The sequence below is a fragment of the Uloborus diversus genome, chromosome 2, assembly GCF_026930045.1.
Source record: "Uloborus diversus isolate 005 chromosome 2, Udiv.v.3.1, whole genome shotgun sequence".
NCBI lineage: Eukaryota > Metazoa > Arthropoda > Arachnida > Araneae > Uloboridae > Uloborus > Uloborus diversus.
In genome coordinates this window covers 34,667,608-34,739,696 of record NC_072732.1, presented here as the reverse complement: position 1 = coordinate 34,739,696, position 72,089 = coordinate 34,667,608, and the positions used below count along the sequence as shown (strand labels likewise).

General features: G+C 32.0%; 1 protein-coding gene across 1 annotated transcript; it reads left to right on the top strand.

Moving 5' to 3' along the window:
* The first annotated feature begins 20,703 nt into the window (after nt 1–20,703).
* LOC129235204 (neuropeptide receptor 15-like) lies at nt 20,704–54,400 on the top strand. Its single transcript, XM_054868910.1, has 3 exons — nt 20,704–20,940; nt 34,546–34,792; nt 53,951–54,400. Exons 1-3 carry the CDS (start codon nt 20,735–20,737, stop codon nt 54,398–54,400), a joined length of 903 nt encoding a protein of 300 aa, XP_054724885.1. The 5' UTR covers nt 20,704–20,734.
* Nucleotides 54,401–72,089: the final 17,689 nt, after the last annotated feature.

Genomic DNA, 72,089 nt, shown 5'->3' with positions numbered 1-72,089 from the left:
AATCATTTAGTTTAAGAGTTGTATAAGGGAAAATGCCAGAAGTATTATATTTAATTGAATCAAAGCTTTAAATATCTTTTAGTTCACCGGAAAAAAATAGTCTTAAGAATTTTATCGAGCTAAATAAAGAGATTGTCATCTAGAAAAGAAGAACATGAAATTTCCGAAACTATTCTCCAAGAATTTTGTTAAAGAATGTATTTCAATGTCATTTATTTATTAAAGTCCAAGGCTGAATAACTGTGAAGTCTACACGTGGAAATAGAAGTAAACAAGTTCCAGCCATTTTAGAAAGAACAAATACATCCGTGTTTAGCTGTAAAATAAAATTCCTGAGATTTTGAAGTGCAATGAATTTAACTCGGATATATTTTAAGAATAAAACTCATACACAAAATAAGCGAAAATGTTTATGGATTCCGGTTCAAGCTTCCTCGAAGATACATCAGGAAAAAATAAATTTTTGCTGTAAAAAATAGGTAACTTAAAATAAGACACTGTTATTAAACTGTCGTTAAAAAAAATATGATACATGATAATAAAATTAAAAGATCTCAAAAACTGAAGTAGGAAGTATAATGCAAAAATGGTATGTCTGTATCATCTTAAAAATAAGTTGAACATGCACTTAAAAAGTTTTTTTTTTTTATAATTTATAATATTGCTGCTATTTTCAACAGTTGAAAAGTATGTATAATACGAGCAACTCCAGCACAAAGTTGCAAATAGAAAAGATTTTTAAATTTCCGTTGAGTTGAACTTTCTTGAGCATTTCAAAATGAACAAGAGGAAAATCACGCAATTGTTAATATATTAGGAACTAGCTGCGCCGACCGGCTTTGCTCGGGTGTGCCTCAAAAATAAATTTAAGTCAAGTGACGCGCATTCAACAATCAGTCTTGAAGCAAAAATAATAATAATAATAATAATAATAATAATAAAAATTAATTAAAATTTTGACATCTGGAATTAAATTATGTTTTTCGCAATCACGAGTGTGTGTCTGTATGTAAGCGTGTGTGTTTGTGTCTGTGTAAAGGCATAAGTGTGTGTATTTGTGTATGTGTATGTGTGTAGGAGTGTGTATATGTGTGTAGGTGTATGTATGTGTAGGTGTGTGTAGGATATGGACGCAACCAGGGGACGGTTTTCGCAAGAGGAGCAGCATCGTGAAGCCGGTCGACGGTGCGGTGGTGCTGCAGAGGGAGGCGGGGGAAAATAAAATCATAGGAATTCAAAACAGTCAAATGAGAAAAATAAGCAATGTGATTGCTCAAAAAAAAAAAATGTGTAAAATGTCCCGACAAAGTTTTAAACCCCCAGATTACAGGAAAAGGCTGAAACAAAAACAAGAATTTTATTTGTTCACAGTCGAGGGAAAAATCTTCTAAATGTAATTTTTCTCGGGCTCTTTTCCGGTCAATAGAGCCATTTAATGCCAATTTCGGGTCCTAAAATTTAAATTCAAACGGTTCAGTACAGTTTTGGTGCTTGAACCCCCCTCCCCACCCCACGTTCTTTTTTCGGGTGCCCAAGTACCTCCCTGCTAAATTTGGTAAAGATCGGAAGTAAACTGTAGTTTTGTTTAGGGAACATACATACAGAGGTGTGAAAATTATTTTAACAATTGCAGAGGTTTTAGTGAAATCTTGTTATAAGAAATAACACTTTATTGTAAAAATATTCCTAAATTTAATATTGAGGGTGCAACCCCTTGTTTTTTTTATTAAGGATTCGATGCATCTTAACATACTTTTTATACGTTTATGGCATTTAGTTTGTATTTTCTCGTCATGGTGCCTAATTTATTCCTTCTGTCAGAATTATTGTTAGTAAAGTTCAATTTCTTTAATTTTTTCTCCAAAATGGTTAAAATAGTATCTATTGGGCTCTTATCTGGACCATTTCCATGCCACGGAAGTGTTTTTATATATTTTTCATTCCAAAATTTGGTCACAGGTAAAGTTCAAGACACAGAGAGCTCCATCATGCATGAATATGAAGTCTCCATTTGAAAACCAATCTTTTAATTGTGGAACCTTTGCTTAAGTATTTTTTCATGCTGATGCTGAGTCATCTTGACTTTAACAATATATAAACATTCAGCCCCCTGAGTGAAAATTATGCTCCAACTCATAATTTGGGTAGGGTGTTTAACCGTTTGTGCTGGGTAATTCGGGGGTAATACTTTACTGGTACTTCTCCTGATATACTGACTGCTTTCTTTTGATTTAGTCTTCTTCTGGTTGACAGTAAGATGCATTTTACTTGCCTCCCTTTCCAGGGCTAGGGATGTTTGTTTCAGGTCGGGAAGAGTTCTTGCAATAATATCTATGTCGTCCGCAAATGCGAAATTTTGCACATATTTAAAGAATATGGTTTCTTTGGTGTTGTTTTTTGAGTCCTGTATGACCTTGTCTGGAGCAATATTAAAGAGTAGGCATGCGAGTGCGTAACCTTGTCTAACTCCATTTCTAAATTCCATCGGTTTAGAAAGGTCACCTTGGATTTTGACTCTTTGCATTGTTTTACTTAGCGTAAGAGCGGTGAGTCTTATAAGTTTATCGGGGATGTTGAATCCTTGCATACCATCAACAAGTAACTTTCTATTTATGCAATCATAGGCAGTTTTGAAATCTATAAAAGATGATGAGTCTCAATACCAAATTCTTTGGTTGAAATTATCAGTTCTTGGAAAATTTAATCCAAGTCAGCCCCTGATCCCTCCTCGAAGAAAATTTAATTACTTTATAATTTAAGTGCGAAAAAATCTTTTTACTTCCATGCATCTTAATATCATGAGTTCAATACAATAAAGGTAACTGAATAAAAACATCCATCTCAATTACGAAAAAAAAAGAAAGAATCCAATTACGTATATGTATGTTTTCTGTGCTCAAGCATAATTTAACCCAAGCTTAGAGCGTACTCCGTATTTTAAATTAAAATTGTTTTTTACTAACAATAACTGTTCTTCAATCCACCCAGTGCAATTAGAAATAAATCAAATCTCCTCTCCATAAAATAAATAATAAAATAATAAAATAGGCACAAAAAGTCCCCGTTACAATGAAAACAGTTATCACATTCAGAACGAAATGGAATTCCCCTGTCCGCAAGTAAAATCGTTTTCGGTACTTAAAAGTTGCACACAATATTAACTCTAAACTCCAAGCATATTCTGTGTAGTAATAAATTCCGTATAGAAATAAAATAATAATAAACTACTCTTCACGACAAAAAAAAAATAACTTTACGAAAAATTTAATTATTTGAAATGATAATAAATAATTTAACCTGATGTCCAAAACTAATCCTTGCATTCACCAAACAGTATAGATTACAGTAAATTTTATTTACTGTAATCTATACTTTTAATTAAAATAATTTTAATTACAGAACATTATACAGGGTGTCTATAAATAATAGACCCGATTTTAAAAAATCATATTTTAAAAAGTTCTCGACGGAATAAAATAATTAATGCGTAAAATTAAGGCGAAAAGTACCAAGTTTTTAGTACCAAGTTGGTAATACGAACGAAAACGCTCCCAGAATTGAAACAACGCATTTCTGCAGCATTGAAAACCATTAACAGAGACATGTTAGAAAATGTGTGGAATGAACTAGATTATCGAATGGACGTATGCCGTGTGAAAAGAGGGTTCCATATCGAACAGTTATAAGGTAAAAAAAACTTGGTACTTTTCGCCTTAATTTTAAGCATTAATTATTTTATTTCGTCGAGAACTTTTGAAAATACGATTTTTTAAAATCGGGTCCATCATTTATAGACATCCTGTACATTAATACAGCTTCAAACAGCTTTTTGGAACTGCGAATAGATATGTATCGCCTCGCGGTTCAGATGCTATACCATTATTATAGTCGTTTTTTTTTAATTAGTGTCGTTCAACACTATTTTATGTGTAACATAACTTACGCATAGCTATCTGGCCTTAAACAGTATTCAACTCAAACACAGAAATCTGGAGTTGTTCTGAAATTAAAATATTCAGAGCATTAAAAAATACAAAAATAAATTACAATCTTGTTATTCTGTTAAAATTAGTGAGACAATTGTAGAAATAATAACATGCATACATTGCAAAAAGTTAGTGACTTTTAACTAAAAGCAATTAAAGTAATCTTTTACGTAGCAAAAAAAAAAAAAAAAAAAGCTCATAAACCTACTTTTGCTCAAAATATACATTACCTAAGGTTGTTTTTGAAACAAATTCGTTCTAGAACGCGAGATTCTGAAAAAGTTATGTTAAAATTTTTTTTAAAAAAAGATGTCCCTTAATGTACGGATGTAAGTTTGTATCTAACGCATCATAAAAACTTTCGTAATAAGCACAAATTAATCCATCAGATTCAAAAATTGCCACATAAATTAGTCCCAAAGTATTAATAATTTATATTTACACTAAAAATTACAAAAATAAATTTAAAAATAAGTGTAAAAATCATATTCTTCATTTCACATTTTCGTATATTTTGTTTCATACACATTTAATTTTAGGTGAACGCATAGAATGTGGACCTTGCCTATAATTAATATGCTTTACAAGCTGAATCTATGAAAATTAAATGTTTCAAGCTACGAACAATGAATGGAATTTATTAAAATTTCTAAGAGATCTTAATATATCTATCTGAGAACACGTTTTCTCATTATAAAACTTAAAGATGCTAAAAGAGAGATCTCGGCTCTTTCAAGTTTCTCCATTACCTTGCTTAGGGGAAAAATTCAGCTCACTAGGGGGCGATATTGTTGCCCTTTCTATATTAGTAAGAAGGTAAAGAGTTTTCTCCTAAACTCATCTCCGTGCCTGTTGCAGACGGATCACGGAAGTTCATTAAACAAAGTGCGGATAAGTACATTTTGCGTCACAAGTCTTCGTTCCGGACGGGAAAATATTTCAAGCTATAAATAAATTGCACTAAAGTAAGTAAGCTGACTTTAGTTTTGTTTTCTGAAGTTTAAATTGGTTCTTGCCTTTCAAAAACAGAAACACGTTGTTTAAATAATCAGTTTCTTAAAAACAAAACTATATTATCTTTTTTTTTAAATTCAATAAAAGTTTGGGCTTAGACATTCACATTCAAGAAATGCAACTAATTTAAAACAAAACTATTTTTTTTTTAGCACTGTAAAGAAAAATAAGAAAAAAAAAATTTCATTTGACTTTTACTACAGTAAGACACGAAACTAATTGAATACTTCTAATTTCAAACTTTCTATTTTCCTTCAAATGAAAACGAAGTTTGTTTTTTTAGCATTTTTATACATATATACAACATTTATGCATACTTAAATGAGTGCTTTTGTAGCGCTTAACTTCACATTTTCGGAAAAAATAAATGTCCTGTCAAAATATGAAAGTGAATTAAATGTAATGTGCTATCATTAAAGTTTATATAACCCTTTTTTAACTTGAAGAACGAAACAAGTCAATGACTTTATGCACATTTATTTCAGTATAAAATCAAAATATGTAAGTAAAATGACTGTAGTTAAAAACAATATTTTATGCTTTTTCAAAAACAATGTGGGTATCTTATTGATTTTACTTTTCCTTGTAAACGTCGTTCAATCTACTGTGCTTGTGATTGGTATATACGGGTTAGGTGATCCTTTTTATTTTATTTAAATAGCTTCTAAAGAAACTGTCCTTCGTTTTTATGTTAAAATTAGGCGGAAATTGACTATTTTGACAGGAAACAAAATCTAACAAGAAGTTTAAGGATTTTGAAAAAGAAAAATTATATCTTTGATATTTGTGCCATAAGATTAACGCTTTTCAAACACAGGTAAACTTTGACCAATATTATCGTTTCACCATTCAACCATCCAAAATTATGTAGTAGCCTCAAAACATATCCAAATTTTAATCTGCTAGAGCTACCAAGTTTTAAGAAAACATCTCATCTTGTTTTAAGGGCATAAATTGTTTTAGATTTTTTAGAAGTAGGTAGTTTTATTATTTAACTAGAAAATCACGCATCAAGGCGTGACGGGTGAAATCTGCTTGTACATTTGAACGAATCAATCGCCTGTTTGATGATATTTTAATCGTTAAAATTTTGACCCTAACTCCTGCGTATTAACCCTAAACTCTAAGCAGATAGAGTTAACTGTTGACCTATGTGTTGACCCCTTTTTGGTTTCTTCATTCTCCTAAAATGTCCAGTAATAGTAAAACACTGGTACTGGTCTTACAAGTGAAACAGTTAAGTTACCAGAAGCAGTTCAGCCTTGTCAAACATTAACAACAAATATTATCAAATTATCATGCGGTGGCGTGAGTTTTATTGTTGGTGACGTCAGATGCGTTACTCGATCATTCGCTATTATATGTACGAGGATGTTAAGCTGTTAGATACGGTATTTAAGACGGTTACGGTAACATTACCACGTGGCGAGTTGGAGGTAAATAATTGAACAGATTGATTTTCTTTTCATTTTGTGAAAATGTATTTTTATCTTATGAAATTTATTTGGTGGATTGCTTAAGATTTTATTTGAATCTTCTTAGCTCTTTCGTGGCCTAATTTATTTATTTAAATTACATTTTACCTTTTAATGGGTCTTTTCGGACGGATGTGGTGCCAATATATTTTAAAACTCTCCAGAATTACGTTACAGTAACTATGTCTCACAAAAAAGCTGCGAAATTTTCATACTGTATTGATAACTTTTTTCTTTACTGACGCTTCATGTATTATTGCAATTAAAAAGATAAACGAGATGTTATTTCTCATTGCACTTTTAATACAATATTTTGTCAGTTTTTCAATAATTAGGAGGATTTTTTAAATTGTGATGTTATTATTTTTTTGTGGCCAAATTTATTATTTGCTGAATTTTTATATTTTTATGCATCTTTGGATTATTTTTGCGGCAAAGGTTTTTTTGCACTCGCCACAAACACGTAACTGTAAATCTACAAGCATAATATTTGAGTTCCTTTCTTACTGCATAGTTAATTCTTTTTTTTTTTTTTTGACGATTAATTTATATATTATGTTATAACTTTTTAAAATATTGATATTTATTAGAAATTACTTTATGTAATGTTACGTATGAATTGAAAATCTTTGAAAGTAAATTACAGTTCATTACACTTATTTAGAAACATGAAGTAATTACCTGGCTGAAATCCTTAACTTAAAATCTCTTTTTATTCATAAATGAACTTAAGCTTTTTAGCCGACTTTTCGGTTACGTTTTCAAAAAGAAAAGGAAAAAAAATGTTTAAAAGCTTAGGGAATGGTAAAAATATCGCTAAAAGCAGAAGAAAATGAAAGAAAAATCAATTCGGTAATTAAATAGGATTTGAGAAATTAGTAAATTGGGTTCGAGATGTAGGAATGGGTGTCTGTTGGTCTGTTTGCCCGTCCTCCCTATTTATTTTTCAATGTTTCTCAATCGAACGTCCACGACACATTTCATTTTTTAACAGTTCATGAAATTTATCATTAGCGCCTTTGGGAAAATCAAATCTAAATATATATCTCGAATGTAGAGACATATTTGCTACAAACAATCTTTTAGAATAAGTTATTCATAAAGAGCAAAAAAAAAAAATTATTTTTCAAATTTGAATTTTTATGGAAATATTTTGAACAATTTAATTATGATAAAAATCAACACTCATCGGATAATTTTTAAATTTTAATTCTGAAAGGTAAGCAAGAGAAATAAAGGAACATACTTTAGTACCAAACAAATAAGAAAATTGTGCATATTCAGAATATATTCTTAGTTGTTGGTTTCAAAATGTGTACGAATAATGTTAAAAATGTGTACGAATAATGTTAATAATAAAAATTAAAATACTATTTCTGATAGGGGGGTGGGATAGCTCTGTAAGAAATAATTACCGTACTCTATGAGATTAAAAATAATAAAAGCGTTGCACTTTCAAAACGTTCAAAATTTTTATATAACAGTAAAACAAATAGGAAAATACAATATATCTCAAAGTTAGAAGTATTGATAGATCATATTTTTCTAATATATCATATATTCTCGAAAAATATTATGGTAGAAAAATGTTAAAAACGAAAGTTTACCTTTGTGCTGTAATAGCGTTACAAATGAAGTATATTTTCCTGCATTAAGTTTAAACGATGTTTATAGGGCTGTATTTCCGAAGACTTTTAACATGAAAGCAAGTTAATGTGATTTCTGTGGTTAAAGTTCTTTAACGTAAACCAATCACGTGACTAGTATTTAATAGTCAGGATCACCCAATGATAAAATCGAGACGAAAAGCTTTGAGCCCAAGGGAGAAACAAAACAGTTATCTTAATGGCTCAAAAAGAAGGAAAGGAAAGACATAGATGAAAACGACCACTGTATTTACGTGCAAAAAAGGAGACGAAAGTCTTTATTTTTGCAGTTGCGATTTCAGAAATAGGATTTCAAATAATGGTAATGGCTCCTGTGATTGTTGTTGTCTATGAATTTACAAATAAAATTAGTCGATTATTTCAGAACGGGCGTAAGTCTCATTCATTTCAATTGAACTTATGCAATGCCCTTTCTGCAAAATCTATTTAAACAAAAACTAGGGCAAGGTGAAATCAAGAAGCAATCTTCATTGTTTTAAAAACAAGTGTACTTGTTAGTCAAAGGTATACTGTCAACATGCATAAGACATATAGAAAAGATTCAGCGTGTTGGTTTTTGATTTGCAATCTCTTTGCAAATACATTATTTAAAAAAAATAAATATAAATAATTAACAATTAACGTTCCGCGTCAGATCTATTCTTTTTATGTTTCTGGTTCAAAACTGTTGCTCAATTTTTCAAAAACTTGTGATCTAATTGGTCAAAAATGCGTAGGAAAAGTTTAACCGCAATGCATGGTAAGGTCTGCCACATGCATTATGCAATTGCCTATCTGGTTGAAATGTGACTCCACGCTAAATTTCGAGAAATGGCAGTTACATTGGTCTCAGAACTCAGAATGTTGTTGGTATATAATGTTATGTGGCATTTGCTGCTGGTGGTAGATTTTTTTGTTCATTATGAACACACCTAGACATTATCTATTGCATTATACCACGGCTTTGTGTAAAGGGGCACCTACAAGGAGACCATTAGTATCGCTTAGAGAAACCGATTTAATCATTGTGAGATGGCACCACTGGTCGCCTTCAGTTAATGTGATGACTGTACTGAAACCGGGAGGGGGGAGAGGGATTTCTGTTTCGTAACCCGTGGTAACTGGTCAAAGAATTGTCAAGTCCTTTGATTTAGATGGAAGAGGAGAGTGCTGTCGGATACTATTTTCCACCATATCTCACATATTTATATGGTTAAGATTGGAGCTACTCGGTGGCCAGGGATGGTTTTGAAAGTCAGACGGATGCTGAGAGAGACAATTTTCAACACCTGTGGCACGATGTATAGTTGCATTATCGTCCATGAAGTATTCGTAGCCATCTGGATAAAAATCCAACATTGCAGGGTGACCTTAATCTACCTGTATATCTAGGTATGGCATGGTTGTTTGTTTTACACCGAGGAACACCAGAGCACCATTTTCTTGCCTGCAGAACATGATCCATATCATGATACGCCCTCCAGATACTTGCACAGTGCGAGTAACTCAAGAATTTTCTCTAAATAATTCATTGGCCAGTGAGTGTACACCAATATTAAGGAAAATACTCTCTATTCCTTTTAATAAAAGCAGTTTATTTGGTAAAACATTTTACTCTTACTAGTCCAAATAGATCTCATTTAAATCGACCTGTTTTATATAAGAAGCGTTTCTTTTCTTATCAACTACTTTTTTAAGGTACAGCCTAATCACTGTAAATTGACTAGGAATGAAGGGAAAATTGTTTCTTCCGGCAATATCAAATTATTTAGAAATTTGTGTTCTTATATTTTACCCCATTTTTTTTCGTCCAATTAAATTAATTATTTTGTGACAGTTTTTTCTCCCACTTGATGCATAATATATGGTGCTCAATCTGTTATTCCAAGGCACAATTCTTTTCTTTTCAAAATGAGTGATTTTATGCATGTTTAATTACGCAACCATAAGATTAAAAAATAAAAACAATTAACTGGACGAACTCATTTATTACACAGATTGTCTTAGTTTTAATAAGAAAGAAATAAAGTTCGGGTTTCTGATCTTTTTAGCGCTTGGAGGCAGAAGATAGTACAAACGATCAATGAAAAACAATAATTAAAATATTTGCACAATTTAAAAGCATTTTTTAAGGACTTCATACAAACAAACAAAGTTGAAATGCGGCTATATCTTTTCTTTCACTCTGAAATATTTATCCCACTAAAGTGTTGCATTGTATATGCATATTAAAAAAAAAAAAAACCTCTGCACTTTTATTTTGGAAAGAGTTACTGTTACACAAAAGAGTCTGTGTTCGAAAGAAATAATATGTTTATAGCTCCTAAATTGATTTTTTTGGGGGGTGGGGGAGGATCGGAAGTGGTGAGGTGAGGTATATGTCAAGACAACATTATTCTTTTTTTTTTTTTTTTTTTTTTGAGCAATCCACAAAATTTAGCGAATATTAAGTTAGTAAAAATTACAATAATTTTTGCATCATTTGTTTTACATAAATAAAGGTGAAATGGTAACCGTAATCAAAAAGTTCGTCCAGTTTGAAGAAAAATAAATATGTACATACGAGTCCCCGTTCCGTCACGGGCACCTTTATGCATATTTTTTCAGTTATTTTATTTATAAACGATACCTTTTAATGTTCTGCAGAATTCTTATAACAAATCCATGCTGTTGCTTGTAAAAATAAATTTTCTAGCTTGTATTATTTGTAATAATAAAGCTAAATCTAGTCATAATACTACTTCAAAAGTAACGGGGACATTCTATCTCACCTCTCTCTTAGTTTTAAAAGATCTTTTTAAAGAGTTTTTTAAAACATCAAAACACCATCTAAAAATTTCATTTTCATTGCACAGAAATCTTAAAATGTAGAGTTTAATTTCGCTTGTACTCCATGAAAAATCCAGCGAAATTTACCGGAGCAATTGACGTGCCAGTAAATTTCACGGGCAAAAATTTTAAAATAGCACCCGTATTTTCATGACATCTTTAAAAAACTGATTATCACATAACACATTTTGGCTTATGCACCAAACAAAGAAAAAACCTCCCGTATATTTTCTTTTCATAACATTCAGAAATCGATTGGGTGACGACGAAAACAAAACTGGGACTCTCGGCAAAGTCTTTTTAAGAGTAAAGCTGATGAAAAAAAATCTTGTGTGATATTGGCGGTCAGTTTTTATTGATTGTTGACACAGATAATGACTTTTTTGTTCGATATTTTTTTATTAGTTTTTTATTTGCCATTTAAAAATAAAAGGTTATTACAATTTTTGTAACAACGCTCAACATATTTTTTGACAACAGGAAAAACTTCACAATGGGTAAGGTTTGCATTAATTAAAAGTTTTTTAAAAAGTTGACAAAAAATTTAGGGATTTTTGTCCTTTTTCCAGTGGAGGAAGTTGGGATATCACAACCAGCCAGGTAAAACGCCGCAGTAAGTGTACAGGGTGTTTGAGAAAGATCCGTACAACTTCAAAAAATTATTGAAAAAGAAACAATAGGGTTACAGCAAAACTAGTTAGTACATTAGATAGAATAACTCAAAAAGTTTTTTTTTTTTTGCAGTATGTTTTTTGACCATATATGGCGGCACATGTCACAAAGGAATATTAAAGCATTTTAGGTATTTCAATGGCGGATCGCGTGAAGAAAGCTCAATGTGTTTGCGTTGTTGATCGAAACAAAGTCCAATAAGCAAACACAACGGAACAAAACATCCAAACAGCTGTAGCTACTGTTGATGGCTGAAACTGTTGTGGATGGAATTGGATTATCGTTTTGATATTGTTCGTGCTACGAAAAGGTCTCATAACTTAAGTTATAGGAAAAAAAACTTTTTGAGTTATTCTATCTACCGTACTAATTAGTTTTCGCTGTAACCGTAATAGTTTCTTTTTCAATAAATTTTTGAAGTTGTACGAATCTTTCTCGGACAGCCTGTATTTTCACGATTTCAATAACAGAGTGCGCCTGTGTCAACTTTTTCAAGAGCATTTGTGTATATAGAAAATATTACGCATACACTACAGTTATTTTGAGGCAATGTTTAGAGGTAATTGCAGCTTTATAGCAAAGTGAAAGGTACCTTTTAAAGTAGTTTAAAACCTTTTTACATTTTTACATACAAGGTTATCTAGATCGCCAAGTGAAACTGTCCTATTCTTTTTCAATCACTTACTCGTTTTTGAAAAACCAAATTCAAGATCAACTTACGGTCATAAACAAAGCCAATTTGAAAGGTAAACCTTACGCCGAAATTCAAGAGATGTGGAGAACTTATTGTTACAAATCTCGAGTGGAAGCTGTGGCCCCTTTTAAGGCCCTTTAACAGGCCGTGATTGCCTGGCTGAGCATCTCCACAAGATAGGCATCTTAACATCTAGTCCCTGTCCTAATTTTGCGGTTCTGGCCACACGAATGCTGCTCATCTCCTCTCCTGATCGATGGTAGACGCAACTGATCAAAAAACTAAAATTACTCGATAAGCTCTATATGTCTGCGCGATCTGTCATGGACCTCCTGAAATGACTTTATCTTTATTTCTGCTATAATTGTAAAATCCTATATTTTCATGACTTTTTTTTTTTGATTTTTAAATTGTTGCTTTTGTTGTATGTTCGGACTGTTTATTGTAGTTACTTTTTCTACTTTTCCTGTTCTTGGCTGCATTTTACATTCAATAATATCTTTCTGAATAATGCCATATGTAACATTTTAATCTTGCTTGAATAAAAATTAATTCACATTTTTTCATTTATTTTTGCTTACATTATAATTTGTATTGATTTGCATTAGTTAAGTTAATTTCAAACAATTTTTTTTCTTATTATAACAATTTTAGCAATGTTACCTACAGTGGGGCTTTTAACTTGATGGACTGGGGCAAATTGCCTGACTGTCAAGGTAATGCACCCCAAAGTTGCAATTTGTTGTTTTATTTCTGCAATAAAATAATTAGTTCGTAGTTTTTGGTCATTGTAGATTTTACACAGCATTTGGAGCTACATTAAGAGAGTCATTATCTTTTATGTTTCTTTAACATTCAGTTTTTCATAGAAAGTTTCTCCTTAGGCGAGGCGTGATACCCCTACCAAATCCCTTTTTCCAAACCCTGCTGTATAGCAACACTTACCAGGGATACAAGTTTTACCTCTTGCCCCGAAACCGAGGAGAGGTTCTCCTACCTGTCGCAAAGGTTATCTCCAAATTTTAAATTTTGGCACTTACATCATTTTGCGCAGTTGCCACTGCTATTGTTAGAGAAATTTTTCTTACTTTTTTAATTGCGCTATAATACGTTTGAGCTTGCAATTGATCTAAATAAAAAGCACTTTAAATGAATCCAGATGCAAGACAGTTTTTTTCATTACTTTTGTTGTTTTTTCTTGATGCGTCCCTTAGTCACATAGTTGTAAAATTTGAAATATTTATATATATATATATATATATATATATATATATATATATATATATATATATATATATATATATATATATATATATATATATATATATATATATATATATCTTTATGTATAATGGATTTAGTTAGTTAGATTAAAGTTATTATCATTTCTGTAGTCACGTGAGTCAATTTAAACGAGTTACAAAACGAGTAAAGAACTACTAACTAAATAGTCATATGAAGAACCGCCGACGATAAACGAAAATATTCGAACGATTTATTTACTTAATGAAATAAAACTTCTCCTTTTGAGCTAGGTTTTGGCTGAGATTCTACAAAGGTCTTTCAAATTTTAATCGTGAGCACTTGAACTTTAAAATGTCTGATCTTGACGGTTCAGCTCCCATTACAGTCGTATGTTTGACCTTAAGTGTAAACACAGCGTCCGAATTTCATGAATAAATTTCCTGATTTGTTAGAAGTAAGTTATAGAAAAGCAAAATGTTGATGTTTCTTCTGCAAACAAATAAGCAACTAGTTTGCAATGTGTATGTATATTTATTGGTACGATCCCCTCTCCCTTCCCTCCCTTTAAAAAGAATAGAACTAGAAATTTCACCTATGCTGCCAACTTGTGTGAGTTGTCTAGACAGAAATCTTTTTTTTTTTTTAATTCCAAGAACATCACAATTATTTTTGAAATAAATACATTTATTACAAAAAAAATTGAGAAAGATCTGAAATAACGAGCAAGACTAATTACCGTTGGTTTTAATTAGAGTTGAAACTAATTTCAATGTTATTAATTTTATCGTATGCAATATTTTTTATTGCAAATTTACAATCATTCATTCAGTTTTAAACCCATACAAAATGTAGACTTAGTTTTATTAAATAGTTTTAAAATATTGTTTATAACGGCTGTTGATCAAATTGATCTTTGTTCTGTTATGTATTGAATGTGTTTCGTTAGAATAGAAAAGATAAGCATTTACTCATATTTATACACTTATATATTTCCTTGCATTATAGAGATTTTGTTGCATTAAAATTTTAACCTTAGATTTTTTTAAATTTTCAAATGTCCAGCTGTTGATTCTTGTAAATCTTAAACAGGAAACTTTTTGGTATAACTGAGTTTTCTGTGTAGTTTGTGAAACATGTTTGACATGGTAGATTCTTTCGGACATCACTGGTCGGAAGTGTCAAATCATGCTTATGTTTGGCATGACAAAAGACTGAGAAAATTTAAATTCGTTGTAATGAAATTCAACGACAATTAATTAAAGACTGAAAGTTTACTTCGCTGATCGGTTGTTTCGTTGCAGTGATATTCATTGTAACGAGATTTTCCTGTAATCAGTATGTCAGATTGGTGAAAATTCCCTCAAATAAAGGTATCTTTAACAGTGAGATTTTATATAGAACTTGATTTACAAGTGCAATGTTGTAAAGTAGTTTTCGGAAGGGCAATTCTACTGAAAGTATTAATTCCTAATAGAAATAAGTAATGCTTTTGCTTTTTTAATGAAATATGTATTTACAATGTATTTAATAGAATGCAATGTTATTGAAAGCCTGGTTATCAATATTGAACAAGTTTGGCAACAATGAATTTACTATTGTTTGAACAAATATTAAAAAGAAGTTATATGCATTTTAAACTTTAACTCCATTTTTTAAGCTAAGAAATTTTTGAGACTAACTTGTTGGAATGTTCTGCTCAAATGTCTTTTAAAATGAATGTATGTTTTAATCGCTTTTGCAACATTGTGGTCCATAAATTTATTTTTTTAAACGCAGAACACAGAGAGATGTCTGAATGGATGACAAAGAAAGAAGAGCTGTTAAATCAGAACACTGAAACCCCGTATTTCCCATAACTAATACAACTTATAGTGTGTCAAGATAAAATTCCTAGTATGCCAAGTTTGGTCTAATTAGTCAATAATTTTCCATCGTATTCAAGTTAAGTTAAAATGCTAGCAATATATACATGACTCATGATTTTAAAAATAAATACGTTTATTTATTTATGTACAAAATACAGGGTGTCCAGCAAAGGACTCCCTGATTTCAAAAATAGATATCTCGAAAACAAAGAACGATATTGAAATAAAATAAACGGTATGTTTATTGTGAAACCCATAAAAATCATATACTCGAACTCGGAAATTAATTTAAAAAATTGCCAACAGGTAGCGCTGCACAATGTAATTGCAATAGAAGTCTCCATAAATAGTGCTGCGAAGAGGTAAGTTGCTTCAGCAGTAGTTTAGTCTCTCAGATATGCTTACATATACGCGACAAATTATCGTCAACCTCTTTGCAGCACTATTTATGGAGACTTTTATTACAATAACAGCGTGCAGCGGCACCTGTTGGAACTTTAAAACTAATTTACAAGTTCCTGTAGATGAGTTTTATGGGTTTCACAGTAAACATACCGTTTATTTTATTCCAATATCTTCCTTTGTTTTCGAGATATTTAATTTTGAAACCAGGGAGTCCTTTGCTGGACACCCTGTAGATAGTTATTAACATATTTATCAGAATAATTCAGTCACGGCAAGAGCGACTGACAAAAGTGCTAAGATAGCATCAAGACTACAGCATCGATTGAGTCAAGTCAAGTCAATTCAAGAAAAACTAAAACGGCAATCAGCCTATTTAAAGGACGCATACAACGTCATTGGATCACGTGACAAATTTACATTAAAATACTTCAACTTTAAGCCTTATTGAAACGAGAAAAATACTCGCAAATTATAAATGTTAGTAAAAATATTTAACAATATCAAACTTAATACTGTCTTTGATTCGCACTTGACATTCTGTCTGGTATTAAAAAAAATTTCATAGAATTGTCCCCCATATCTTGGGAGAAAATAGTAGTTGAGCATGATGCTTGCCGCTATTGAAATCAGATCCATAAAAGCCAAATGCTGCGTATATAGTAGTATAGTAAAGTATTGCGTTGAATTGAATTTAACTGAATAGATAACAACATTGACGAATCATTTAAAATAATTTGTATAGTTTGTAATAAAACGAGGGAAACACAAACCTCTTTCGCGTAGCAAATATGGATTTAAGAAGAGTGTAACTCTCGATATTTTGAGGCTGCAAATGAGAAGGAGTTCGACTTTCGCGTCGATATTGGACACACCACCTCCAAATTCAGGTATAGTTCTGAAACAATCCCCACAATTATTGCAAGCGATAGACCGAGGACTTTCGGACCCACTGTTTTGTCGTGCATAAACTCTACATTTTCTCTAAACAAGTAAATCTGATTGGGAAAATGTACGTTAAGATCTGCAATCAGGTTTTAAAAAATAAATATTATTTTCTTAAATCTTGTTAAGAAGTCTATTGATTGCTCATCGGTAAGGTTGATGGTCAGTCATTTAGGGTACCTTTGAGCTAATCCAGATAATTTTGCGCCGTTTCATATTTTTCATATTAGAGTATATTTTAAAATCACTAGGGCAGTGATTAAGAATGCTTTACCGGGAATTCTATTTTTTCCTAAATCAAAAACACTAAAAAATATGCAGTGGCGCAAAGTTATGACTAAAAAATACACGGAATGATTGTGTGTGTATGTCTTTCCAGAATATTGTTACTCTCTTTTGAGTAATTAGCATCTAAATTTTACTTTCTGTTGAAATTGTGGCTCTATTGAATTTTTTTTTCGAAAGGAGAAAAAAAATTCTCAAAGAGAAGACATATTTTTTTCTGTATCGAAGTATTTCCATTATGGTTTTTAATAGGTTTGAAGGTTTCTTCTCCCGCACACCGATACTTAACAAAGTTTGACAGTTTTTGACATGAAGTAAAGAATAATACGCCAGCGAAAAAGGAGAAAAAAAAAGAAGAGTTTCAAATTTTTTATCAGCATATCCTCCTAAGATACATTTTGTTTTATTGATTTAAATGCTAGCTTTTCATGTACGTTAAAACTTCATTGAGAAAATCTTATAAAAGAACAACGCAAAACCGGCTTATATATATATATATATATATATATATATATATATATATATATATATATATATATATATATATATATATATATATATATATATATATATATATATATATATATATATATATATATATATATATATATATATATATATATATATATATATATATAATTACTATTATTAAAATATATTCAAAATATGTGTCTTTACGTTATACGTCAACTAATAGACCGTGCCGCATTATTTTTGATTTTGATGAAATTTAGTAGGTAATTTGTATAAATAGTCAGCACTCTCAAACTGGAATATTTTTTGAGCAATCACGATTGCTTATTGCTTTCATTTGACTGTTTTGAGGTCCTGTCATTTTATTTTCCCGCCAGCACCCTCTGGCAGCACCACCGTCGACCGGCCGCCTCACGATGCTGCTCCTCTAGCGAAAACCGTCTGCAGGTTAGGTCCATATCCTACACTTACACGCATACATACAGGCACGTACACACACACACACACACACACAAATACACACATAAATACAACTACACACATACACAAACACACATACATACGCCTACACACATGACTGTTTGACCCTTGACTGTTTTGAGGTCCTGTCATTTTATTTTCCCGCCAGCACCCTCTGGCAGCACCACCGTCGACCGGCCGCCTCACGATGCTGCTCCTCTAGTGAAAACCGTCTGCAGGTTGCGTCCATATCCTACACTTACACGCATACATACACGCACGTACACACACACACACAAATACTCACATAAATACGCTACACACATACACAAACACACATACATACGCCTACACACATACACAAACACATACACACATACAAACACACCTGCACACACATACACACAAACACATAGACGCACATACATGCGCCTACATACACACACAAACACACACACAAGCATACCCACAGACACCTACACATACACATTTGCCTACACACAACTACCCACACACTCATGCCTGCACACAGACACAAACACATTTGCCTACACACACATACACATCCCCCCACACAAACACTCATACCTGCACACAGACATAAACACACATGCCTACACACACATACGCATACCCCCTACACAAACACACATACCCCCCACACACACATAAGCACACACGCCTACATACACACACACTCGTGATTGCTAAAAACATAATTTGAATTCAAGAGGTCAAAATTCAAATTATTTTTTTTTCTTTTTCATTTTATTTTAAAGGACAGCATAGCACTTTCTCACTCTAGCAAGTTCATATTTTTATCCCCGTATCCACAGACTGTTTTTGGATAGCGAAAAAACCCATTTCGTAATTTTTCTGAAGTTTAAGCAATTGTTTCGTAATAACGAACTGCCAATATCAGCTCATTTTTTCTTTACTTTTAGTATGCACAACTAACTGCTACAGGACAACCATTAGCCTCTGACTGTAAGTCTCTGCCTGATTTTTTTATGCTCGAAATGACGAAAGCGGCACATTTTGAACCACCGTTTGACACCGGAAAATTTCTAACTAGGTCGTTCTCATCCTTTCGAGTATGAACTAGTCGTAGAAGGTCTTAGACGGTATGTGGTTTTTTTTGAGCAATCACGATTGCTTATTGCTTTCATTTGACTGTGTTGATGTCCTATGATTTTATTTTCCCACCAGCACCCTCTGCAGCATCACCGTCGACCGGCTGCCTCACGATGCTGCTCCTCTAGCGAAAACAGTCTCCATGTTGCGTCAATATCCTACACTTACATGCATACATACACGCACGTACACACACACATACACACATATACATGCACCTACACACACATACACACACACTCATGCCTGCACACAGACACAAACACATATGCCTACACACACATACATATCCCCCCACACACACAAACACTCATACACACAACTACCCACACACTCATGCCTGCACACAGACACAAACACATATGCCTACACACACATACATATCCCCCCACACACACAAACACTCATACACACAACTACCCACACATTCATACCTGCACACAGACACAAACACACATGTCTACACACATACACATACCCCCTACACACAAACACACATACCGCCCCACACACACAAAAACACACACGTCTACATACACACACACACACTCGTGATTGCGAAAAACATAATTTGAATTCAAAAAGTCGAAATTCAAATTAAATTTTCTTTTTTTGTTGTTTCAGTCAGTTATGTATACTAAAAATACAGAAAAGAATAAGCTGATATTGGCAGTGTCGTTTTAATGCTGCCATTATCAGCTTATGAATCAGCTTAAAAGTGTATAAAATTAGTTTGTTTTTTGAGATCTTGCATTCAAATTATGGTTTTCGCAATTACGATTTGCGATAGGAACCTACACGTTGGGTTTCCTGTCTCTACTAATGGCTTTTATCGGAACCGTAATTTGAAGTCCATACGTCAAAATTCAAATAAATGCCTATGGTTGGATGGAGGACGTCATGTGATGGAAACTGGATGGTATATGCTAGATGAAGGATGTTGTTTGCTGGATACTGTTTTCACGTAAAAATTATTGTGTAAGATCGATGAGGTTGTTTATAAATAATTCGATACGGATGCAATAAATGCCTGCATTATAAGCATGGAAAAAAACAGAAGAATGCAGACGTAACACATCTCTCAAGTTTAAACCGTAAGCAATCCGTGATTGCTCAAAAATTATGTAACAAATTGCTTTTACTTACCAAAATTCTTCAGGTAAAAATTTAAAACAAATGGTGTCCCAGAGATTTGCTACTTTAAAATCCACATAATCTTTATTAAATTCAACATTTATTTGAAGTCAAAGAAAGTCCTTTTTTGTACTTTTGCCACTAGTATAGTACTTCCTACAAAAAAAAAAAATATATTTAAAGATGCAGTATATTTTAGTTTGAAATTCTAGTTGGAATGATTTTGAATACATTTGAATTAGTAATGATTGCCATGGTTTTACACTTCTGACGTTTTCAAATTTTGCAGATCACAATGGATATGAACGTGTCCGAAATACTGTTGTTGGACTGGAACAAAACCATTGACGAAATTCTCCCACCCCCAGCTTCAGTTTCTAGCATTATCGGTCTATCTCTTCTGTTCTTTATAATTGGAACCGTCGGGATCACTGGAAATTTATTGGTCATCTTCGCCATTCTTGGAGATCAAAGGATGCGAAGCTCAGTTACAAACTTGTTGATAATGAATCTGGCAATTAGTGACTTTATTATCATGATCGTCTGCATACCAGACATCGTACAGTTTATTGAGAATAGAGGATGGCGGTTAGGATTGACAGCATGTAAGGCTCTCCGCTTCACAGAAGTTTTCGCTTTGTATGCTTCAGTCATGACATTACTCAGCGTCTGTATTGAACGGTAAGCCTCTATATATGCTATATATATATGTGAACTGTTATAAATACCTGCTAAAGCAAAATAAAACCGTTCAATGATAGAAAGGCGTCAATCGGTGCCTTTGAGCCGAGTACTTAAGGTATCACTAGCAAAAAAACAGCAAGGAGAAAAAAAGTTCAAAAAACCTAAAAAATCCTATTACTTCATCAAAGAAACTCCTCTCGGGTATTGATAATATAAGATGTTTTCTGAATATTGCTTGGTATAAGCCAAGAATGCAATATTGGACCCCTACATCTCACAAAAAATAAAAAGGTGAATAACTCTAAGTCAAATTCATAAAAAAAAAACCTGGAGCATATGAAAGAACTATTTGAACAAAACGAAGAATTGAACTAAGTAAAAGTACAAGAATAGTACTAGTAATAATGGACATTTTAGGCAGAGGATTCTCCCCCCCCCCCCCAATGGCGCCCACTCCCATAAGTTGCTTAGAAATCCCCCCTCCCCTTCTGCTTTCGTTTCACGGATCGCTACTGCGGGGGAAAGACCGAAGCACGAGCACTAGCGTAACGAAAGGAAATGCGACTTCTCTAGGGTTAAACGTGTTTTTAGTCACTCTTTTAGAGGGTCTTTCTTTTTTAAAAATTGAAGGGGAAGGGGGGGGACCTCTGGCTAAAGTGTCCAATTATTACTACGCGCAAAAGAGAGTAGCCATCTGCCATCTCCAAAATCATTCCAGCCATTTTTTCCCAACATCCATAGCCTTATCAGAGACGCCCTTTATAGTTCAAAATCACCCGCCCCCCCCTAAAGTTTAAGAGTGCAATGTTTGCGATCTAACCCCCCCCCCCCTCATACAGATCATTATTTGTTCTGAAAAACAGAACGAAACACTGCCTTATACGTGCACTACGTACAAGCCCCCATAAGTAATCTCATGACATAACTGTAACTAAAATACATGTATCTAAACACATCAATGTAACTAGTGTAATTAAATCAGTACCACATTTTGTTTTGCGCGAAAATGCCTAATTTTAAACGCGAATAGCCAAATGTGCTGCGTTTTCCTCAAAATCTGCAGAAGTTCATCTGCAGAAATTTTGAAGAATTCTGCAGATATTTTAAAGATTTGAGCATTTTCCTTCAGAAAAACTGCAATTTCATGCAGAAATCTGCATTTTTCTTGCTAAAAATTGTGATCTTTGATCCCCCGCCCACCCGACCGGTCCCTTACCCGCCCTTGCAGACCAACCGATAAAATCTTGGCTATGATGTAGTTTTTTAAAAATTTTAATGTACCTTATGAGTACTTTTTTTGTGTAGCCAGCTCTTAGTTTATATGCGCGTAACAGACATCTAGAAATCCAGAGACACAGACTTTTAGCTTTATTGTTAGTAAAGATTTTATTCGAACTCTCATTGTCACTTTATTACCGTTTTTGTTTCTAAATGTTGCAGTTTGTTTCATATGTATTGCCATAAAAACTTTTTCATCGATATTTATGTGTAATAACGTATTGTTCCCGAAAAATTAAAAGAATAAAAGTTCATGTTTTTCAAAATTCCGGTCAATTTCAGCAAAAAAAAAAAAAAAAAACTATTTTGAAGTATCTTTATTGTAACAATTTACGCTTGCCTAAAAAATACTTCGTACTTCGGTTCTCAAAAATCTATTAAATTTTTTGCGCATAAATTGATTTTGAACTATTTGAAAAAAGTTTCAAATAAAAGGTTTTTCATCGAAAAATATATATTTTTATCTCATAATGTTTTTAACAGTGTATATTTAATGCATGTTTATAAATTCTTAACAAACAAAAGTTGTAACATTTAAAGATTAAAGACTAAGTCAGATAGAACAAAAAGCTGTTTGCGTAACACTTACGAAAACAATTTTCTTGCTGATGGTGCCAATGTTCTTCTGAAAGTATTTCGAGTGGATTAGAATGAAGAGTGAAACAAGAAAATTTTTTAACGAACAAAAATTAAAAAGAAAGTCGAGGTTTTATGTATTTATTTTATCTTTATATTATGAACTCGTCGCGAATAAAGTAACGAGCTTTTTTTTTTTTCTTGCGGCATAGTCATTGTACTTGAGGGCATTATATCACAGTTTCTGAAAGGATTCCTAATTAATTCGATGTAAGGTTCATTAGCGTCATTCATTTAGAGAAGAGCAAATTTATTCCATTAAAATATTTCAACACTTAATATTTTCTTTCACATGTAAAAAAATGCTTACTAAAAACACCTATCGTTTAAAATAATACAGTTTTTAATTCCAAAATTTTCTTTTAGGTAATGAATCAATATAAACTAGTTAAGCATGGAAATTGGTGTTATGTAATCAGTGTTTGTAATAGGTTGTATAAATGGAAGCGATTGATTTATTATTGATCGCGGTGTGCGTTAGCTTGTCCTCTTCTTTCCTTGTCTTCTAGTGGTGACGTAAAAACTTATCATATGAAGAAGAAAATCTTTAAAAAAAAGAGGGAGGATAGATGTTATAGTGTTTTGTACTATCAAGGAGTTCAATTTTGGCTAGTTTATTAATATTTTCTAGATTATAGACTAAAAATAATTAAATGTACTGTCATTGTCAGTTCTTCACGAACGGTACAAACGTTTTGCAATGCAAGATCAAACAAGAAGCTTCGTTCAGAGCTAAACGAGCCTATTTTTCCGTACACCCACATGTACTTTCTAGCATCTGATCTATATCCTCTTAATTAGCTAAGATTGCAAATTGCGTCAAATATACCGTTTTAACGCTTAAAGCTGAGTTCTAAAAACAAGGTATGCCTGTCTCATCTGATGAAACAGATGGGTAAAAAATAAAGGAGCAAATAAAGTAGTAGCACCTTTTAAAAAATGTAGCTGTTAGATTTTTTTTCATGAAAAATGTCTTAACCATTTTAAACAAAAAGGAATAAATTAAAATAAAAAGCACATAAAAATAAATAAGTTTTATCAAAATTAAACAAATAAATAAATAAATAACAGTAAACACTTCTAGCTATTTTTTGCGGTATGCCCGTCTCATCTGATAAAACAGATGCGTAAAAAATAAATAAATGAGCAAATAAAGTAGTAGCACCTTTTAAAAAAATGTAGCTGATAGATTTTTTTTTTCATGAAAAATGTCTTAACCATTTTAAACAAAAAAGAATAAATTTAAATAAAAATCGCATAAAAATAAATAAGTTTTATCCAAACTAAACAAATAAATAAATAACAGTAACCACTTCTAGCTATTTTTTGCGGTAAAAATTAAACGCCTTCCATTTTTCCTCCTGAGCCAAAATTTTAAAAATAAATAAATAATTTTAGTTACAAATTTTGTCGACAAATTATGTATGTTTAAGTTACAAAATTTTCGCGATTACAATACTTCTTTTGCTATGTAAAAAGAAATAAAAAAGCCTTTTCGAATCGGTGTATTCCCTTAAAACATTTAGGGAGTCCGCATTCTGACAGGCAAACGACTGAACAACAAACTAACATTTTCCTCACCTCAAAATCCTAACTTTAAATTTTGATTTTTCAATACTTATCTAATTATTTTATTATTATTATCATTTTTTATTGTTTTTTTTTTGACATTTTTTAGCGAATATTTTGGGATGAACTAAATCTTAATTAATAATATTTTCCATTTGTCTTTCAAGGGGCTAAAAGCACATTTGTCTCACACTTTGAAGATATTTTGAGTGAGAAATAAACAGAACTAAGTCAGAAATAAAACATGTGGTGCTGGGAGTTCTTATGTACATTTTAGCGTAATAAGGAACTAAGAAGACATCATATGTGTCAAATGTGATGATACTCAAACTCTTTCAGATCAATTTTCTACAATTTGAGGAAAGGTGGGAAGTTTGTGAATGCAGCTTTTTTTTTCTTTTTTTACTTTGTTGGAAATTGTATTATATTTCAACCGACAGTAAAATTTTAAAATAAAGCGGAAATAATGAAACAGAATGCAACTGGAAATGACTTAAAAATTTGGAGATTATTTTTTGTAATTTGGAACTCGGTGGCAAAAAGCAGATGCCAAATCCAATACCTCAGAGGCAGTATTGAAGATATTCGGAGTTTTTGCTACCATTGCATGAAAAACTACTAGATATATTCCGTCTCTTCTTTCTGTAGAACAAAACTATGTTTACGGCATTGGTTAAAAAAAAGAGTATGTCTGAAAGTTAAAATATTCTTCTTAATCTGAGAAACCGAAACACTTTTAGATACCAATTTTATTCCTTTCAAATAGTCCATTAAGTTATCGTTTAAGCAGCTTTAGATTTCAGATACCATGAAAAACATTAAACTTCTTTAATTCTGAGAGCGCAACTCTCTATTCTAACTATCCACTATAATATTAAAATCTGTTCGCGTCCGTCTGTCTGTCTGTCTGTCTGTCTGAAGATCGATCTTCTCGAGAACCGCTGCGAATCGAGAGACAAACGAGATACCGATCAATTCGAAATTTTCCAAAGAAAACAATAGGACCAATCTCGTAATTGTGCGACTTTAATTAGCGGAGATATTAATTAAAACGTTAATTAACAAAACGTTATTCAGGAATTTTTATTTCTTTCCTGTTGCCATTTTGCATATGGGTAAGCAAGTAAAATTCTAATAATTCTTTTAAAAGAGATTTTTTGGCTGCTGTCCAAATCTTAAAACAACGTTTCCATCTAGAATTTCATTTTAAATTAGTTTAAAATGAGTTGCACTATTCGGACATAGCCTTTATTTTATCGTCTGTCTTTTTTTTATTTTTTACATTCAACGTTCTTAACTCTTTTCAGCATAGGAAAGTTGTTTCTTTAGTTATGTTTATTGATTGTAGTGTAAGTTTATCGTTCACCGGCCTCATATTTTGGTACATTTAGGAAGTGTGACTAATTATGTTCATTTTGTTGAACCTTTTTCCGTCACATGAGTGAGTTTTCGAATTGTAATAACTCTCCTTTTCCTTCCCGTTTCTATTTTTGGAATACAGTTTATATCGTTAAAAGAACATGTTAAATTAAGATTGTTTGGATTTCTTTAAGTGAAACAGAGTTGAACAAAAAAGATTGTTTTTAAGGATTTTAACTAAAGCTAAATTGGAATCTGATGACTTGGTATTAAATTAATGCTTATTGGTATTTATTTAGTCTTGGTGCTTTAGTTTCACGTAATCAACCAAAAAGTGTGTGTCATATTATGTAAAAAGCTGATTGTAATTGTACATAAATATTTCAGATATAGGCTATCAGATGTAATTCATTTTAACGTGAGCGCAGATTATAGTTGATATTGCATATATTTTCATCTTTTGTGCAATTGAAAATACTCATAACTTGTGTCATTGATAACTATGATTAACGTTAAAGAGATTTTTGCCAAAAATATGCTCTACTGGTGTTTTGCAAACCTTGCATTACGCGTATTTATTTACTCCTTAGCGCTTTAGAAACTGATGTCAGAGTAATACAAAAACATCAATTGGACATCTCTTTCATTTTTAAGTAGCCCGTGCAACGCCGGGCACGCAGCTAGTAATTTATAAAAGTAGAAAAATGCCTAAAAAATCTTGAGAAAACTAATAATTTCTCTAAAAAATAATGAACTTAAGATAATAATGAGATAAATAATGAGCTTTTATAAACCCCTTCCCACATTTTTCTTGTTGCTCGACAAGTTGTTCATATCCCGTACAAATATAATCAGAATAAATGTGCGAGCATAAAAAAATCCACTTAAAAAATTCGTGAAACATTAAAACAAGATTAAATTATACGAATAACAAACCGAGTAGAATGTGTTAATGTTAAAAGAAAAGTTATTTTGAAACTGCAGCGGTCCATTAAAACCTGTCAATAAAGATTAATATTTTCCCGGTACAATTATTTAAATAACCATTTTTTTAGGAAATGTGCGGCATGGATTTCCAACACTTAAGTAGAAAAAATGTTTTTCACACATATATAATTCCTTTAAATATTAAGAACTACGGAAATAACGGATTTCCACGGGATATATTTAATACATTTCTTAACTGTATATCTCCTCTCCCAAATAAAAAATACTTCAAAGTCGTTAATAAAACCTAGACTACTATTTTACAATATTTATATAACATTAATTATTAAATGAAACCAAAAAACCCGACTGCGTAAAAACCAAAAAAAAACGTAAAAAGGAAAAAATGTAAGCCCAGTAGTTTAGAATTTTGTTAAGTATTATTGAAAGACTATTCCAATGAAATTGTTTTATAATCGATACACACATGAGACAAATTATAAATTCAAAATTAGAACAGAAGGATCAACAGTCGGGACCCGTTCCTTTGTGATCAGTCAAGGAGCCCCGTAAAATTTCAATGGGCCCCGACTGTTGATCCTTCTATTCTGCTTTTGAATTTATGATTCGTCTTATGTGTGTCTCGATTATAAAAATATTTCAGTGGAGTAGTTATTCAGTAATACTTAATAAAATTCTAAACTGCTGGGGTTATATATATATATATATATATCTTTTGAAAAAGTTTTTTTGGTTTTTACGCAGTCAGGTTTTTTTGTTTTTATTTAATAATTATTTTTCATTTTACCCTTTTTAGTTAATTTTCATTGACTTGGTTATTATGATCATAAGACGGCAAATTCCGTTATCTTGTCATTTTATTGAGACATTTTATATCGTGAGGATTATTAAGTAACTGGTGGTGGTCTAAACTACTGATTACTAGTCCCTCTAGGGACCTTACTCGGCTTAAAGCTACATATGCTTGACTTTTAGCAAAAATGGCGAACTTAAGTCAACCACAGTTGTATTAACAGAGCGGAAAAGTTGTCAGTCAAATCTTTCTCCCAAAACTAAAAAATCCCGCTAAGAGAGTACACGTCGTGAACAAAGTCACCTGAATCACGACAAAAAATAAATACAAAATGTTAGAGATGAAAATCTAATTAGTAGACTTGGTAAACAAATGTCAGACAGCGAAAACGCTACATGCATTTTTCGCACGCTGTTTAGCACGCAGGTAGCGTGCGACACGGTCCTGAATTGACAATATGGTGACTGGTTGTTGATTACGGCCATGTGTTTAGTGACACTCCCAAGGTTAAGACAAATCAATTGACGTAAGATTTATCAAAATCTGCCAAGGGGTTCAGCCTGTGCAACGCCACAAAGGGACAAACATACATACATAGACTCATAAACACATTACGTTTCTTTGCGTAGCGTACGCGCTGTCGGGTAAAATTACCTTCCTTTGTGTAACGCACGCTCAGTCGGGTAAAAAAAAAAAAGATTACTGGTGTTTTTGAAAAGGTTGTATTTTTTCGAAAAGTAGAACCTAGCATAAGCTTTATTATCCTTCAATAGAAATGACTGATGCATGCTTAAATATCTGCTTTTCAAAAGTGACTTTTAAGTATTTTGGGATCCAGAAACCTCTAAGTCACAGAACCTGTGTCATTTTCTGTGACCTCAAAATATTTTTGTGAAAAGCGTAATTGAATAAAGCATTAAAAATTACCACAAGTATTTGGCTTTCCATTTCTTAAGCAAATTCTTTGATGCAATTAATTTTTAATTTGATAATTGATTTTGATTTCCTGAGTAAAATAATTTAATGTGTTAAGTATTTGTGAGCTGCCATTTTTACAGTCAATAGTTTAATTTAAAAGCGAGTGCTTTTTTCCTGTACATTTTAATTAATTGACAAAGATATTTTGAACATTAACAACTGCTTTCGGTGGAGTCAATTTTGCATCCATTGGGTTTCGGTAAACATGGCTGTTTTTATTTTATATACTGCAAAACAAAGCTTACCAACTGGGAAAATACAAAGACAACTTAAAGCACGTAATAGTGAACATAATATCATACAAAAGAAATACGGTTAAAGCTTGAACAATTTTTAGTTTTATTAAATAGAGGCAGAGCTTTACTTAAGATAGTTTGTATCTGTATAATAATTTTTTCCTTTTTTAAAGTTCATCACAAAGTTATAACTTACTTTCTAGCTAAAATACCTAGTATATAAAATTAATTCTCTAGCTAAAATTTAAAACGTTAGATACTGTGTTGAGATCATAAAAAGGAATATTAACTAAAAATTGTTTTAACATTTTAAGTAAACAAAGTTTTCTTTTTTATTTTTCTTTCTTCTTTATTTTCTCATTATAAAAGATTATAGTTCGTTCTGATCTGTGCGTTAAAAAATGTTAACTTGACAAAAATCATTCCCAAGTAGTAGGTTCCTAAGCAAAACAGATGATTCTTTTGGGGCACTCTCTTGCCTAAATTAATCTGCTGTACAAAACTACTGTATTGTAAAGCCTAAAGACAAAAAAATCTAATTAGGAAACAAAACTAAAAACAACAAGTAATGTGATAGTCGAAAAAACGTTTTGCAATTCAAAAACATACACTTTCCAGTATCTTTTCTAGGGAAAAAAGTAGTTGTCAGTTTAAATATATATGTGTTTCAATTTTAAAAACGAATCTGCGGATAGATTCGTACATTTGATCCTGTTTTCGCGCTGTTTCTGTAACACGATTATTACATTATGTAACCTATTTGTCTAAGACTGTATTTATTTCTTAGTCTAACATGCAATTGTGACTTTAAAGCTCTTAAAAAACTCTCAAGGTAATATCGATCGACTTGTATCCGTAAATAATAATGGAGCCTTTGTATGTTGATGCCCATTTGCATTTAAATTTAACTTTTAGATAAAGTCTGGATCTTTTCTACTCGTAATGTGAAAGATCTCCGCTTGACATAGGTTACTGTTCGCTCTTGGAAGTAGCATTCATTCGCTGTACATTAGAATATCATGAAAGTAGTTGTTTACCGCCTATGAATTCTGAAAATATGAAGTTAAAAGCTTTTCAAGAAATCAGATACAATAACTTTAAAATAGTATGCATTTATTTTAGATGTAATATTAGCGAATTTAAAGCGAAGCACTTAAATTCGTAAAGCATGGAAACCGTTATTCTCTTCAAAATGCGTTAGTTTAATACTTTAGCAATCTAAGTGAGCTGCTGTAAGTAGTTTTAAAACATAAAAGAATATTTTAAGTGTAACAGGATGTGCTTCAAAAAATTTGAAAACTGTTGTCTTGCAGAAAATACCGCACTTTGGGCTATTTTTAACTTTAAAAGCGATATTACGTTAAATGAATAATCTACAGGAGTAAAAAAAAAGTGAAAAGAAGCAGCAGATTTCGGGATTGCTCTTATTTTCAAGGCAAAAAATACGTGAGCCAACGGATGTAAAGTTGTTCAACAAAGCACTTTTCTTTCATCCATAAACTCACGTCATTTTGCATTGATAAGGGGTATTCTTGTAAGCACGAAATACGTGTCTGTGTTTAGTTGTAAATACGTAGAATTATATATATATATATATATATATATATATATATATATATATATATATATATATATATATATATATATATATATATATATATATATATATATATATATATATATATATATATATATATATATATATATATATATATTTGATTTTTATTTCTTAGAACAAAGTTATTTGTTTCTTACTTAGAAATTAAAGTTTAAATGTTCCTTAAAAAATAAGGTAAGTGCACCATTTATGGCCAGCCTAAGGTTCAGGGCCTTATATCTCGCCCTTTTATGACTCAATTGCCTCTAACTTTTCTACATTCGTTAAATGACTCAATGAAATAAGGAAAAAGTAGTTTCATGTGGAAATTAAAGTTTAAATCATATTTGTTAGCAGTTTACACAAAAAATGGCGATATGGCCTTGTTAAGAATAGGGGTCCCAAAAAAGAAGGGGGAAAAAAGAAAAGAAAGAAAAACAAATAAAACAAATTGAGCCATGTTTGATAAACGCTAAAACATTATGTTTTCTTTAAATATATTTACATTAATGAAGAGGAGAAAAATTAAGCGTCACATTAATTTGGGTTAATGATAAGTCGTTATTTTCTGTCTTCTGGTCAGTACTGCTCATATGTGCAGCATAGACAACTTCAGGCCCTTAGGTAGGTTAGTAAGAAAGTCGCAGTCCGAATACTGCCAGTCATGGCCTTATTGGATTAGTCTACTTTTCTAGGGTTATCAAATCATGAAAAAACCACAACACGCACAGACGTTCTTTTTTTTTTTTTTTTTCTTTTTTTTGAGTTTGTCAACTACGTATATGAATATGGCTTTATAAAACATTAAACAACTTTTTCCATATGCTGGTAAACTACAGAGAACTATAAAGAAATAAAATTTAATGGAAAACAAGTTCAGGCAATTTTTAAAAGATTCTTTTGAATACCTTTTCGTATATTTTGCCTAGTAATAACAAACAGCGTGTTGATAACGCTTGATTACCTGTTAGGCTTTCTTGTAACGATAAAATCATGATTAAAAAAAAAAGTTGGTTGGCCTTATTGATCTAAATGGCCTAATTTAGCCCACTTAACTTATTTAAACATCTACTTTGGCGAGTTAGGTATAGCTGGGAAAATTGCTGCTTAAAATAGAATTCGAACCATTAAGACATGAACGAACTTCGATTGATGTATTAATCTATGACATTAGCGAAATTGCCATATATGACTGGTGTTTAAGTCGTCTGAGCAATCATGTTTTAAAAATAGCTGTTGAAACATTGTATTGCTTCGGAGATTAGTCTCAATCTCAGGGCACGTAAGCAATGATTGTAACAAAAATGTGCACATAGTCCAACATATTTATCAAATTTCTTTGTGCCGGCATTTAATTCAACCTATGTATTCATTGCAAAGTATTATGAAGTTTATGGTTCTAGTACAGAGATTTACCGGCAGAATGGAGTGATGGTTAGGCATTGACATTGATTTGAAAAAGGAGCAGGTTCAAACTTGCCTCCAGGTAACTCATTTTTAAGATACAGAATATCGGCAACGTATATGTTATGCAATTATGCTAAAGATCCCTACGGGTTACTTTTTTTTAAAAAAATCTTCGAATGCCCTCCGTAAAATTATATTCTTCGTGCGTTTTCGCATCAGAAATAGCCTAGGTGTCTCCATCTGGTGAGCACACAGGACGTCAAAGTTGTCTTAGTGAAAATTTTCCGGAATGAAACCCATACAGCAACGTCTGTTTGAACCTTGATTAATTGAGGGGGGGGGGGGCGAATTTTCCTGAAACAGTGGAAACCTAATAGAAATGCGTATTTAAGAATGTTAGTTTTAAACACAATTTGCAGCATTTAGAGTAATCCTCTACTTATTAATTCTTAGCTTTATAAGCTTACTGCTTATATTGAAGTTAGTACTTAACGTAACTGAGTGATATAGTGAACTTTTTATTGACTCTGTACCAAAACATTAAGGATAATAGTTTTATATTTTTAACAAAGTGACTCATTATTCCAGCTTTCAATGTAATCGTGTGTTACTCGCAGATTTATAAGGCAATATTTCCCTAAGGAAGAGGACATTTATCACTATCTTTTATGCCAGTTTTACTGTCAAAAATGTTCCTTATATTTTACAGTAAAATGTAAGTTTATAGTAAACAAGTATACAACAAGTACAATGTTGCCAATACTTTTTACCGTAAAGTCGTACTTTACGGCGCATGTTACTGTATTAAAACGAAAACGCTGTTAATAGTGCGCAGAGTTAGAAAACAATAAAAGCCGTGGGGTTCGATCATGAGTTCCTATATAATTCTCAGACCCCGTTACTAGCTCTTATACCCAATAGCTGCGTTCACATGACCCTTTTCTACCCGGAAAAATCCGGCTTTTAATCACATTCCAGTTATTTCTCGGGTAACTAGAGCAAATGCGGGGATTTTAACCAGAATGCTCTTTGCGAAACAAGTTTGTTTAAAAGCTGGGTATAGCTGCTAAAAATGCTGGGAAAAACCGCTTTCACGGATAAGAGGGGCAAGAGTTTGTTTTCATGTGAACAGTGTATTTTCCAACCGGTTTTTTTCGGAGTTGGAGTAAAGAAATACCCGGTACAAAAGTCTCTTGCAAACACGGCTAATGGGTTTCGACGACGAGAAAGCAGAAATGGAAATTCATGTCCTTCACACTATAATTCAAGTGGTTCCCTAATTGGTGCTGCAATCGCTTACTGTTCCTATACAATTCACTGCAAACTTTTCTGTGCTACAAAACTCTCCGTTTCACAGTAATAGCTATTATAAAATGTTCCTGAACTTTTTATATTGTGGTGCAGAAATTATTTCTAATTCCCGACATACTTAATTTATGAATCATGCAAAGTTTCAAGTCTGACCCCAAAACTTTAAATATTCGTCTCATCTTTTCAACTTCAATCAGGTCACCTCTTTACTCTCATCTCGACACTGCCCTCCAGTTAACAGTCATGCACACACCGAATATGACATTTAAACAGAAACCTAAATTCACTTTTCTTTTCTTTTCAACTTACGACTTAGAAAATTAGTTCCGTATTTGTTTGACTAGCGACTATTTATTCAACGGGGAAAAAAGTGCTTTAAAAACACTCTGATTAATAGGTTTGGAGAGAAAATGTAAACATTTCAAGAAATAAAGTCTTCCTATTAAATATTAAAAATTGCTCTTGTGCTACTTCCCTGTACTATCCAATTCTCATTAAACTATTAACGCATAAATAATTAACCCTATATACATTTGATCATTCAACTAAAATTAAAAACCTTTTAGCAAATTCTACAGATATCATTCAGTTAAGGTGTACTTTTTAACTCCTCAAAGAGCTCGTCCTTTGATCAAACACAAGCTAAAGGAATATATACCTTTAGCGTCAAATCTCGGTAATGTGTGTCAAATAACATTTAAATCTTCCAGAAATGATGTTAAATGACACTGACTAATGAACAACAAAACTACTTCCATTAGTTCGTATTTCTAAAGTGTAATTTAACCTAAGACCAATGTCTTTTTGTGTCTGAAATGCGAAGTACAATTTAACAGTAAATTTTAATTGCTTCAGGAATTTTAAATTTACCAGAAGCAGTCATACCAACTGCATGAAACGGCACTGTCTGCTCATTTTTTATCACTTTTTTTATTATTTAAACACATCGCTAAATTATTGAAGTAATAAACAATTATAATTTGTCAAATAGTATCAAATTCTAAAGCGATAGTAGTATTGAAGTAAAAGTACTCTTTTATTAAGTAATTATTTTCCAACTAACCAATTACGTTTTAAAGACATATAAGTAGAGTTAAGTACAGTGCTCATTAAATTTTTCTAGAGTGCCTTATGGAGTTTATAGTGCATTTTCAACTTGTGTAACAGTTTGTAAGGAAATGTGATTAAAATCATAATAATTTACCTGAAGCGATCACGTTTAGTAATTATTTTGCAAAAGTAAATTAATATCTTTGCTTTAGTTGCTGCGATCTCCACGCAGTTATTTTGAAGTGTGCTCTTTTAGCTAGAATTTCAGATTCAGTACGAGAGATTTAATCTTGATTACCAGGCAAGTAGAGGCTCTACTGTGTGCAATTAATTTATACTGTATTTTGATGAAGGTTGTACTAGTACAGATAATATTAAAGCGAAATAAGTATGTAACTTTTTATAATGTGATTTGATATTATTTCTTTTTTTTATTTCAGATACATTGCAATTGTTCAACCCATCAAAGCTCATATTCTCTGTAATCGGAAACGTATTGTGATCGTGATTTCCCTAATTTGGCCTCTTGCAATGGGATGTGCTTCACCAAATCTTTTCTATCATCTTATTATGGATATTGATCCAGAGTTCACGCCATGTGTGGTGCAATTTCCAAATATTTTTAGTTTCATCATATTCAAATATTGCGAGTTCGCACTTTTCTATTTCATTCCTCTTATTGTGCAAGTAAGTATTTTGTGATTAATGTTGTATACGAATAAGTAGGTAAATAAATAAAAAATATAAAAGATAGAAACGTTAATTAAAAAAAAAAAAAAAACAACAGTAAATGATCGTACTTCGGTTATATCTTGTTTTGGATCTCTATTCCGTGAATTTCAGTGAATCTGTTTTGATTCAGTTAATCCGCCTCTTAATTTCGACTTGCCTTATTATTTGTATTTTATGATTTATTAAAGTTAGAATTGATTTACTTTAGCCAATTATACTGTTGACCTAGACAATTAATGTTGGATGGATAACTCTAGGGCCAACCCCTTGTCAGACTACTATGTACTTTAAAGTATATGCAAATAGCAACATTTTTTGAAATTCTACTAGTTATTTTCTTAAAACATTTTTTTTTTCTTTTTTTACGGTTAAACACCGGGTTTATTACGATTCGGCGCGACCATTTCAGCTCCAGCCATTTCAACGCTGACCGATTCGTCGCCAGATTTTTGCGTTCTAAACTTTTTGAATGTCAGAGAAAACTAGAAACTTGTTAAAAATGTCTAAAATATTTACTGTAGGGGAAACGGAGGCACTTGTGAGCGTGATAAGTTATACGATACAAAAATAGGGGAAGGTCGGGTAGTATCGGACACCTAAGCCATTTAAATCATAACACTTTTTGTTTTATTTGTAAAGAATTATTTTTTACACAAAATTATGCAGTACTAAGTTACCTAACATAAATTGTAAACTTTGGTTAAAAAAAACATGGAAGCGTATTTTTTAAACAAATTTTTGTCAAACTCTATTTTTGGCCAATTTTTAATTTTGGAGTGTTGTATCGGACAAAACATTAAAATGTTAAAATAAAAACAAATAGCTCAGAAATAACATTTTAATGTGCAAAAAAATGAAACGAACAATGTAGTTGGATACTTAGAATAGTATATACAAGTCTAAAAATGAAAATAAATAATAATTTTTTATAAAAGTTGAAAAATATAGCCTATAGTTGGTTTAGGCCTAACTGAAACAAATTCATTTTAAACTTTGGAACACAAATCACATGTGTAGTAAAGACTGTCCGGTTGTAGCTCAGTACATTTTTCATGTGCCCAACCCTTACACGTTTGGCATTGGATCCAATCTTCTTAAATGTCTCATTACAAATTATGCAGTGAGTCAGCTCTTAGTTTTCCTGCTACTCATCATCGTACTTAACTTTCTTTTAGTGTTTTCTTTGCTTTTCATTTTAGGTTGAACTATTTTTTGTTTCTTTGGTTTGGGTTTTCCCCCCTTTCTCTCCTTTTTTTTTTTTTTTTTGGGCGCTTCTCTTCCTTTTGGGACTAAGTATCATTCACTAGCTTCTCTAATTTTCATTTTATTAAGTCCAAATTTTTCAATGGCTTCTTTCATATTTGTTTCATTCCATTTATGTCGTGATTTTTCCATTTCAACCTGTTGGACAAAGAAAAACACCGTCAGTATTTTATTTTGGTGCCAGTAACTTTGTCCGATACAACCCGAAATTGGTTTGTCCGATTCAACCCGACAGTAAACCTACAGTGGTTTAACCACCACTAGGTTATTACTTAAGCTAAACACTGTTATAGCTCATAATACTTAGATAAATATACTATCAGTCTAAAGGTATAACAATGAAACAATATGACTTACTCTATGTGTAAATATATGCCTCAGAAGTTAAGTTCGTGCACTGCAATTCTCTCAACAAACAAACAACTAGCTTTGCACACCAGAACGAACTATTGATTTGAACCAATATGGCGTGTGTGGCTTTCTTCCCCAATACGGGACACTATGTTGACCCAGTACGTGCTGCCTTTGCGGCGGAATTAAAAAGCAGCCCTTGTCCGATACTACCCGCTGTCCGATACTAAACGACCTTCCCTATATGCTGCTACAATAACTAAAAGCAAAAAGTCTTGAAAATTTCTGGACTTATGGAAGTCTTACTCCTACTTCTTTGTCAATCTATTAGAGCAAAGCTGACTCCTTTTGTGTTTCTTTGGTGACAGCTTAATTGTTCTAGCAGACGTTGCATATAATTTCCTCACTGCCTTCTTCACGTGTAAACACTTTTTTACTCATTAATCAGCTGAACTGAATTATTGAAAACCATTGTATGAATGTTCAGTTAAATTTAGGGAATTTATTGATTTTCTTTTATTGAGTAAAGAATGATTTATTTTTGAAAGTTATTTCTAAACGCTAATAGCAATTATTTTTCTACAACAAATTTGTAAACCTATTGTTAATACCTTTAATAAATTGTCTTCATGATTTACTTATCGTTATAAGTATTATTTTTTGTGATGCTAAATAGTTTGTCAAAAATTTAGTGTTATAGAACAATTAGAGGAAATAAAAAAGGAAAAAATATACTATTTTAATCAGGAAAGCAAGTTTTAAAACATCTTTTAATGCAACATCTTCTTCTTTATGAAGCTTAAAAGCAATATATAGTAAGAGTAATCTTTAAATAATAAAATAAACTTAGTACTATGTAGTCCTATAAGTTTTTTCTTGTCTATTCAGTAGCAAGAGCATGCTAAGAATCTTCAAAACTTGACAGAGAGCAAGGGTATATGTGTGATAAGCAATATTTTCTCATTGACACGCTACCATACTGACACAATATAGGTTACTGACACAGTATAAGCTACAAATCCTTCATTTTAAATGGTATCTACGTAAAAGTTTTCCTTGGAAATATGATAATTGTCCTGCTTTTTTAACCTTGTTCATATTCACCCAAACTTGTTCAAATGCAGTTGCATTTGTGAACAATTGAAGATGTAAAGTAAGAAAAAACAACGTGTCAGAAAAGCAAATTCGCAGTTAAAAAATAACATTTAGTACAAAAATATTCTTTTTTGTTTCAAAAAATTCCGTGCCACAAAGAAATGGATAGTCAGTCCTGAGGAAAATTCCGCTCTGCGAAATGAATAACATTTTATAAAAAATATTAACATGTTTACCTTGCATTTATGTACGAAATGAAATTCATAAACCAAAAATAGATTTTCGACTGGGTCGCGCAAAATGGATTTCGCGCAAAAACGGTGGCTCCGAAATGGGTTTTGCGCCGAACAGTCCCATTCCTTACACATTTATCCTAAATATGGTTAAGACAAGCTTACAATTTACGAAAGCAGTACCTCAAAATATGGCATAAAAATTTTGAATGTCAGTGCGTGTGCATGTGTGTGTGTGTGTGTTTTTAATTTTATATATGAATCAGATCGAAACATGGATATTTTATTCGACGCCAAAGCATTTGAAGTAAAAAACAAAAATAAAAAGTAAAGGAATAATCATACCTGAATAACATGTTTAAACTTGGTCATGTTTTACTGCGATGCTCTACGTAGCATATTTATTTACTCTTAAGTATTGTGAGGTCGCGTGTCTGATTTCATATATTCGTTTAAAATTTGCTTTTTCATATCCTTAATCATGCAAAACTGAAAATATACAATAGCATATGAATCCAATTAGCTGCCATTATAGAGCTGTCCCGTCCTGGTGAGAATTCATGACTTATTTTTGTTTTTGTTTTTTTTTTTATTTTTATCGTCAACACTTTAATAACAGCATATGATCCCGGGGAAACACGGAAGACCACAGATGCATGGATAAAACGACTTTAAAAAACACTTGAATGTCATTCCTTTAAAAATTCGTTTAGAGAAAAAATACCTAAAAATCAATATTTTGGGTAAATATTCGTCCGCTAGTTATTCCTTGTTCAAATAACGCAGGTATTAAAACTAAACATGCTTAACACTAAGTTGCAGGTACGGAACATTTAACCAATGTCCAATTCTCACTTCAACATACTTTAACTGAACTTATGTTAAGGACGAGAGACAGAACAAGGTTCAAACAAGAGCAACATTTATTAAAAACTGGTTAAAACATTTTTTTAAGGTTACACGCGAGTGCCAAGAAAAAACAAGCCCCGACCGCCACAACACCGGCAGTTTTAAACATTGTAAATACACTGATGCCAAAAAAAAAAAAAAATTATGAATTAGAAAAAGTTAAATTACATAAGCAACATGAGTTAATTTGCATGAACACATAATTCTGGAGTAGGAAATTGTTTAATCCAGCTCCAAAAGCAGTGTACAATTTTAATCTAAAAATCAAAAGAATAGTTTTGCTTTTTAACACCACTTTCGGTCAATAGTGCGAACAAAGTAGCTTCTGGTAGAATTGCATGAAACACATGCAAAATTTTTTAGGTCTGTGATACCAAACGTAATTTTATGTATTTGTTATAATCATTTAAAACAGTGACGACTTTCAAAAACTGTCCCAAACTCGTGGGTTTTAATGAAAACTTTAAAATAAAAAAGAAGAGTCCGACCGGATATTAAGTGCATGCATGTTGAACATAACTAGATTATAATCGGATACAACATTCCAAGAAACGACGACATTGACATTGCAAATATACTTTATTTGTTTTATAGTTCTTGTGAGGAATCATTACATGCTATTAAATCATTATCGTTCTGTAATAATAAACTATAAATATACGAGTCTGGTGACCTAGTTCTTCAAGACAAATTGTCTAGACAGTTGACAGCAGTGGAAGCAGTGCAATTCAATTTTAACCCCTTTCTTCTTTTGGACATCATGGCTATTTTCGTGCAGCATATTCCCGTGATAAGCCCAAAAGTCGTATCTGCAATTTTTAATGAAATTGAGTTATTGTCGCCCGGTGGCTCTTAGTAACGAATTTTTCCTAAACTCAGAGTTCTATGTTCATTTTGGAAGGGAAATTTTTTTAAAGAAATTCTCAAAAAGTGGCATCTGAATCAAATATATGAAGGCGTAAAAGTTTAAAAAGCGATTTCTCAGTTTGACTGCAGATTCCAACTTTGTGCTTAAGTTCACAATTAAAAACTCTTTGCTAGTAAACAATGTGAACTGAGTATTATACGTCCTGTAAAGGGTTTCACTATAAAAATGGTGGGTATATTTCTCCTGGTACCATTCTTAATGAGACGCATCCCTTTTTATGTTATTGCTTAAGTTTTTAAATTCCAAGGAGCTCCGGGATTATTCCCTTTCCATAAGATAACCTTTAAGAAGTTGTATCCTTTTTCATCTTTTCAATGCTTTTATTTATCACTAGTGGCACGCGCACGGCTTTGCCCATAGTAGAAAACTAAAAGTTTTGGTTCGCCTGTATAATTACAAATAATGTATGATGAATTTCTCGCCAGTTGGCTTGCCCATATAACGGTTCCACGTTATGATAACTTGGTAATTTACTCGTTTATTTTATGATAATTTTGCTCGGGGAAATATTCTTAAAATTGGAACAGAAAAAGAACAAAATCGAATTTTCGAAAAATCGCTTGGAGGTGCACTCTCCCATGCTACAAACTAATTCTCTGCCAAATTTCCTGAAAATCGACCGAACGGTCTAGGCGCTATGCGCGTCACAGAGATCCTGACAGACAGAGAGAGATTTGACAGAGAGGTATCCAGACAGAGAGATTTTCAGCATTATTATTAGTAAAAAGAAAAAAAAAACAGTATTTCTCTAGGTATTTCATATTTCATTCTTGATCTCCAAAGCATGTATTATATTTGTATGATTTACTATTTGTTTGTATATTTATTTTTCATAACTTCTGAACTTTTCGCATGAAGCAAGTCACAAATATTTCAGAAAAAAATATAATAAAAAGTCTTTTGCTAAAATGCTTAAAAAATCTTTATTTTTTCTTTACACCCTTTTTTGACTAAAATTATGCTTATTTTTGCTCAACTATTGAAATGCTTACAGAAGTTGAATGGGGGCTCACCGACCTCTCGTTTTTGATCAATACCACTTATCTGCACTAATCAATCGTAGTGCCAAGATATTTTGACCTTTTTCACCGTGCAGACAAATCTATTCATTGTAAAAAATTTGGTGGTATGCTGAGAAAAAAAAACTGTCCATTTTCTGGCTATAATGATTGGTGCTTAGTTTTACTGAACCTTGTTTACATGAGTATGCTAAGCGCAAAAGTGGTATCTGCAGTGGAGCTAAAAATGAGAAATTCATGATTAAAGTTTTACAACACGTTTCTTTAATTTGTGACTTAATTAAATGTTAAACTTGCGGTAGTTGTTCGACAAATTACTTATCTAACCTACATAAATCTCCGATCATGCTTTGTCAACTTTGCCGGTTGACCTGTTCTTGCCTTGCTTTCGGTCCAATTCTTTTCTTTAAAGCATTTTATCAAGCACTTTACTATAGAATGGAATAAATAAGAGACATTTCAAACCAATTTACCTCCACTGTGAGGAAAAAAATCAAATTTTGAATGGTGTTTGTGGTTTTTTTACGAATACCACCTATTTTAAAGTATATAAGCAAAATATTAAGGAATTAATCAACACAATGCAAAAATAATAAAAAAACGACATAGGATAATTTTAATCGTGAATTTATTCGAAAATATTTGAGTGTACGATGACTTTTGTGGCGTATTATTTCTCTGTCTCTTCGTTTTTTGACCCATTTCAAAAAGAAGATCTGTCAATAATTTGAAAAAACTGCAGGGTTTTATTTGGAACGACATAGGATTGATGTGAAGAAATATTGGACTTCATATTCGAATTCAGTTTTGCGTTATTTTGGTTTTACTAAAAACATTTTAAAGTGTACGAACACTTTGGGGAGCCACTGTACGTTCAAATTGCCTTAGCAAACTAAGCAAATTTGCAGTTATGACTTTTTTCTTAAAGCTTTTTTCAATATTTCGCGTTCACAAATCGCCAAAAAACTTCAGATTTAGGTAAATTACTAACGACCACCTGGTGACAATAACTCAATTTTGATAAAATGTGCAGATACCACATCTGTGCTTAGCACGGCAGTATGCTATAGCATAATTTATTAAATAAAGCGTTATGCTTTATAGCCAAAAAATTGACAACATGTTTTTATGCAGCGTGCCACGATTTTTTTACAGAATTATTTTGGTAATATTTCATACAAAAAAAAAAACCTTTTGTATTGCTTGATGCACTATTATCTGGTTTGAAGAAATTAAAAATATCTTACATTTTCCTAAATGTCCACACTAAATTGTGCTTTCATAATAAAATGCGTGATTGAAGAAGCGCGATGGTTAATGCGTGCGCACGGGACTTTTTTGCATTTTTTTTAATGATTTTTACCATTAGGAGCCGTGTAGTTATAATCTCACGGGAAATTTTTACAGAAGGGTTGTTTTTGATGAGATACGTTTTTCTTGAAAAAATGAACAAAGTCCAACTTTGACATCTAAAAACTTAATTTTTTTTTTTTTTTTGCAAAAATAAAAAAACACGTGTTTAGTATATTCAGTAAATTACCGCCCAATAGCCAGGGCTAAAGCAGAAATACATGAAATACACCGCCAGCTCTGTCATTTCCAGCTGAGGACTGCAGTTTCGTGCTTATTAGCACTCATCAGCCCGGCATAGGAAAGTGACTGAGCTGGAGATGGGAAACCTCTTAAGGAAGCCAAGAGTGCCAAACAAACTGGTAGCTAATATAGAATTAGCGCAGACCAGACGAGTGACCGAAGCTGCTTCGGTTTCACGTGTTTAGTCGTTTTAAATAATGGACATATCCTGAAAATTTCAGCAAAATAAAAAAATATCAACTAAAAGATATCAACGTGCTTGATCCTAAAAAAAACTGGCCCTTCATCACCTAAAACCACATAAGACTCATTTTCCATAAAACTAAAATGCAGGACCTTCGCAAGGATTTTCGCTTATATTCAGCATTTTTTTCTCTTGTCTTTGTTCACGTTATCAATATCAATAAATTTTTCAGTTGTCTTTAGCATAAGCTAATATGAGAATATTAAACAGTATAGCTGCGGCAATGTTTAAACATAAAAAAACCCGCTCACTCTTAAAACGCAAGAATTGGGGGGGACTACTATTTTCATTTCATATTTCCACACAGAGTAATTCCTCTATTGATGTATTTTACAATAAATACATCGTTAAAAGTAAATGAAAATAGTGCAATACCTTGCTGTTTGTTTCTTTATCAAGGCCCAATTTGCATTACAGTCTGAAATAGCTTCCGGCAGTTACTCTGCATAAAGTTTTTTATACTTTCTTTAACAATAACTTTTATCCAATTAAACATGTATTTTGAACCCTTTGGCACTCTAGCGAATTACTTTTGCAATTTAAGCTTCATTTCTCAGTTAAATATATTTTACGTACCATTCTACCCTAACACTGAATATTTTTGTCGAAACTGAGTAAGTATCTGATTATTTTCTTTTTTTAGACTATATGTTGAAATTTTAAGTAAACTATGTTTATTTAAATGAATCGCTTATTAGAGCTGGCATGATGGCATACACATAGAAGAAAGAACTAACTACACTCAAAAAATAAGTTAATACCTTTTTCGCTGAATAATTTGCTACAAATGGCATACACGTGTTTTGAGTTACAAGAAACCCCTTTTCCAACGAATAGGAAGGGAGATTGTAAATGCACCCAAACACAATTTGCTAGAGACATTTTGTGTTTAGCCTGCAAACATTTCTTCATCTAAGAAAAAGAAATTTTCTACATTTTTCGTAGTCTACAGTTTTATTTCAAAAATAGTTTTTGCAGTATTTTTTATTCTGTATTTTTTTTTAGTGATTTTAATTTGAATTTTAAGCATACTTTCTTACGATTGTTTAATTAATTCTTATTTTGGTACAGTAAAATGTTTTTATTGTATTTGCTTTGCCCTGTTTGTTACACAAAAAATGGAGAGAGAAAAAAAACACTTTCACCTATACATTTTCAAGACGAGAAAGATCGCAAGCAAGATAATGCTAAGCCAAGCAATATACTGTTGATAAACAATAACATGAAAAGATAAAATTCAAACTTAAAGCAATCGTATTATTAAAATTAAAAACGGAAGCAGCATGGATACTTATGCGTAAAAAATGATCTCCAATGGTAAGCATGATGTATGCATATGTAAGAAAACTAGTTATGTACCAACTGCTCTCAGAAAATGAGCAAACATTTAAATAATGATCTTCGGAATAATGTATATTCTTCTTTTTCGCTGATACTACAGCCTGTTTCTGGCCCAAATTCGTCTCTCCAAGTTTTTTCGACCTAATTTCGTGCAATGGTGCTATGGCCCTAAATGGGTTCACTCTTACTGCTTTTAATATTAAGTCCTTTTCTACCCCATCCAGCCAATTGACATGGGGTCTACCTCTTTGGCGTTTTCCTTGAATGTTGCTAAAGGTGATTTTTTTTTTTTGAACAATCACGATTGCTTATTGCTTTGATTTGACAGTTTTGATATGCTATCATTTTATTTTCCCACCAGCACCCTCTGCAGTATCATCGTCGACCGGATCCTCACGATGCTGCTCCTATAGCGAAAACCGTCTCCAGGTTGCGTCCATATCCTACACTTACACGCATACATACACGCAGTTACACACACACACGAACACATACACACAAATACATATGCCTATACACATACACAAACACATACACACACACAAACACACACGCATACATACAGACACCTACACATACACACACAACTACCCACACACTCATGCCCGCACACAGACACAAACACAGATGCCTACACACAAACATACACATTATGACCCCCCCCACACACACAAACACTCACACAACTACCTACACACTCATACCTGCACACAGACACAAACACACATGCCTACACTTACTTACACATACCTCCTACACAAAAAACACATACCCCACACACACATAAACACACATGCCTACATTCACACACATACTCGTGATTGCGAAAAACATAACTTAAATTCCAGAGGTCAAAATTCAATTTTTTTTTCTTGTGGAACGCATTTTCATATTAAAACATGTGACCCAGCCACCTAATGCGAGATGCCTTTATAACTTTTGGGATGTTACAGTACTGGTAAAAAAAATTGCATCACCCTCGCATTTTCATAACAATGGGATTATGTGAGAAGTTTTGGTCGACCGATTGACGATAAATGTATGTGAAATATTGAAAAACTTATAAAATAAACATTTAACAGCAGGAATCTGATAATTGTTTACGTAGCTTGAGGCTGTTTCCGGGCCAAGGCAAACTGCTGACCCCATGCTCATTTTTCCATTGCTGAACCTGCGTGTGAGTTTAGAGAAAAAAAATACTTAACCCCATGTCAATTTAAGTCTAATGATAGGATAAAGGTTTTTACATTGTTACTTACCAGTTTTGCCCTATGGCACGGAGCAGAATCATCCCGGAAAATGACGTTTGGAACTGAAGTAAAGTGATCCCGGATATATATATATATATATATAGGAAGCATTTTCTCTTCCAAAATGCCAATATACACCTGAGCGTTTACTGTTCCTTGAACAAAGCGAAGCCCACCAACTCCTTAATCTGAAATACATCCCCAAATCATCTGGGATACGAGATGCTTGACTGTGTGTTGAATGCAGTCGGGATGATATTCCTCTCCTTTGCGGCGCGGGTGATGCAATTTTTTTTACCACCACTGTAGGTTCACCCTTTTGTAAATTTCGGGGTTATAAGCTATTCTCAACAGTAGTCTTGTTTTATTGGTCCAAAAATTTTTCTTTAAATGTTTCTCTCAAAAATCAATAAAAGGTCTTCTTCTGCCGTGTTGAGAGCCAACATTCACTCCCATACAGGACAACAGGTCTTAGCAATGTTTTATGTTAAATTATTTTAGTTTCAATGCTGATGTAGTTAGATTTTAATTGATTTTTATGGCCATAAAAGCACCTATTAGTCGTGTAGACAGTTTACATTGATACAGGTGCCTGAAATGGCATGTGGTTTTATTGTAACCTCGAAAAAGAAATTGTGCTCAGGATTGCTATGCAGGATGGCGCTCCATCCCATAGTGCTAATTATGTGAGAGATCTCTTGTTCGCTTCGTTTGCTGATAAACCTGTGCTTAGGTGCCCCAAATTTGTCATGTTTGACCTCCCAGGTGCCCTCTGTTAACATAAAGTTAACAGTCTTCCAACTGACGTCAACAGGGATGCTAAGAGATAACATCCAACACCAATGTCTCAATGTGTTTGTTTTTTTCGTGGTTACAATAAAACAAGTATCTTTTCAAACATGTGTGTCAATATTTACCTATTTACATACAATGTGCCTAATATTATTGAATTTTCTAATGTTTACTCTATTTCCCCGGTACTTTTTTTCTAGTAGTGTAATAACTTGTAGAATTATCCCAATTGGCTCAAAAAAGTCATTTTTCATACAATATTCTGAGCATTATTAGTTTTTCACATGTATACTCAATTTCCAGGGCACTTTTACTACTAGTATTGTAATACCTTGCAGAATTTTCCCAATTGGCTCAAAAAAGCCATTTTTCGTACATTATTCCTAGAATTATTAATGTTTCAAATGTATACTCAATTTTCCCTGTACTTTTACTAATAGTAGTGTAGTATAGTGCAGAGTTACTCCAATTGGCTCAAAAAACTATTTTTTTACAGCTTTCTAATTTTGACTTCAGTCCACATCATTTATTTATATATACTTTTTTTCCTGTTTTTTCCACATGACAAAAAATTAACACTGCTTAAAACTCAAATTTAAAGTCCTTCTTTGATTGTGAGCACTTGCATCTTGTGTTCAAAAGAAACTGTAATTTGAGAGCGATGGACAAATTATAAGTAAGAACTAGAGTTTGTTTGGTACCAAAACATGAAACACAATTATTTTAGTTAAATTAATGATTTTGTTTATTTCGTAATTCGTATTTTTTAATACAATGAGAGAAAAAGCTTTTCGTTAATTGGCAAAAACATTGCTTCCGGGAATGACATTTAATCCCTTCTATCTCTTCATTTTTCCGGGATTTAAAATAATGGTAAAGAATGCTCTGAGAAAGAAAATTCTTTTTTTAGGAATATTTTGTTTCTAACTTTAACTACAGAATGAGTTGTTTTCAAAAAAGAGCAGCTGAAAAATATTTTTCTGGGAAAACATGTATAAATAATGTTTAGACCAATTCCTTTAAAATAAACTTTAACTTTTAGAATATTCAAATTAAAATAGATTTTTTTTAATTTCTTTATTTCTATTCATTAGCTAAAATACGTGTGAACAAACTATTAATTGAGACTAAAAGCACTTTTAGAAATAATAACTGCTCGGCTCTTTTTTTTGAACTAAAGATATATATATATATATATATATATATATATATATATATATATATATATATATATATATATATATATATATATATATATATATATATATCAACTCGTTGAAATGTGAAGTTGAAAATTGAGAAAGGTATGCAAAATATGGCTCTGTTTTTCGATTTTGACTTTATCCACGACGATTTCATCACTTGTAAGCGAACTTTGTTTAAGAATCACTTTTTCGATGTTATTTTCGCCCCCCCCCCCCCTCCAAAGCAAAAAAAAAGTTTATATTCAGTGAAAAACACTGGGAAACGTAACATAAAGACTTAGAGAGGCTTCATTCATTTTTTTTTATAGAACACCCAATACATTGACATTAATGATGCGTCCTTTGAACGTATTTCCCCTTCACGAATCCACTGTCAGATTGGACTTTGGCCAAACTCAAATTGAACTTTTCGCCATTGTTCTAGAAACAATACTAGCTTCCTACCAGAGGAAGGGCTTCACATCTGCATTTATAGGTCTCCGTTGGATTTTTACCGGGATGCTGGTAGAGACATTTTTTTGGGACACTTTTTCATTATATCAATTTGTTTTCGATGGAGAACTCGAAGCCATTCACGTGGCCTTGTGACAATTTGCTTTTTATCTGACCTCTTTTTTTCAAACGCAGTAATACTTTCAAACTCGAACATGTTCTGTGTAATCATAACCAGGAGATAAGGAACTTAACAATTCAGGAAACTTTTATGGTAAATATTACTGTAAAATAGAGTGTTTATAGTGCATCGAAAAATTACAGTAAATGGTACCGAAAAAATAAACGATTGCAGATTACCTTTTCCAAACGCAGAAATATTTTTAAATCGATCTTTGCTAGACAGGTTCTGTCTGGTCATAACCAGGAGATTAGGAAATTAACAATTCAGGAAACTTTTATGGTAAATATTACTGTAAAATACAGTGTTTATAGTACAGAAAAAAATTACAGTAAATGGTACCGAAAAAAATAAACGATTGCAGATTGCCTTTTCCAAACGCAGAAATACTTTCAAACTTGATCTTTGCTAGACAGGTTCTGTCTGGTTATAACCAGGAGATAAGGAAATCAACAATTCAGGAAACTTTTATGGTAAATATTACTGTAAAATAGAGTGTTTGTAGCACAGAAAAAAATTACAGTAAATGGTACCGAAAAAAAAGATTGCAGTGCAAATTGATACACCACGTGACTTTCAGTGCGAGACATATAACACCTTAAGGACTTCATTAATTACGAAAGGGTCTCGAGGGGGAGGGGGTTGGGAAAATCTCTACACACCCTTAATTTGAGGAGATGAAGGTTCAAACCCATTCTTACGTAAAATTTTCCAAGTCGATATTTTACATTTGAAATCGCTCGGTCAAGTGGTTTGACAGGGATTATATTTCATTTGCGTCTGGAAGGTAAAAACGTATTAGGATGAGCTATTTTTTTATTTGTTTTACAATGAATGATTAGTGTAAAATATAATTAAAGAATCGTAACTATGTATTGCATGTTTTATTTTTATTTAGTATCGCATCATGTACAAAACAATGTCGAAAAACATTAGTCTAGATTCTAAGTTTTTAGTAAATATTTCTTTACATAAAAAGGTTTAATTTAATTATAGTAAATTTAATTTCGATTTCAGTTATGTAGGATTCGTTGTTTTATTATTTTGATAACTTAAATGGAATGTTACGTAAGAATATGGTGGAGGGGTTGGAAAAATCTTACATGGGGGAAGGGGATCAAAATTTGTCAAAATCATCCTTACGTAATTAATGAATGGCCTCTATTTCCTCTTACTCGATGTGTCCCAACTCGTATGATGGAAGGCATAGCCGCCGGCTAATCCAAAAGTCCCGAAATTGAACCTGCTGCTTGCAATTTGCGTTTTTCAATTCTTGTTTACTCTACCGTAAAGAATTACAGTAAAACAGGATTTTACAGTAACAGTTACTAGCATCATGGATGTCAGTAACTTTTAACGCTAAATTTCAGGATTTTTTTTTCAACAGTGGGTTCTCGTTACAGAGCTGCAGGGAACTCCCGAGTGGTGTCGGGAAAATGGTTAATTTTCAGTGGGTTCCATCCCACTGTGGTCTTTAAGTCTGACTTCTTAGCCAAAAAATGGAACTAGTGTTCTCCAAAGGTCTTGTAGAATTTTGTCAATCCTTTCTGCTAAATTGGATACAAAAATAATTCACAGAAATTCGTTTCACTTTTGAGTTTTATTCTGTAATTTAATGCTCGAATTTATACAGCGTCAACTGTTCAGGTCTAGACGGAAATTTAAAACCCATCCTAGTAAGGTATTCAACTACGAAAAGTTTTTTGCTTTTTCCTTTGTAACCGTTTTTTTTTTTTTTTTTTTTTTTTTTGTATCCTACTCGTTTGCTTAGAAAGATGTTTCTTTATTTTTCTAACCCCCGAGGCACAAAGGAAGGGGGTTTTAAGTTTGTCAACTCTGTGCATCTGTGTATCAGTGTATCTGTCTGTGGTACTCTAGCGTCTAAACCCGATGGACCGATTTTGAAAAAAAAAAAAAATGTTCGAAAGAGAGTTGATCGAGAGTGTTCGTAGCTAAGTTGTGACTTCGGATGACATTAATTAACGGAGATATTAATTAAAAATTTCTAAACGGTTTTCGCGATATTCGCAATGAATACATATTTAGAAACTTAAAACTCTAGTACCAAAATAAGGAGTTTTTTTTTTTTTTTTTGCTTCTGATAGAATGTGTTTGGAACTTCCATGTTATAGAGATTTGAATTGCAACGTTTTTACAATTCAAAGAAACTTAAAAATCTAGTACCAAAATAAAGAGTATTTTTCTCTGCTTCTGATAGAATGTGTTTGGATCTTCCACGTTATAGAGAATTTGAATTGTAACGTTTTTTTAAAGCAGATTTTAAATACAGCTAAGCCACTATTCACCGAACCGAAATTGGTAACCGAATTCATTGTTGGCCGACAAGGAAATTAAACGCAATGATTTAAAATTTTTATCTATTGCCAGTTTCTATTTGTTAACAGATAAAATACTTGTAATTGATTTTTAATAGTATAGGTTTTTAAAAGGAATTTTAATTTTCCTTCTTAATTCTATACTTGCAACTCAGTTTTTTTTTTTTTTTTAAGTTTTAATTTCATTAATTTATTGTTGATTTTTTACCTTTTGATAGCGTTTGGAAAATCAATAATTAAAATTTACTATACTGCAAAGCTTCCGCATACGATTTGCATAAAATAAAGAGTCATTTTTAACTGAAAATCATTTTCGAACATAATTTCGTCTCGTTCCAATTACGGATGAAATACAAATCTTTACAGTAATAATGATATTATTTTCGGAAAAAATTCGACGCTTCCAGCATTTTAACTTCGGCAATAGAATTTATATTAATGCGCAATCCGGTGGGAATAAGCATTTATAATAAGAACATTTATTTCCGGATTCTTAGGGGAAATACATCGTGCTTTGTCTCCTAGAATTGAAATAGTAAAGTAAAATTAAGTTTCACTTTTTCGTTTTGAAATTTAATTATGGTTGCTTAAACCATTGAATTCATGGAGTTAAATTTTTTCCAGTAAAATGTTTTGACTGATTTGATTTGAAAGAGTTATTGATTTGGAAACTCATTAAATTCTTCCCTCTTGAACTGGGAAGGATTTTTAGTCGAAATCACTTGGAACCTACAGCGTTTTTTGTTATTTTTAAAATCAGTGCATTCCAATCAGTGTCAAATGTTCGACAAGGAATTACAGCAAGTTGGAAAGAAAACAACTCTTTAAAAGTGACTTTTTTTAATTTCATGTATTTTCTGCTATTCCTGAATTTAAAATTCTTTTATTTTTCATATATTTTCTTCCATTTTACGAAAATGAATTACTTTCCTTATAATAAAGTAGAAGATCAGAGGGGAAGGAGGGTGACTATTTAGATCTGCCAATATAAGAAATGAAGCTAAATTCGGACCTGATTCAACTTAGTTATACAACTTAGTATGGAAGAGTGGGAAAAGTTGTCTTGAATTTTTTTGGATATTAAATGCATTTTAAACTGTTATTTTGCACGTGGTTCTTTTTCAAGTGACTGTTTCATCTGTCTGTGAATTGTATATATATATATATATTTTTTTTTTTTTTCAAAATGAAGGATAATTAGTTTTCTGAATTCGTTAATAAAGGGGAATTTAGAGGTAGGCTATCGTTGTCACTACAAACCAACGATAACTGGGTTGCGACAATAACTACAACGACGCCGAGAGATGGCGTCATCAGTCATCCCCACTTCTTCCCGCTCAGCATCAAACCAATGTCACTGAAATCTGACTGGTTAAAACCTGATTTTTAAATGTACACTATTTACTGCCTTATATTTGCACTACTTACTGATTTTTAGATCCCCCCCCCAACTCACTGATTTTCAGATTTAAACGACTTACGCGCGTAAACGAGTGACCAAACCCATCTTGGAAAAATCCCTCCAGTATGTTTTTAGTGTAACGTAGTTTGATCTGATAAATAAATACCTTTGCACTGTAAAAACGATTCAGCAACGTTTCTCGAAAATAATGGGCAGCTCATGTGCCCAATTTCTGCCAGTAACATGTCTTGCAAAATCCAGGAATATTCTCCGCTAAGATTCAGTAACCTTCCTGAAGTTATCCTGGGAGTCCGTTGAGAAATTCAGAAATCTTTCCGTTAAAAGCCAGTCGTGTACCCGGAAAATTAGAGTAAACTTAAGAACGTATAATATAATAGCTCGGTATCTTACTGATTTATCAAGAATGTCCCAAAAGCATTCTTGCAAACATGGCCAAAGCTAAGCCAGAATGGCAAGTAAGTGACGAGAATTTTACATGCCAGCAATTCTTGCAAAACAAGGTAGTCCACACTTATTTGTTCCCTTCGGGAGCTTAATTAGCATGGACGGGCCGTAATTGAACTGAAGCCGATGCACTTTATAAATGCGTTCAGTTAATCTTTAAACTGAGAGCTAAAAATATTTTTCACAACAGTAAAAATCTGCATTCGTGCAACTTGTAGCAATTTAGGAAACTTTTTGACAATGATACTTGATTTTTCCAGGAGGTGGATAAAAACCATTAAAATCCCGAAACGTAACACGGATATACTCAGTAACGTTTTGGAATTTTTTTACAGTGTGTGCTGAACAGTAAAGTAAGAAATAACAACGTCATAAAAGCACAAATTGCAGATTACTGCAAGCACGTGTTTCGGCTTTACAGGGAACGCCTTTTTCAACGCAAAGAGTAGTTTACATTACTTTTTGCATTGAAAAAGGATTTCCCTGTAACGCCGAAAAACGTGTCAAGCTGGTTAACAACCGACCAACGACCTTTCAGCTTTCCAGATTAACCAAGTAAGAACACGGCATGTACTCTGTCGGTACGGTATGATTTTGGGCATAGAACCCAAGATTTTCCGTTTACAAGCCTGATGTACTATAACCACTAAGTTTCTCCCTCTCTCCGTAGTTGAATTCGTTAATTTAACTTGTAATCTTTTTGCAAATCGTGGACTAATAAAATATGAATTGCATTCCATTAGTAAGCACAAATGAAAATGTTCAGACTTCAATTAAGGAGCTATGAGAATTTAGAACCGATAAAAATTTCACAAAACATGTATGAAATGGCTTGAGGGTAGCAGATTTTATGGTAATAGCTGGAATGTGCATAAACGGTCATTTGACGAAACGAAAAAGTCACGAGAATTCTTGCATCAAGTCTTCAATTTTTTTATGCAAAAATGTTTAAAACCGATAACCTTATTTTCTAAGAATTTCGAATTCACAGAAAATACTGCATGCTTCTAAAAATATCAATGTAGTAAGTAATTTGAAAATTACATATAAAATTTTTGATTTTGTAGCAAAATAAAATGTGACTACATAAAAAATTTTATTGCACTTACTTCGTGGCAGCTTAGCTGCTTCCACAGGACTAAAGTAACTTAACTCATATTGCTGGTGTAAGGTTACACGTCGCTTGCAGAAGGTTGCACCATGGTAATGTAGTGTGACGCCTCACTCATTTCTGCGTAAGGTTACACCAGAATGTTCTATGTGCTCACAGAGAAATTGCTTGAAAGGTTGCACATTAGCAAAAATTAAGCTACAGTTGGCTCTCTGTTGAACTGTTAACTCTGGTTAACTCTGTTAACAACTCTGTTTAACTTTTAAACTGAATACAAAAAATCTTCCTTAAGTAGAAAGCGTCCTTAAATAGAATGCTTTTAACACTATAGTGGATCATCTGGGACCGTTAAAAGCCGTCTTTAAATAGAGAAAGTCGTTAAATAGAGCGTCGTTAAACAGAGAGCCTACTGTATCATCTTTCTTGAACAATTTATCAAGTTCATGCATTTTAACAACCAATTATTTTAATATACAATATTCATTTATTTAAATATACAAACAAAACATTTTTATTGCACTAAGAGAGGAAATGACATGAATGGTGTCTGAACCCTCAACCCGAATCTCAAAGACAGATCTCAAAGCAAGAACTATTACCGCTCGTCCACCATGAGGACGGTTTTCGTTTCGCAAAAAAGAGTTGTCATGCCCTGTGCCGATTTTGATCTTTACGCATGCGCTTTGAATTCTATTGAAACCAGAGTGCAAGGTTCCTCCACAATTTCAGTTTTTAAAACAATGATCCTACACACTTCAGAATTCGTGTGACGTTACACCCATTAATACTGGTAACCTTATACATTTTTCTTTCAGTGTGATGTTAAGTAATAATTATTTTAGGAAATGATTTATTGCTTGACGAGTCAACAATAATTTAAGAGTTACATATAAATCTTAATTTTAAATCACTCCTAATTAAACCATAAGTTTTAAATAATCTCAAATTCTTCTTCTCTTGCAGGTGATTCTGTACATTAAAATAACCAAAAGGCTTTTCAGTAATGACGTCCTTTCAGCAATAGAGCCTGCTGTAGGGAAGGAAAAATTCGAGCGGTCGATTAAGGCGCGAAAAGGCGTCATAAAAATGCTTATGGCAGGTGTCATAGTCTATTTTGTAAGCTTTTCGCCTCACCAAGTCCTCTTGTTCTACAACACCTTTTCATCCACGCTATTTAAGGAAACGTGGTCGTTCCTGATCTTCGTCAACATAATGGCTTACGCATCGTCAGCTTGTAATCCTTTGCTCTACAGCATTTTCAGTCAGAAGTTCCGGAATAAATTTAATTCCATGCTGTCCTGTTGGAGCAGTACAGAAAAGAAGAATACGCCAGTTCCATCTGCAGTTTACCAAGGTGCTCGGAGTAAAAGATTTGTAACCAAAAGTGTTAAAACAACGTCCACAGACGTTTGAAGGATTATCGTGTTTTGATTATTGTGTATATATTTCATGAACTTAAAATCATTAATTTTTACAGTCCATTTGAAAGCGTATTTGAAGGTGTATATAGTAAATTGAGAACTGATTTTTCTTATTTATTTATTTAGTAGAATGACTTCGTTATATTATTGCATCATTTCTGTTTTTCTTTTTTTTCAATTTAATTCAAAAACAAAAATAAATAAATAAATAAAGTAATAACTTTTTAAAAATCAAAATAATTCCCCCAAACTAAAAAAAAATACAACAACACATGCTGTTGTTTTAAAAAAGAGCACATTCTATGGTTTTTTTTTTCACATTCAATCCGTTTTAGTGTTCAAAAACAAAAAAAAATCAAGTATTTTACCTTTCCTTGATTTATCTTCCTTACCTTTCCTTTTACCTTCCTATAATGTATTGGTTTTTTGCAGCTTCATCTTTTTCTTTATATTTTAAGGAGAGTAATATTAACAAATTTAACAAGGTATTATTTTAATTCAAAAATATGAATGTGCTAAAAAGATATTGATACACTGGAGAAAGTTGTATTTCCAACTGCCAACTTCTTCTAAAGAAATTATATAGTTAAAAGATATAGTTATTTTAAAAAGCTTTTAATTTTTTTATGTGTATATTTTTGCACATTTTAAAACTGTATATACTAAAATACGACTAAATCTAAGAAAAGATACACTTTTGTATGAATTTTAAGAACAGTACTAATTATACCATTAGATTATAAACCCTCATGTTTTGATGTTTTCACTTTGATTTCACAAAAGCAAATAAAAATGTTCAGTCGGTTTCCGCACAAATATACAAGAATTCGAAACAACTAATACTAGTATGTGCATTATGAAGACAAAAGAGTATCGTTTTTAAAGGAAATCTTTCTTTTTCTTTTCTGTAAGAAATACATATTTTGAACAAACAAAAAAAAAATGATTTTTCTGATGAAAAATGCATTAATGCGTAATAAGAGGAACCTGAAAAGTTTCTGAAGATAAACTTTTACAATTGAAGTTTTTAATCATTTAAAAATATATGATAAGTTTAGGATGATGTATTGAGCTTACTTTTTAATTTCATGCACTGGACCTGTATAATTTGTATACATGTATAGTAGAAGCAACACTTGAAGTCTACTTGTTTTTCTATTTTTTATCATAAATGTAACATGAGTGTTTTGTAATTGTGTTTTTTTTTGGGGGGGGGGGGGGGGGGGTAAATTCTGTATGCTTAAAATATTATTTAAGTATTTCTTTATAAAATTTTACTTTACTCGGTATCTAGGAGATATTTTAAATGTATATCGACAACCGAACAAATATTTAATTATTTTAATGTAACATATGAACCTTTAATTGCTTTTTGAAATTTAAGCTTAAAATGCTTAAAACTTAATGTAATGCTGTGTTAAATGTATGAATTGTGAATGCATTTACTGTGTAGTTGTCTGTAGAAGTATTAAATACGATCATTTATATAAAATTGCTTGTTGCTTATTAGGTTTACATAACTGATATTTTCTTACTTATGATCAAAAAAACGATTATTATAGTTCGTGCAAGCTTAACCTAGCAGTGTCGAAAGGCTTTAATTTGGAACTTTCTAGCCTTCATAATGATGCAAGGTTAGATTTGCCATAACTATTTATTTTTTTTTCCTTTTACCCGGAAATTTTCCGTTAATTACTTTAAAAAAATGAATTAAAAGGTAAAGGAGATTTTAGAGATTTGTCTCGCTTTTAACAAATACATTTTTCTTTTTTTTTCTAACAGTTAATAACTTTCCAAATTCACATATTTTGTTTCCTAATGACGTCTGGAATTTTGCTTTTACCATACATTTTTTTTCCTATTAAATAGGGGAGGGTGGCATAAAGCGGTTAGGTTTTCGAAGAACGCTCGAAAATTGTAGTTTTTGGATTTTTATCGCAACAATTCCGTTTTTTTTTCCTAGCAGGGTTCTTGAACTTCAAAATAAAAAGTCATTTTTGTACTATTTCAAACCAAATATTTATTTATTATAAAACTTTACAAATATTGAAAAAACTCGCTTTGCCCTACCAGGAAGCCTAAAGTGGGTAAGCTTAACTAATTGGTGTTTGGTACCTTTTCCAATTAAATATGAAAATATAAATGATTAAAATAGTTGATTAACTACCTCCCATTATATAAAAAATATAAAACAGTTGTACTTATTTAATTTAAAACCAGTACATTTGTTTATAAAACATAAAAAAAACTAATTAAATTAATCGAAAAATTAATTGCCATCCTAAAAAATAACTTTTTAAAGTTATACTTATCCTATTAAAATAGAAAATCTCAGCCAGCACACGAGTCAAGAAATTATAATTAAATGTATGATTAAATTCTACACCCGCTTTGCCCAAAGGTACGTTTTTTCTTTGTTTTCGTTCCCTGTTACGTCCTACTTTTACACCTCACCTGTTAAATTCAAATAGCTGATGAATAAAATGGATTCCATTATTGTTCATTTCTTTCTTTAAAGTTTACATGCAACTTTGAAGTGGCCACTACCGAAGCACTGTCCACTACTGGTGTGTTTACCTTACTTATTTATCTATAAGTGTTTAAAAAAATGTAAGTTTTGAAAACTTCATATTTTGCAATGCATAAAATAATAAGGCTCAAGAAAAACAAAGCCTGTCATTTTTCTTGCCCCACGCGTTAGCAAACACTAAAATACAAAAATAACAATATGTTTTGGAGTACTACTCAGTAAAAAAAAATATTCAGTAATTAACATTATTTCCTTCTATACATAAAACAGAAATAACATTAATGAAGAAATTAAAAAAAAAAAGCATTATTAAATTTTAGTCTGTTGAAAGACTAATTTTGATAACTTTCAAAATGAAAATTAGAACAGAAAATTAGTTGTCTTATTCCAAACTCTAATGACTGACAATCATTATCAGAGTAAACAGGCTAATTATAGTTTTTGATATTTATTTTTATCGAAAATGTCAAATAAATAATTAACTACCTTTGTGATGAGATTTCTTTCCTTTTATTTTAACAATATAGATTAATAATACTTTTCTGCTCCAGACATCACTATATTATTTTCCATTTTCCGTCTTTTTTATTTATAATGGCGTTCATAATTACTTCATCTTTTTTTTTTTTTTTTTTTTGTCTTAAAACTTTGATAAAAAGTAATTTTTTTGGAAATATCAGCAGCTGAAAAAAATATTTTTGCTAGCGTAAAACTTCTTTTTTATAAGTATATCCAATTTCATTAATAAATGTTAATTTATGATAACGATTTTTAAAGAATTTGTAAGGACATAATTTAAAAGCTTTATTAAGTCTAATGGAATAGAAATTGTGGTGTTTTGTAATTTTAGAAGAATAGAAAGAAAGCTTCCCAGAAACACAATGAAAAAATTGTTGTCATTCACTAAGCGTCAAAATAAGTTATAAGTTACGGCATTTGTTTGTTTTACCTTTTTCATTCTCCATTAGACAGTGGCTGCAGCGACCTCTATAGTTTATTGGAGTTGCGAATAAAGTTTCAGAAGGCTGTCCCTTTTCTTTTCTCCACTGTGACGAAATGAAGTTTTGTTTTTGTTTTAAGGTAAAAATGTCTCCTTTATTTGGCGGTTTCTCTCTCTCTCTCCCTCTTTTTTTTTTTTTTTTTTTTTTTTTTTTTTTTTTGTACCGCCAGCAGATGATCAGGAAAGTTGCGTTTAATTTGTTCGGGAGTTTTTGATTTGACGCTTTCTTTCTTTAAGAATGATTGTTTGGACGGGAAACTTTGCATTTTCTCTTTTTTTTTTTGCAGATAGTTGAACACGCGTCACTTGACATAACTTTTATTTTAGAGGTAGACCGTGCAAAGCCGGACAATCCAGCTAGTTTCCAATAAAAGCAGCACTTTTCGATTCATAAACATGTATTTTAATCCAAAGCCTGCGTCACTTATTCTAAACGACACTTTTCCAATCCATTTTTTTTCAATTAAAATTGATTTTAAGCATGCATAAAAATTACCACAGTTCTGTTTTTGTATGACAAAAGACGGCATACAGTTATTTTTTCTGTGTATGTCGCTTCACAGTTAGACACTAGGTATCAAATGACCGTGGGAGTTTTACATGAACTGCTTAATATTTACATTCTTCTAATTATAGAAAATTACAGAATATCGGAGCCCTCCCCTCCCATCGCTTTTTTCTACCTATATAACATTTATTACAAACAAAGTTCATCGACGCGTAATTATAAGATTATTTTGAATCCGCAAGGCTGATGATAAAATGGCATTAACTGTTTATAGTTTTTTTTATCTTTTCTTTTTATCTTTCTTTCTTTCTTTTTTTTTTTTTTTTTTTTTTTTTTTTTTTTTTTTTTTTGACATTTGAAATTCGACACGCCATTAAGGAAATCTTATTAATCAAGTTTCATGCAAATGATATATTCATCTAAATACCGAAAAAATTGCTCAAATCTGTAACATATTAATGTTTTCTTGAAAAATATGAGGGATAGAGTGTTACATCTGTTATTACTGATGAATAAATGACAGAAATTGAAAAGCACTCAAATGAGAAATTTTATTTCAATACTTCAAGAGGCAAGGTAATTATGTACAACAAGCCAAAGTTCCTGCAATCAATGTTCTTACAATAAGTATTTATTTACAAAGTCCAACACACACAAACGTCTTACATAGTCATATTTGGACATGATCTGACTAGAAGGAAAAAAAATAACGAAAATATCGTGCCTTCGTAAACTCTTTTGGTATTTAACATTTTTAAATTATTATGGCATCAGTTTGCGAAATAAAACTGAAAAAGTATTCCTCCTTTTCACTTAAATATATTTCAGTTGCATTCAAATATAAAAGGACTTTTTTTCTTATATAATAATAGATGTTAATACAACTTAATAGTATGGATTTGATACATGAATAGTTAGTGAATAAGGGCAACAAAATTGAATAATGTGACTCTGTCACATTATTGTCAACTGCAACAACAACATGAATGTGTGTACAGAATATCTTCTTATCGAAAAAAACGAACTTATTTCTCCAGCTTTTGTAAGATGATTCATATTAGTTGTTATATGTTGTGTGACTTGAAAGGTAAAATGTATAAATTAATTTAACTGAACAATTAAAAAAAGACTCTCGGATCAAATGCATCACACACGTGTTTTTACATCATAAAAGACAATGACACATGTCAAACACGAAAAGAGACAATTGGTGCTTAAATTAGTAATAAAAATTTATAATGGGATTTATAATTTAGTATTTTTGATTGCAATTGATATAGTGTAAAGTGAGGCATAGTGAAAAGTTATGATAAAATAGTATTTTTCAAAATGAAAAAAAAACTGGATTATGAGTCAAACATCTCCTTTGTTTTAAATAATTAAAATCATTAGTGGTAAGATCGCTTTTTATTCTTCTGGCCCACAGTTAGATTTTACAAAGAAAAAAAAAACTACGATTTTTCATAATTATATTGTAAGGGAGAGGTGAAAAACAGGATGTTTATAAATTCTTGCTCTAACAAAGAAAATGTATTTTTAAAAAAACCTATTTCACATTTAGGTATAATTAATTTTGTATTTTTATCCTTGTCTCAAAACGATTATACATCAGTTTCAATACACTTCTACGTGAGAAATTTTCGTGGCTCTAAGAATTTTACTCCACGCCAGACTTAACTGCTGCCAGAATTTACCTACCAAAGACAGGGGGTGGATGGCCATTCACGGATACAACCCCACTAATTATAATTGACAAAATGGCGTAAAGTCAAGGGTTTTGGGAGATTGACACAGAAAACCTCCATCGCCGTGCTATAAGCATTAAGTATTAGTATACAATGTGAACTGTGGATACTGATCCCGTCGCATCCAATATTATATCTTTTAATACGTTAATATTGGAGACTGTACGAACAATTTGTCTTTGGCAAAATCCCACAGGTAATTTAAAAAATATATATTTAACTGATTTTTTTCTTTTATAGAAGTGATTTTTAACTTTCAAAATAAAGGATCTCAAATATCTCTTTTATAATTTTTTTTTTAATGAGTGCAAGAATTTATAAACAGCCTTAACGGTATTCTATTTCGCCCTTTTTACGTGACCCAGCATGTACAAATTTTTGTAGAAACTGAAATCGGAAAGAGACTAGTGATAACAAACAAATACTGCTCTGAAGCGCAAAAGGAATTCATTATAATTTTTCAGCACTAAAAAGAAGGGATTTTTTAAATTATAACATTGAAATCTATTACTGACTTATCACAAAATATTACAATATAGAGTCCACTTTTAAAAGTAATTTGCATTATTAATTACCAGTTTTCAGACGCTATTATTTTCCGACTATAAGCAGCTATTATACATGCAATAATACAAGGAAAATAAAATCAAATAGGTGAGTATGAAAAACGATGTTACTATTTCTCTTTGCCTCACTAATTTACCTCACCCAGATTCCATATGTATAGATAGTATGTAAAAATTAAATTTTTTTAACCAAACTCGAGTGTATATATGTTTTTTTATGTCATGCTAATTAAAAAAAAACTAGTTACAGTTGAAGGGATGCGTAGTTAATGCATTGCCACACCGTTTTTTTGAACATTATAACATCCCCTATACATTGGTATACAAAATATACACATATCTAAATGAATAAAAGTGTTATGCTTTGGCACATTGAGTTCGTTTGGGGAAGAAAAGTTTGCATTTTTTAAATTAAAAAAATCTAAAGAATCTATTTGAGCAAATTTTTTTGAAAGATCTGTAACGTAATGCAATTTTTATTTCGTGTTCATCATACGAATATTCATAAATCCTATAATATTTTGACATAAATCATAAAAAAATGAAATGGCAGACGAAATTGCAATGGAAGTTCACACCTAGAATCATTTCGTAAAAGGAAATTATCATCTGAAGAAGAAAAATGTCTCTGAAGTTGCAGTCGCGACTTCTGGATTTGAAATTGCCCTATTGATTTTTCTGCCGGTGGTAAACAAAGTCCAAGGAATGCAATAATAACATGACTTCGTTCGTTTTTGAGCAGAAAAATATCAATTCTCCTTTCAACACACATTTCATAAGATTCAGTCAACAAATAGCTCATAAAATCAAATTTTCTTTTCTCTTGAATACTTTCTTTGGAATTCGTTGTCAGCGTTGCATTGGAGGCAGTTTTTTGGCATAAAGGAATTTCAACTGTAAATGGAATTTGAAGGTGAATTACAATTCATTAATTTATAATTAGACAATTATTAAATGTTCTAATGAGTACAACTACGTGTTAAACTTTTAAAAACAAGTTCAGTTTTACAAATAAGTGTAATTTATTGGTGTGTATGTAATGGTTTTATTTGAAAAACAATATTAAAACGAGTGGATAGGAGATCTGCTGTAACCCGTAAAAAAGTATCAACACATTATACGTGCAACATTGTTACAGTTATAAATGACTTTTATTATTCGCTGATGCTTATTTACACAAACCAAAAAACTACTTTTCCAAAAATTATTTTTTTTCTCAGTCAAATACCATATTGCCCAAAAGATCCAAGTGCTCCCCCAATTTCTTCTCAAAATGCCTTTTGTCAGAAATCCAAAAATAAAGTCACTGTAAATAATTCTCCTTGTATGCGCTAATTGAGTCATTTCGCTTTAGCAGTAAGCTATCGCCTTTAAGCCAAGGCTAAAGCAGAACTACATGCAATATAACAACAACTGGTTATTTATCCAAAGACAGCAGTTTCGTCCTTGTTGGAAACTCATCAGTTAGGTACAGGCAATTACCGAGCTGAAGACACATGTCATCTCATTGAAGCTAAGAATGCCAACAAACTGGTATTCAACTTGTAAATTAAAGGCAAAGCTTGGGTATTTAGCAGTACGTTATAGCCCTTAAACCAGGGCTAAGGCCAGAACTACATATAATACACCAACAGCCCGGTTGTACCATCCAGAAACTTGAAGTTTCGTCCTTTTTATGGACATCAATCTAGATTAGACAATAACTGAGCTGGAGGCAGATATCTCATTAATGCTAAGTACCTCTTGCTGTTGTGATAAATTTACTTTAGCTACCAGCTAGGTAACTGTCTATTCGAAACTAATGAGTTCATAACAAAGAAGAAACTGTAGCCTCAAGAGAAAAATTTATCTGTAACTTTTGTCACATAAAAGGTGTACTTTATCTGGCATTTTATAGAAAATAATTAAATCACCTCCATGTATTTAGGGAATCGGCAACAAATTGAAGATTAGTTTGGCTATAATAAAAAAAGTGTTTTGATCATTTTTCATCGTCAAGAGCCAGTGGCGGAGCTAGGGAAGGGAGAAGGGGGCACTCCGCTCGGGGGCGGTAATTTCACGTTTTTGATGCGAAAACATTTAACGCGTTTTCCCCAATAAGGAAATCATGCATTTGATCAACTACTGGAGGCAAAAAAGAAAAAAAAAAGGGTCTTCGAATAGTAGGGTTTTAGTACGACTATGAAAATAAAATTAGTCTAATACAAAACATGTGTTTTTCTAGTGGACATCTCAGCACTATTGTTTGTTTTATCTCTTCCTTCGTCTGGAAATAGACTAAGGGAGGTGGTAGTGTTTAAAGCCCTGGGTCCAGGGGAGGATCCCTGGAGACGGATCGAGGGCTTTAGTAGTGTTAAGTCAAGGGCCCGTGCTTTTTGTTTTCTTTTTGCTGTTAAGATTAACTATTAAGGCGGAAACGATAAATTTCATTATCTTTCGTTATATGATGAAGATACCACTTGATTTTAAGAATATTCCTAGGAAACTACCATACTTTAAATTTAAAAAAAAAAACTTTTTTTTTTCAAAGGAAAACGACAACAAGAGTAAAAGGAGAGAGTCTCAAATGGTGCACGATTACTTGCTCATTTTCAGGATAGCATTTTCTTTTTTAACAATTGCTTTCATTGGTTATTGACCACAAAATTTTCAATATCACAGAATGAATTTTATGTTCATTAAAAAAAAATGTTCACAACTCGAATAATAATTGCTTGTACAACTGTATTATATCAACTAATTCCTTCATACAATAAGTTTCACATTTAGTCATTCATTTTAAGGAAAGGTTTTTAATTAGTAAAATCATCTCTAGGCAAAGCCTATCACATTTCGATCTCTAATTTTGAAAAATATCGGAGTAGAACCACTTACCGTCTCTTCCTTGCCAATCATAGAACAATACAGCGTTTTGGAGGGCTCCGCTTTACACCTCCCCCTTTTCGCTGTCTAAAGTGTACCAAAGATAGTTTTAAAATGTGTTTTGAGCCGGAGAATTTTGAAACACCGAAAACAGTTTAAAAATGCGTTGTTAAACTCTCAATAAATGTCACATTTTTCGGAAAGAGCAACCGAATCTTACTATCTTTTAACGTCACCAAACAGTCCAAAAGTACAGTTTTAGGCTTTGAGTCTCGACATTTCCAATGGATAACGCCCATCCCATCCCTTAACATCTCATCTTTTAGCCTAATATGGATATTGCGTTTTTATAACTTTAATACCAACAAATTCCTGAGGGCGGTCAAGCCCTGACCCTTCCTGTATAATGGTTAAAGATAGTCTAAAGAAGTTTAGGACATCAATTTCGAACTTTAAAATCTCCATCTCATTCAATGTACCCAAAAGTAGCTTAAAGTTGATTTTTTGAAACTTAAACTTCAGAAAAATTCTAAGGTAGGGACCCCAGATGAGCACGAAATCACCTAAAGTCATCAAAGTTGCCCCAAATTTGGTTTTTAGAAATTTCTGACAGAATACCAGAAATCCTTATTTTCATTAGTGAAGAGCTTAAAATGAGCAACAGTTTCAAAAAAGATTTCCAGTTTGACCCCCCCCCCCTTCCTCCGAACTCTCTCTCATAACATTGTCCGTGAAACAACGGCTGAAGTCGCGTTTAGTTAGGCTTAAGTAGCAATTACAAAAAGTTCGATAAACAATCAAGCCAGCTGGGTTGCCAATGACAGTTATTTTTTGATTAGTAGGCTTTTATAAATGTAATCGAACTAATTGGTAATCAGTTTTTTAAAAAATGCCGGGAGAGTCAGTGAATATTAATGAAAGAAAGAAGCTCGGAATCGGACTCCTTTACTCTAAAATCAGTCTGACTCCGACACCACGGCCCTGGAGAAACCATCTGACTTCTCAACAGTTTTGGATACATTTGGAAACTTATGCCGTCAAAGATAGTCTACAATTGCGTTTTTGAAACTTCGGCATCGAAAAATTTCCAGGGAGCTCCTGAACGTTCCCTATTATCTTTAACGTCATCAAAAATATACTAAAATTGATTTCAAGTTTGAAAATATTTTGGGAGGAAAATCCAGTCTTTGTTGGAATTAGGGGAGGCCCTTAAACCACTAAGATACAGCGTACATTTACGTGTTTTTCAGTTTTGTTGAAAGGATTGCTGGCCGAACAGCGCCCCCGAAACTGCCCCAATATCTTCACGTGTCCAAAGATACCCTAAAATTGCTTTTTTAACACTTCAGCTTCAGAAAATATACTTGAGGAGTCCCAACCCCCTAACGTCACCAAATAATGCATAAAACTAATTTTAATTTTGAAAAAAAAAATCTATAGGGAGCTCTAAGCATTTTTTAAAGATTAAAATTCCAAATTTTGACTTAACTTTTGGAATATTTCGGTGGTGCTCTAAATTCTTTTTTTTTCTTCTTCAAGAAAAATAAGAAGGAAAAAAATAAGTTTATTTTTTTTGGTTTTTTAAAATCTTTTTAAAATACTTTGGCTCTTTAATGTGTCAACTACAGTCAAACTTCGATACAACGCCACTGTCGGATCCGATTCTAGGGTGGCGTTATATCGAGTTAGGCGGTAAATCGAATTTTAAGTATATGACTACACATGTAAAAGTAAAATATATTAGTTTTAAGAGATATGATCAAATTTACTTACCTCTATGAGTTCAAATGTCAAAAATACATTGATTTTAGAGATCCACCAATATTTTTTTAAATTTTTAATCTTTTATTTCTTTTTAGGGACAAAAAATTTTAAAATGCTGCATTGACTTTTTTTGTTCAAAATAACTGTTTCTATGTCCTTTTCCAATGCGAGAAGGTTGTTCATCATTTTCCTATCACTTGCATTTTTGTCTAAAAACCTTCTTAGTTTCTGGAGGCAATCTTTTGCAATCTCAGAGTTGATATTCTCATCTTCATGTTCAATAGTTTCTTCTTCAGACAAATCAGAATTTGAATCTGGTGCTGCTAATTCAATAATGTCCTCATGAGTCGTATCTTCGAAAGTTGATGCAGATTTATCAGCATCAATGAATTCATTTGCTGTAAGTGGATGTTCCAAAACAGTTAATTCGTCGATGCTATCCTGTATTTCCTGCATTTCGACATGATTTTGAACACTACGTTTTTCGCCATCTACTAAACCTGTGTGTCTCCAACAATTGAGAATAGTATCTGGTGTAACTTCATCCCATGCTTTTTTTTTATGAAGTGAACTGCTTCTTTTAAAGAAATAAGAGAAAAAATATTAATTTTGATGCACTCGACAATGTGTCTGACATGATATTTCCGATAATGCGCTTTGAAAGACTTGATTATTCCTGCATCCAAGGGTTGAAGGACACCTGTGCAATCAGGGGGCAAAAATTCAATCCGTGTATTGCTCATAGCAGTTGATTTATGGCAAGGTACGTTATCCATTATGAGCAGAATATGCCGCTTTTTCCTCTTCATTTCATCATTAAACGATTTCAACCATTTTTGAAACAAAATGGTAGTCATCCATGCTTTTCGGTTACTGTCGTAATCAACGTACAAAGCGGGATTGAAATTTTTAAAGCATCTAGGCTTTGCTGCTTTACCTATAACCGACACAGTTCTCTTATCCGAACCATCTACATTTGTGCAAAATACAAGTGGTACCCGGTCTTTTGCTTTTTTACATCCTTTAACGGCTCTATTTGATAATGTTTTATCTGGTTGCAAACGATAAAAAAGTCCACTCTCATCCATGTTGTAGACATCAGCAACAGCATATTGGGAAATTATGGCTCGTGATTTTTCCCTGCCCTTTGTTACAATAGTTGGATCAACGTTGGCAGTTTCACCAGATCTTATGTGTTGAGAAAGACCACGACGTTTTTTAAATCTATTCAGCCAACCGTTGCTATATTCAAAATCAGTAATATTCATTTGCTGCCCAAAAATTTTAGCATGTTCTCTGATTATATCCCCAGTTATTTTAGCATTTTTGGCAGTCATCTGCATAATCCAAGTGTATAAAACATCTTCCAACTTCTCATGCTTAGCAGATTTCATTTGTATTGCATCCATTCGTGCATCATCAACATTAAACCATCTTTCTTTATGGCATGAGATGTCTCCAAGACATCGTCGGCTGATGGGTTTTTTCCACATTATAGAAAAATGACTTGAAATGCTTTGCTATGAGGCATTTGGACAGCTCTGTTTGTATTCACAAATTTTTTGCTTCTCAGAAATGGAGAGATTACTTCTTTTTGACATTGTATAAGCAATGTCAGACATAAACTGAAGAAACAGGCTTAATTTCACAATTCTATATCAACTCAACCTCAATAAACTAAATTTTTTCTGAGTAACAACTTCCTTAAAATCACAACCCTGAGTGGAGTGTTGACCAATTGAATTCTATGAGCATAGTAAGTATTGTAGATGAAAGAACCGAGTCTTTCACTAATTCTATTCAAAGCAGGCAGTAAGTTTATCTTTCCTAAAGCCCGAGGAAAACAACTTTTTCTTCTTACTATGATGGGAAGCATAATAGGCAGGTGTATTCAAAACAGAAGGGCATCCCTTGCCCCCGAAACTGATAGTAGAATCCATTTAAAGCTTTGAAAAGGGTGTGTGAGAGGATCACATTAACAAAGCAATTGACCCCTATTCCTGTTCAACCACTGAACGCGTTTCTTGGTAAACCACAAGTTTATTGTTGACGAACTCTCCATATGGTGTTTTTACCTGGACACACTCAATGGTAAGGCAGATTATACACGTAGATAACAAGGAAGAAATGCAGTAGTACAATGATCACCTTTGTGTAAAGAAAGTTAGAGAATTTGGAAAAAATATTTTTCTGGTGTTGGCATTTGGCTGGCGTTGTATCGAGTTGGCGCTTTAACGGATAAATTACATTAAAACTCCTATATGGGAGATTTGTTTAGACACAATTATGGCGGTAAAACGGGATTGACGCTTTAAAGGGTGGGCACTAAATCGGGGTTTGACTGTATTTTCCACCCAAAAGGGTGGCAAATTGAGGAACCGCCCCGGGCGTTAGGAAGTGTAGCTACGCCACTGTAAAGAGCTCAGAATCAGATGTAGATTTTAAAAGATAGTTTAGATATTTTCTAGTAGTACGGAAAGGTTTTTTAATTTTTTTTTCACTTATTTAGCTTTTTTGTGGTGTACACTGTACAAGTAGGTGTATTTCAAAATACAAGGCAAAGTTTGTTTAGAGTATTATTATTGTTATTTTTTTTTTCATAAATACAGGTTTCTAAATATTTACTCCACTGTAGTAAAAAACTGAAAAGAAATCATAATTTTTTTCCTTTTTTTAATCTATTTTTTTAACATGACATTCCATTTTATTACTGCTTACTGATTTCAATGCATCTTCCCTTTGAAGGATGCAACCAAAATCTGACTTCAGTTGTAAGTACTAATAGTAATCAAAAATAAAAAAAAAATATTTAAAAAAAAAGGAAAAGAAAATAAATCAATGAAACATGGATTGAGTGTTATCAATCATGCTTTGAAGTTTTTTCTTGTTCTACATACATATGTATTGATGTGTAATAGATAATCCAACAACAAAACAAAACATACTCATTAATCACAAGTAGCACTGACTTCACCTCTGTGAATACCTGTAGGATTTTCTTTGGCCACCTGAGCGATTGCACTCTGAAACAAAAATATTAAATAAAACACTAAGATGACATTACGTTAAAAATGTTTAGTTAACATGCACATTAAAAATAAACAATTTTAAAAAGGAAAAATGAGCAAGAAATGTATAAAAATTTAAAGACACTGAAATGTATGTATGTGTACAGGGTGTTCCGTTCTAATCCTCAAGGCCTCTATTTTCGCAACCGTTATTCCTAGATGCATACTTCCAATTGCACGAATCTTTAAAATCAGATGCAGGATTAAGATATTGAAAGTTTGAAGCAAAAATAAAAATGAGACAAAAAATACAAATTTAACTTTTTATACGGGCCCTAGGTCCCCTAACTTATGTTTAGGGAAATAATATCCATTGAAGAATAGTTCCAATACAAAAAATTAGACATTAGTGCGACTAATATTCACCGAGATATGAAACGCAACGTTTTATGACTTACACCATTTTTCAATTACCGTCTATAACACCTTTTGGGGGGAAATATAGTGGTTAAGTGTTAAAAATTACAGGTGTGCATAGAGTGTAATTTTTCAGATTATTCGTGGTTTTGTGTATCACGGCATAAAATTTGCATTTATTTTTGAATAGCAATGAAAATATAAATACCTTGTTTTTCTTACTTTGACGACCTGTCATTTTTGTGAAAGAGCGATAAGTTCCAATCTCATCTTCTATATGGTTCCTTAAAACTTTGAACTCGAATATCTCCTTGAGATTTGGTCGCACAAATGTCAATTTTTTTGTGTTAGTCTGACCCTTTAATGGAGATTATTCCCCTAAATATAAGTTAAGGGATCTGGGGCCCATATAAAAAGTTAAATTTTGTATTTTTTGACTTATTTTTATTTTTATTCCAAACTGTCGATATCTTAACTCAGCATCTGATTTTGAACATTTTTGCAATTGGAAGTATGACTAACGGTAGCGAAAATAAAGTTATTGTAGGTTGAAACGAAACACCCTGTATATTTGCAACGTGTTTATCCCCGAATATTAAATTTTTGAGACACGTAGCCTCTTCTAAAAAGAGTAAAACACTGATATCGATTTTTATTTCTACTTACATTAAACGCTATCTGATTACTAAAAACTATTTCAGACACAAAAAAAAAAGTTATTTTCTTTATTTTCTCTTTAAAAAAAACCCTTTATTTACATTACAGTAACTAATTTTATTTTACGTGACTGTTTAAAAAGTAATAAAAAAGAGGTTAGCAAGTTTATAATTTCAAATATAACATTTAAAGTGAGCACAAGTGCAACAAAATTCGTAACTTTTATTGAATTTATAATAACTCTTTTTCCAAAAAGCACTTTTGCTCAGAAGTTTCATAAACGATTCAACCATATTTAAAGTATTTTTCAGTAAACTTATTCCTGTGCGAGAAAATTTTATATTCATAAATATCATTAAATGATGTGTGGATAATAAATTAAATTTTTCTTTTACAGGGAAGTTAAAGAGAATTAACCACCTTAATTAACCTTTAAGAATTTAATGATGCGTAAAATATGTTTACATGAACCTAATGCAGCGTCATCAACTAACAGGACAGTGAAAATGTGTGGGCTCTCCTGTACATAACTTGTCAATTAGTTATGTATCATACAACTCGTTAAATTAAGTAAACTTTATCAAATACGTGTCGATGTCCGGATGGATATTATGTAGTTGAAGCTATCATATTTTACATACAGATGCAAAAGGTCGTAAGGGTCTCAAATAATGAAAATTTGTTTCAAAGTTTAATTTTCATTCTTCATCAGAAATTTCGTACCTGATTCCCCGTATCACACCTTCTTGTTTTTGCAACGAAAAAATAAATCATATTCCATTAAATTGTTTTTCAGCTGAGTGAAATTCAAACATGTAAGCTTGACTTCGAAATGTTCGGAAAAAATAGTAAAATGTCGTTTTTTTTCTTTGCTACTTGAATTTATACAATCAAGATTTTAATTTTACAATCTGTCTGCCTGTTTTTAGACGACAATAGTTGAAAGATTAAAAATTTTAAACTACACTGGTGATTCTTTTTTTTTTTTTCATTTAACTTCTCGGAACCAAGGTAACAAAAGTAGAAAGTCGTTTTGAAAAAATGTATTTAAAATACCTCTAAACACAAAAATGAAGACTTTTTTTTTTCAAAAAACTATTCAAATAATAATGTAAACAAAACTTTCTTACTCGTACCGAAATGTTACAAATAATTGACCGTTTAAATTCCATGGATTCAAAATACATTAACACTGAAACGATACTAAAACTTCAGAGAAAGAAATGAAGACAAATTATTTTTTCATTTTTCTGTTTATTTTCCTTGATTGTTATCTAATACGTTTTCTTTAAATGTATTCTTTAAATTGGTTAATATATCAATTGCTCAACATTTTAAAAGAAGGTGCTATTTTAATAATTGTGAAATAAATTAACGAACGTTCATTCAAATTCATAGATTACGTAAATGTGTACATAGTGATCGGCTCTATGGAACAATGTCAAATTTAATACTAATTCAAGAAGAAAAATATTAATTCCAACGTACGAAGCACAAAAAATGTCAAGAGGTTTTTTCTTCTTATACTAAATCTTCTAAAAATATTTCTCTTTGTAATTAAGTGTGCTTAAACTAATAACATGATTAAATTCAGTTAATAAGTTTTTTCCTTAAAACACCTTGAAGCAAGTGGTCTGTGTGAAGCTCATCTTTCAATTTTGCATCCGATGCTTCTTTCCATAGAATGCTGCTAGATGACGCCCCTATATCATCCAAGCAGGAGTCTTTTCCAGCTGAAAGAAATAAATTATTTTTTTTCTAAGGCATTTTTAATATAAGCCACATAAATTTTCAGCACTAATTACCAATTTTATTCATAGTTTAAACATTAATTTTTGCAAAAAAATTTTTTTTACTTATTGTTGCTAAATAGAAATTTACAGGCTTGCATTCACCCAAATATTTTCATTAACACTCTTAGAATATAGGGGCAGCTTCTTTTACCCCCTCCCTTTTGTGGAATATTTTTAAATTATAATAGTTGTGTAGTAATAAGGCCAATTTGCATATGGTATGTCAATGCCTACTAATCGCATAGAAAGAGTCTACAAGTTTTCGCCATTTCTGGGGTTATTTATAAACATTTATTATTTATAACTGCCATAGTTATCAAAACGTTCGTATTTTCTCCTTTGAAAAGCAATATGTGCTTATTTTGCAGTTGTCAATCTAACTACTAAAATCATAAAGAGTTATTTATGTAAGTATTAATATAAATATCTAGCTTTAACAGATTTTGCAATAATCTATTGTTTTTTCTCGGGAAATACATAAACTAATTAAGCTCTACTTGTCGAACACAAAAATATTTGTTATGATGAAAGTACTAAGGTAACTGAAGTACAAAACACTTACCTTGTAGGAAAATTTCAGGCATTTCACCTGTAAAAATGTTAAATATATTTGCATTATTTCCGTTTAAAGCTGCACTAGATAAACAAAGTTTTACAGGTTATTAGCAAAAAATAGATGCTAAAGAACAAATGAAATTGTAGTCAAATAAAAAAAAAAGAAATCAGTTATATTTTGTTTATTGAAAATAGGAAAGGGAATTTCATTTGGTAATTTGTGCGTCGTCGCTTTATTATTATTTTACTATATGAAAACTAAAATAATGTTTAATT

Coding starts and splice junctions, on each gene's coding strand:
- LOC129235204 (XM_054868910.1), top strand. CDS start 20,735: ATGCGAAGCTCAGTTACAAACTTGTTGATAATGAATCTGGCAATTAGT. Junction 20,941..34,545: donor CTCAGCGTCTGTATTGAACG/GTAAGCCTCTAT, acceptor TTTTTATTTCAG/ATACATTGCAATTGTTCAAC. Junction 34,793..53,950: donor TCATTCCTCTTATTGTGCAA/GTAAGTATTTTG, acceptor CTTCTCTTGCAG/GTGATTCTGTACATTAAAAT.